The sequence below is a fragment of the Diadema antillarum genome, unplaced genomic scaffold, assembly GCF_040938485.1.
Source record: "Diadema antillarum isolate AM-2024a unplaced genomic scaffold, OU_Dant_1.0 scf00000093, whole genome shotgun sequence".
NCBI classification, from domain to species: domain Eukaryota; kingdom Metazoa; phylum Echinodermata; class Echinoidea; order Diadematoida; family Diadematidae; genus Diadema; species Diadema antillarum.
In genome coordinates this window covers 1,174,790-1,236,215 of record NW_027270982.1, presented here as the reverse complement: position 1 = coordinate 1,236,215, position 61,426 = coordinate 1,174,790, and the positions used below count along the sequence as shown (strand labels likewise).

Here is a 61,426-nt window from a genome sequence, read left to right as displayed (position 1 = left end):
AATCCAGGATGCCTATGCGAGCAGCACTAGCTTGAATGCTAATGAAATCTTTTAAAAGCGGTAGTCTACCGCCAAATGCGGTAGAGTTGGCAAGTATGTACTTATGGTTTCGTACAATACGTGTATATTGATTCTCGCAGAACCGCGTCGAGTCAAACTAACAGCTCGTTCGAATTTTTCAGAGCCCACTCTGCTCTGGTACGAAACCATTATTGCATGATTACTAAGACATGAGAGTACTTTGGGGCAAGTAAGTCTCACAGTGTTAGTAATATGAAAGGTACTTTAAACTGAAACACAAACTAAGACAAGACAACTCAGGGAAACTTTTGAGGTACCAAAACTTTATATTATCTTTAAGCAGGTGGCTGCTACAGACAGATGACCACCAAGACAGGTTTAACTGTACATGGAGTGTGAACAGGTAGCACATTTGTTGTGCCAAACTATCAAGTATGGTCATGTCATTTTATTTTATTTTTTTGTCCGTCATGGAACTGATGTCTCACATTGTCAAGATGGATTTTCCCATACGTTAGAACCATGCAATGTGGCAGCTAAACTAGGCATAGTGCCTACAGTTGCCACAGCAACAATTCTATTTTTTTTTTTTTTTTTTTCCGGGGGGTTTAAAGGAGGGTAATTGCAATGCTGCCCTCTCAGTCAAAAATATGTTCTACATTGATATTGTCCATCTTGAATTGCATAATTGATGTCTGTATCTTTTGTACTTTTCCTCTCTGTGTGTTTCCTTAACTAAAACAGAGCCATCTGTAGGAAGTATTTGCTACCCATGACATTTATACGGAGGATTGAGGATTGCCATTCAGCATTGCCTGGAACTGCTGTGAGTGGTGAAATGGTGGTTGGTAGGATATGACGACGAAGGACCATCATGGATGAACTGCTGGATGCGCAGGAAAAGCGGGATTTCTGTGACTATGAGGACTGCGTCTGGATAGAAGGCCTGTCCTCGACTTTCCAGTCAATGCGCCAGGCTGGGGAACTAACAGACTTCATGCTGTGTGCAGAAGACAACCGCTTTCCCTGTCACAAGATGCTGCTTGCTGCAGGCAGCCCTTATTTCAAGGCCATGTTCACTGGCCCGATGCGAGTGGAAGACTCCAGCAGCAGTGCAGACCTCCAGGACATTAGCAGCACCACTGCTGAACTCTTGCTGGACTACATGTACACGGGGCGGCTTAAGATAACGGCCGACAATGTCCAGGAGCTCTTGATTGCTGCCAACTTCCTCCTCCTCGAGCGGCTCGTGGAGGCGTGCTGCGACTTTCTGCGACGGCAGCTGGATCAGCACAACTGCTTCGAAATGCTCTCCTTCGCTGATGCTCATGGCTGTATGGATTTGAAGAGAGCGGCTCAGCGGTACATTCTGAAGAACTTCATGGAGACGTCTGCGTCCTCGGCATTCCTGGAAGCAACTTATGAGCAGCTCTTGTCCTTCCTGGGTCATGATGACCTCTCCGTGACAAGCGAGAAAGAACTCGGAAGGAAAGTTTTGGGCTGGGTCGGCCACAACCCTGGCACGAGGAAAGCTCAACTCCCAAGTCTGCTGAGACTGGTGCGGCTGCCGTATCTCCCAATCGAGACTCTAAGGATACTGCTCAACGATTCTTTGATTTCGACGTGTCGTGAATGCCAAGACATTGTCAAGACTGCAATGTACTGTAAGACAGATGTCCTCCCCCGCATCCCAGAGTGGAAGAGTCCAAGACGTTCAACCAATCAGGCAGAGTGCTTAGTGGTTCTTGGTGGAGTGCAGTCAAGCCAACTTCGCAACAGTAGCAGGTTTGAGATTATAACATTGCATGCTTCATATCATATCTAGATATCTTTATTGTCATTTTTTACTTCAATAATTAATTTGAATGCAGCAAGATGCTGCTGAATACTGCTTTTGCATGGTTGAAGAACAATGTCTCCTCAGAAAGTCATGCATAAAATCCTACAGTTACTATAGAGCAGAGTTTGTGAAAAAGAAATGAAAAACTATTCACAAAATTAAAATAGAGAATATGATTCTTTGTAGTGAGAGTGATGGTTGGAATTCTTTGGGAGGTTCGAATAAATTCACTGGAGATCTTTGATATTGTTTCTCCTTCCATCGTAAAGAAGTTTTCAGTTTTATTATTTGAAGTGAAGAAAGGTCCTAATTACCAACCTCTACAATATTTACAAGCTTACGGAAGGAATTTAATTTTCAGGGTTACAAGAGGGACAAAGGACCTTACAATGTACCTCTTTATGTGCCACCTTTGCATTTCCCACTCAGTTGACGGCGTGCCAACTTCGCATATTCTGCTCAAACGCACTAATCCGCCTAATCCGATCAATAAATCGCCAAATGCTGAGGTACAATGACAGCGTTTCTCACACTTCCATTCCTCTCACATCTATAGCTTGCATTTCATGTAGTGATTGACTACCAAGTGGTGTTCTCCACTGGATTTGAGAGTACTGTAAAACATGAAATATTCGCGGCATGAAATTTTCGCGAATTGGAGCCGAAAGCCTTTTTCGTGGCATGAAATTTTCGCGAATTGCTACTGGCATTCAATGCATGTAGTGTAGACAAAAGCTTTCGCGTGCATTTTAATTTCGCGAATTTTGGCGCTCGCGAAATTCGCGAAATTAAAATGCACGCGAAAATTTCTCGTTTTACAGTAATTTCTAAGTTTCTGTCACTGTTTTGTGTGCAAAAGTCATGCCTTTGCAGTAATGTAGGTATCTGTACTAGTCATGTGAAAGAAAAACAATCATAGATTTGTCATACAATAATACATCTGAGCAAAGCTTGGCATTTTCTCTACAACTTACTACAATGTATTTGCCCCAGCTCAACAGAAATCTAAAGAAGTTACAATGTACATACAGTGTAGACGTGAGAAACAGAATGTTTTCTCAAAGCATTGAAACCGTTAGTGTCTCAGAATAATGTGACACCATGGCACATGAAGAGTTTAATCCATTAGTAGTGAGTTTAGTGGAGTAAGGTGGGGTCAAGGCGGGCCTGAGCTTTCGATCGTAGCAGAATCAACATCAGAAGCAAAATGACAAACATAGGGAGTAAACTGTGGCAAACATAGGGAGTATTGAAGCTGACACAAACTTTAAAAGAAAAAAGCACGAGGTAAAAGCTATTAAATGTAATGGACTACAATCAACTGGACATGCACTGCCTTTGAGGGGCTAGGGGTAGACCAAAGAAAACAAAAGGGGTACATTGTATATTAGGTGTCTATAGGACTACACAAATAGGGAAGGAGTGCTGCCAAGGGGGCAAGGGAATTGAAGCAAAGAGGTAAGCAAACAAAAAAGAGAGTTAAGGGTCAGTAATGATCCCAAGGCTCATTGATGGGCAAACATAAAGGATAAAGATGAATAGGGAGGAAACATCAAACAAGGTCAGGAACAACACAATGGTGAAGAGTATTTAGAAAGGGGTGAACTAACAACAGGACGAATAAAGAGTTGTGGGGGAGGGGGGGGGGGGGGAGGGGTACAATCAAAACACCCTAAAGCTGGTGTACAGTGTGGCAAAAAATGAAGGTGAAAGCCAATTACAATATAACACACTGTATGTGTTAAATGAATCAAGTGTACATGTACCATGAAATATTTTAAATGAGCAGACGTTACGGCTTCAAAATTTGATATAGTTCTTTTTATTAACTGATTAAGATGATAAATGGGTTACAGTTTGTTATTCTGAAGGTTTGTTGTTTCCAAAGTTTGTTAAAAATTGTTAGTCTGGAAATGAAGTACTTAAGGTTCATCAGTCGGAAGGTTTGTTTGTCTAAACTGATAAAAAAAAGCAGGGTACCGGCACTACTTATTCCAAATGTTCATCATGAAAAAAAAGAGGGTCGTTATACTGAAGGTTTGTGCCATAGACGAAAGCCCAAAAATCATGCATCCAGTACTTCAAAACCATTCATCCAGTAATTACTGGTACTGGATGCATGGCAAAAATACTGGATCCATGATTTTTCAGCCAATACGTATCTTGTACTGAGTGAGCGAACCTTCGTTAGAAGTGCGTGTACTCTTCCTACATGTGCGTGATAACATGTTTTAATACCACAGTGAGGCAGTGTGTGGCCAGTAGAAAATCGACACATAGTTCTCGACCAATGAGATCGCAATATTCTCGCTACCCATTATGATCTATACACGTTGCAGTACGCACTTACGCATGTAGTACAACGTGCTACATCTCCTGCAATGTTTGAGGAAGTGTGTAGCCCCATCCTTGGTCATCTTGACACTATAATGAACATCATTGTGAAAATTAACATTCCTCTATTCTGTGCAAAAAAAAAAAAAAAAAAAAAAAAACAGTGCACATTGTGTAGTATCTTGCATTAAAGCATACATATAGTCACTACCTTCAAAAGAAAGCCGTGTACCGGTATGCACATAGTCATTAAACATAATGTAGATCTACTACACGTACTTCCCACCCTTCAATTCTCATAATAACTCGTTGGTGATTCCTCCCCCCCACCCCCCCCCCCCCATCCTTAGCACATCATTTCATTTTCATCGAATGAACCTCTCTTTCGTCATCAAACAAGCAAACCTTCCTGCTAATGAACCTATGTAATCTTGTTTTTTAATCAATGAACCTGTGGACTAATGAACCTAATTTTTGTTTCAAATTAAGTGCAATTGTAGGACCTTCAAAATTACAAATCCTATTTAGTTTTGAGACCTCCTGAATAACAAACCTTGGGAATACCACAAGTAAAAACTCATCTTGATGTAATGATGATTCCCCCCCCCCCCCCCCCCCACATCCCTCCTATCTTCACCACACAACATTAGGCCCTACATTTTCAGACTAACGAACTCTTTTTTCATTTTCAGACTAGGGAACCTAATTGAGAAAAAGAATTCTTTTTCATTTTTGAACTAATGAACATTAAGAGTGCTGTAAACGAACTTTGGGAATACTACAGCATTCGAAACATTCTGGACCCCGCCCTGCTCTCGAATATTGGCTACAACAATAATGAGGTCGCTATCATAACTGATGCAATTGAGATGAAAACACTCTCTTGAAAGATAGGCCCTATCCTGTGTACACCTCTGCCTCCAACATCCTCTAATTGTGAGACCGGGGGCCATATTCTGAGTGCTTCATTAGTGTTTGATTAGCATTACATTAGCGTAGTGGTATTCTGGGAACTTAATTAAGTAGAGGGTCGAAAATTACCTTGACAACAAGCGTTTTGGTAGAAAAGTCTTTAAGCACCTATGCATATCAACTCGCGTACACCTCTGAGAGGACTTGATTACAGAGTTAATGACAAATCGGTATTCTGGGCATGTACATGTAATTAGCAGTGAAAATTACATAATTGAAAACTTAATAATGCCAAGGATTGTTATTAGGTACTACACAGGCATTGTAGCAAGTATTCTTGCGCATGATGGTACTTACTGTCTTTGGTATGGAAATGAAGACGTCAAATCTTGTTGTCATCCTGTGGAATTCAGAAAAAAGAAATTAATGCAAATTCCAAAGTACAAACATAAACATTTTGTCATTTTATACATGAGCAAAGAAGATGAGAACTTCTTGTGCGTAGACGAAGGGTTGTGATCAAAGACCGGAGTGTGGGCGCAATGGAGTGCTTTGGTTGCCAAGTTACAGGGGTTCTGGGTGGGGAGGAGTGCGCATTGAGAGCATATTGCGCGCATGATCATCATTTTGGCTTGTAGCAATGCGTCTGATTGGATGGAATAAAATTGGATGGGAATAACCATAGCTAATTACAAGTGTATATAGGGGACTTTAATAAAATGTTAATATATTCCTCAGAACACCAATTTTGCACATGATTAAGGGGCTGTTGTGTTCCCAGTTTAATTACAAAGTTAATTGCACCAAGGAGCTTCAAACACACTTTTTAATTAACATCACAGAATACCAGCCCTGTCTATGCCACTACTTCCTTACCCTGTCAAGGAAAACTGATTGATTCATACAAGAACAGACTCTTGGTGTATGCTCCCTGTATACCCTTCTTTTTGTGGCATTGGTTATTACTCTGATGGGGGAAGGATGCATGGGGATAGACAGAAATCTGTGTCTCCTTCATTGTTTTAGGCACTCCTATTATTCTGGAATCGTAAACCCCGTTTTAGTAGTGCCTTTCCAACTAGAGTTACTGGGGCAATCTCTGGGTAACACCAGGGTAATCTTGTTATGCCTCCGCAACGAAGTGGCCGGAGGCATTATGTTTTCGGGTCGTCCGTCCGTCCGTCCGTCCGTCCGTACGTCCGTCCGTCCCGTTTTGTTTTTGTCAATATCTCAAGAACCGTGTGGTGGTTTTACATCAAACTTGGTATGAGGGTATATCCTTGGGGGATGATACTTTGGGTGGATTTTAGGGTCACAGGGTCAAAGGTCAAAGGTCACAGGTTTATTTTGTGAAAAAAAAATTGAAATTTCATGTTTTTCTCCATATCTCGCAAATGGTTCAAGGTATCTTCATGGAACTTAGTATATATGCTTGTACCGATGGGCAGTGATTATCTAGGGAAGTTGGGAGTCATGGGTCAAAGGTCAGGGGTCAAAGGTCAAGGTCAACTCCTCAAAATATCACTACTTTCCTTAAAATGCAATAGGCTGAAGGTTTTTTTTTTTTAAAAAAAAAACTTGATGTATGGCATGTATATATATTTTTGGGGAAGTTTCTTGCCAAAAGGTCAAAGGTCAAGTGAAAGTGCTAAATTGCACTTTTTCCTCCATATCTCGAAAGTAACTCAAGGTATCATCATGAAACTTACATATTTATGCATGTTCAACCTAACAGTGATTCTCTTTGGAACTGTGAGGTCAAAGGTCAAAAACCAGGTTTAGATAATGCTATTTTCCCATTTGATACTGAAATTATACTTTTTCTCAATACCTTGAAAATTACTCAATGCATAAACTTATAAAAGGGTCAAAAGTCAAATAAAAATCATCAGTTCCCCAAATACCTGCACTCTGACATTTTAATCATTCATCCAATTGAACCTAGTTCTAGGAAAGTGAACATTCAGCACATTTGTGTCAAACCTGTCATTTTAATATTTTGCCAATTGTGTGAAACTGTCATCACACATTGTCAAGACATTGTACTATAGACCTATTAGGAGAACCATGCATTATGGCGGAGGCATATCAGTAGCCGTAGCGATATATCTAGTTTCTTTTTCACCCTGCCTGTTAATACCGCCCCTGCAAAATGTTTCTTGGATGTTGCTGTGGTACTTTTTGGCAAAAATTGCCGTAGCACTACCATGGCAACTCTTGTATTACAATGCAAGTGCATTAACATATCTTTGCTATAAGTGTACACTCAACATGCATATTTTACTGTATACGCTATAATTTTCGCGTACATACATTTTCGCGAATTGCCGCTGTCACACATTTTCGCGAGTGGTTAAATTCGCGATTGGGGGACCAGAGAAAATATGAAGTGGCAAAGAAAGTGTGAATTTTCAACTTACTAGCAAATAAGAATGTTACTAGTGATACACTGCATGAAAAAAACTTACCAAACTCTGCGAACTAGTAAGTTAGAATTCAACATTTTTGAAGTGGTTAAGTCCATCGCGCTAGATTTCTGACGAGTGGTCCACTTGCGATAATGGATGGGCTCTCTACAGTATTCGTATTACGTGGACGTGCGTAAACAAGCTTAGCCCGTATGGTCTGTTCGGTAAGCCGTGACGTGGTATACTAGTACTGAAATGTTCGTATCATCAAGGCAAGGGATTCATTTTGGAAGGTAATATTTTCGCGTGTTGTTAATTTCGCGAATAGCTCCCGACTCGCGAAATTCGCGAAAATAAAACCCCGGCGAAATATATAGCGTATACAGTATATGCAAAATTGCAGACAGAGAATGATTGACACACCACACGCTGATCGCATGCATGGATTGTAAACACTGATCTGTATACATTGTAGTTGAGTTTGGTGATTACAACTGCATATTTTGGAACAATAAGGTGGCACTGGCCGGTAGGCTTCATAGTTTGCATCAGTGGACACACCCCCTTTTTGGAAACCTACCTGGGTTAGATTTTTTGGGTTACATTTTGTTATTCCGAAGGTTCGTTATTCTGATGGTTCTTTAGTCCGAAGGTTCGTTAGTCTGAAAGTTCGTTAGTCTGAAGGTTCGTTATTCCAAAGGTTTGTTATTGCGAAGGTTCGTTAATCCGAAAGTGAAATAAGGTTCGTTATTCCGAAGGTTCGTTAGTCCAAAAATGAAACAAGGTTTAGTCTCATTACAGACCCTATTTCATTGTCGGATCAACGAACCTTCAGAATAACAAACCCCATTTCATTTTCAGATTAACGAACCTTCGGAATAACGAACCCTATTTCATTTTCCGATTTTATAAACGAGCCTTCAGAATTTAGCAAACCCTATTTCATTTTCGGATTAACGAACCTTCAGAAAATGGCACAAATGTTCGGATAAACGAACCTTTGAAATAATGAACCTTCTGAATAACGATCCTTTGGAATAATGAACAGCATCTGGTTTTAGGTGTGTATCTGTTAAAGATGGTGCTCTTTGCACTCTTGTGCAGTTTTATTGGAGTTTTAGAGGAATTTTGTCACCGGGGCACTACATGGGCATTGCTGCAGTAAGGTCTGCCAAAGTGGGGCTTCAGTACATCTAGATAGATAAAAAGGAAAGATGGAAGCTGATGATGTGCAGGTATTCAAGTTCATCTTCTTGAAACACTGGGCATTCCAGATAATTCTGTGATTTCACACCATGTAATACATAAGTGATAGTGCCATGTACACTGTACATTGTATGTGTAGAAATCGTAGACATTTGTGGAATTTATTGTTGCCATTTAGCTGATAAACCAATACTGTGAAAAAGCCAAAACATAATACATGGAAAGATATGGAAAAACACACTGTACATTGTGCACTGTGTACATACCCATGGTCATGATAGACCCCACGCTCTAACCACTCAACATATTTAGTTATAATGATATACATGTTGCATAATATCACATCTTTTTTTTTTTTTTTTTCTCAACATGCATGTTGTGATCACCCCCTTGAAAAAAATCCTGTGTAGGCCACTGGTCATCACAGATCAGCCCCTTTCCACCCTCACAACTCAATGAAAATGGTAATTCTTCCCCTTTCCCATCCTCCCCCCCCCCCCCTCTTCTGGCCTTGCCACAGATAATTTCATTTTTTGCAGACTAAACAAATCTTCAGAATAACGAACCTTATTTCATTTTCAGGGTAACAAACCTAATTTCGTTCTTAGATTAACAAACCTTATTTCATTTCCAGAGTATAGAGCCTTCCTGCTAATGAACCCAATTTCATTTTCAGATTATTGAACCTTTGCGATAATGAGCCCTATTTTCATTTCCTGATTAATCAGGCTAGTGCATGTTGTTTCATTTCCTTGCTAATTAACCTTTTGGGATAATGAACATTGCAAGATTTAAACTCTCAGCCTTATTGAAGCAGCAGCTTTAGTTGAAAACAAGGACAAAAGTGAAAGAACAGAACGAAAAATGAAAGCAGAAAAAATACATTTTTTTTTTTTTTAAGGAAAGGGAAGTAACATGAATACATGTCACATTTGTATTGCGTTACATGTATAAGCTGGCAGGGTTGCTTTTTGTATATTGGTAGGAATAACAAGCATTAAAATGACTACCAATTCTTAAAGCTTTTATATTTTCATTCTTGTAATGTATAGGTTTAATTTGTCGGATTTGAAGGGGTACATTGCTCTTCATATCTTTTCCACAGAACAGTGAGTTATAGGCTGTGTGTACACCATGTACGCTGTATGGGTGTGTACATATCTCTTTGCATGAATCTTGATATTTGCTTTTTGTGTGTGTGTACTTGCAAATGGCTTCAATTAGGATATTGCGGTGTTTCATTCCAAGCAACCAGGGATACAGGGCTCACACCTGTATTGATGGAATGTTCCTATAAACTGCTTCACAAAATCATACCTAAGGTATTTAAATTTCACAAATGAAAAAAAAAAAAAAAGAATTACAAATCAGAAATGCAGTTTGCCAAAAAAAAAAATGAAAAATTACTTGCAGATATTGAGTATGAATTCCTCTACAAACTGCATTTTGGTTGGAAGATGAAAGCTTTTCTCATGGAATTGGAAGGGAATATATGTGATTGGGTGCATGTTCAGAAAATAGGGGATTTTTTTTTTAGTGAAAAGAACTTGGAAGTGTGGCTTTGCAAACCCTGGGACAGAATTTGAGCTGAAGAACCCCCCCCCCCCCCCCCCCTTTGGAAATGTGATGGATTATTAAAGGGTATACTGTTTTTCGGGTAAGTGAAGATGAAACATCTCATTTCTTCCAGCTATTTTACAGAATTTGTTGAATTTTAACACTTAAATATCTCCAGGGGAAATATCTACCCGTGTGAGCCCTATACTATATTTCACATCTGACATATTATGCCCATTTACTTGAAAACAAATTAAAAAGTGCCCTTTTAACTCTTTATGTGCCATGTTCGCATGTCCCACTTAGTCGACGGCGTGCCAACTTTGCATATTCCGCTCAAACGCACTAATCCGCTTAAACCGATCGATAAATCACCTAATCCTGCGGTACAATGAAAGCTTTTCTCGCGCTTGTGTTCCTTTACATACAGAGTGCATTCTACAATAATTGTATGTGGGTGATTGACTATCAATCAGTGTTCCCAACTAAATTTGCGTGTAAATTCTAAGTTTCTCTTATGGTTTAATGTGCAAAAGTCATGCCTTTACAGTAATGTAGCAACTGGTCATTAAAAAATAAATAGAAATAGATTTGTCATACAATTTATATCAAAGCAAAGCTTGGCAATCCTCTTCAACTTTGGCTCACTATTATGTCCAGCTTAACAGAAATGTGTAGAAGGTTAATATAGATTGGAAAAACAGAATTCTTTCTCAAAGCACACTACCTTCGTGTCTCAGAATAATGTGGCACACAGGGGGTTTCCACCATGGCAAGCAAAGTGTTATTTAAAGGCCATATGGGGTACAAAGGTTACCATACAGTATGCAATGCACCTGACTGCTTTGCATACATGTATTTCGTTCCAGTACAACTTGTATGTTAGCGAAAAGTTTTCATCTTTTCGAATGAGGAAATTTGTAACGTTTACACATATCCTTGATTGTTCGTTACATGAATCCTGGTTTTCTACTTACTATGAACTGAATTTAAGTGTTTTTAATATTTTTTATGGTTTTCAATTTGTTTTAAAGTAGATTTTACAGATAATGGAATACTAGTATGCCCAGTTGCGTTGTACCTTGTGGATACTATCATGTCCCCCTTTAAAGCGCCTTGCAAGAATGTGTGTACTATGCGCGTGTGTATTGAAGTGAGTGAGGTACAGTTGTACACAGGTTGTATGTACAGTATGTCAAACCCATGAAATAATAATTAAATCATTGGCTGCACATCTCATCAATCTCCAACCCCATTTACATTGTCTGTGCACCCTTAGCCTCACTTTCCATCTGAATTGCGACATGATTTGTCATCAACTATAGTGAACCATCGTCAACTTGATAAAGCTTACACTTTGGAGGTCCTTTTATTATACACACATGTTGGCATGCACCCCCCCCCCCCCCCCCCCCCCCCATGCGCCATTCGTTTGCTGGCTACACTCACAATCATTATTGGAAGTGCCCCATGTTGAAAACATCCAAGGTTATGTTGGAGAATATGTCCTGTTTATGCCCCATCCCCAGCATCCCCAGGTCTGAGGACCTGTCTATATGCCACTACTCCAGCTTATACTCATTTACACATGTGTTTACAGTACATGTATGAAATAAAGGAAGTTATCTATTCTGCAGTACACAAGTTTTCCCACTGTATGTATCACACTAATTGGGCAATATTTACGGTGTACATACATAATATTGTAATGACAGGGTTGGTAATACAATTTTTTACAGATTATAAAGAATTAAGAGAAAAATAGAGATTGTACAGTATCAGTCTATGTCTTGGGGAAATAAATAATTATGGGGAAGAAAGAAATCTTGATGAGGAAATTTGCAAATTTGATACTAATTTCATTGTGTTCATCTGATAGCAGCCTGCTGCAGTTTTGCTGTGACCCAAGGGCACCACCGTTGACTTGGGTCCAGCAGACCATCATGCCCTACATGCTGCGAAACACGGTGATGTATGACGTGGCCTGCTTCCAAAACGTCCTCTACGTGTCCGGCGGGTTCGACGGCGAGCGGGGAACGCTGGGCCAGGTCTGGCGGTACAGGTACCACGCGGAGGAGCCGGGCCAGAGTGAAACGTGGGAGAGAGTCTCCTCTCTGCAAGTTGCCAGGTGAGGGTGCTCTTTTGGGGTCCAGTGCTATTTATAACCTGTATATTCATCACCCAGCTTATAACCCACAAAATGTAGGCCCAAATAGATTTTTACTGTTCTACTGTACATACTGGTGCATGTGTTTTAAAAGAGTACAATGATGTAACTTGTTAAAATAAGACCTTCTTTACCAACCAATTCAAAAAGTGACTGAAATATTAAAGAGAAAGTGAATAGGAGGGTGCAGTTTCATAGAAAAGGGAGAAAAGAGGATAAGATAAGGGTCACTCTGGTTATGCTTTGCACAAGTTTCACTTCCCAAGCCACAGTTGGGAAAGGGTACACAGACATTCAAGCTGTATGCTAATCTAAATGTGGCAGTTGGGGGGTAAGATACGTATGACAAAATGACAGAGTAAAACTGTTCCTATTAACTTGAGAGGGCAGATTGATTCCAAATTGTCCTCAAGATCAGTTGAATTGAACTATAGGGATTAATTTATAGCACTCAGTGAAACAACCCCTGGGTGTAGAGAAAATGTGAGAGAAAATTTGGGGCGGCATAGAGTCTTCTTGTGGAGATTAATGCATGACGCGTTGAGTGTGAGATGTCTTGACATTGGTGTGTCTTCTAAAGGTACCAGCATGGTTCTGCGGTGACAAGGGGCAAGCTCTTTGTGGTCGGCGGGTACAATGGCCAGCAAGCACTGGCCGAGGTGGAGTCCTACAGCACAGATACCAACACTTGGACACCATGCCCGCCGATGCCCGAGCCTGTCACCTTCCCCGCGGCTGTAGGCTACAAGGAGCGGCTGTACGTGATGGGTGGAATGAAAGCAAACTCCGGCGTCTACCCGTGGACGCAGTGCTTCAATCTTGCCACAGAGTCCTGGAGCATAATCAAGACTCTCGAACTGAAATCCAAAGGTCAGACTTAGGAATGAGTACAGTTCAACTGTAGCAGATTGCGGGTTCCGCCTGTGTTAAATTTCTTTTAATACTTATGAGGAAATCTTCAATCCACAACAAAGTTTACTCTTTCTGTCCCAACAGGCCATTAAAGATCATATGCGAACATAGAAAGAAGTATGTCAGCAGAAAGGAAATAATTTATTATTTCAAAAGATTTATTTGATTATTTTTAGATTCCCACATTTTTTAAAATTAAGCAAGTTATTCTGTGTGTTAGCAGTCTTGTACAGCGATTTTCCATCGATGATCGTGTTTTGATTGTCCCGAGTGATGATGTAAGAGGTTTCTCATTATCTCACTTAGGAATGTTAAAAACATGAATCCCCACCTCAACCAGTACTGTACAGTCACTTTAAAGGGATGGTACAGTATTGGTGGAGATGAGAACTGGGCTTTTAACTTTTTGGGAGATACCAAGAAAACACTTATGATATAGTATAGAACATACCATTCTAAGAGGAATTCAAAGTTTATTTGATGAAAATCGGGTTTGGAATGACAGAAACATCCAAAAACAAAGCAAAACAAAGCAATTGTAATAAAGTGTGGGTCCCACACTTTATTAGAACCGCTCTTTTTGGCATATCTCAGCCATTTCAAAACCAATATTCATCAAATAAATGTTGAAACACTCATAGAATTTCATGCTCTTTCATATTTTATATTAAAGAGGTTTCTCATTATCTCACACACAAAAAAAGAAACCTAAAATTAGGTCTCAACCAAAATTATACTGTCCCTAAAGAATTCATGTCTCTTGAAAAGTATTATCACGTTTTGTCCACATTTTCAGTGAACTCTCAGTTTCCAAGAATATTTTTGCATATAATGAATGCATGCACATCATTTTCTGAGGACTGATAAACATCAATATTTTCGGCAGATTAATTTTTCAAGCTGAGCTGTGGGTTCTCATAGTTCTTGAATTTGTGCTGCAGAATCACCAACCCTTTCAAAATGTGCAGAGAAAATTGTGGAGATATCTAATTGGTTTTTGAATTTGCACTAGCCAGAAGTAGCGTGAAATACACAGAAATTCATGTACCATGAATATATCCACATTTCCAATATGTGTTGCACTCTGAATCTCCTCTCCCGCTCAGGTGGCAAGAGTGTTCTTCTCAACGATGCCATATACATTGTGGGCGGACCCTCGCGAGACGTGCACGTTTACGATCCGGAGAGTGATGCAGCCTTTGATGTGTCTCCGACACACGAGTTTCATGTCTGCGCTGGAGTAACTGTCAATGGAGGTACATTGTACTAGGCTGTATTTGTGCTTCTCTTCGTGTAATTTGTTTTAGCTTGATTTATTTTATGTAGCCGCTGCATAATTTGTAAACATTCTCCTCAGATGGCATGTAACTGTAAAGCTGCCAAATAGGATAATTTCAACCTAATGTAGTGGACATTTATTAAATCAAACTCTGTTTGTATGTAAATGTGTATATTATGTACTCTACGTAACTGTACCATCACATGTTCTCATTTGACCATCACTGCTTTGGTCACTCTATCCTGTCTTTCTTATGGTCAACCTGACACTCCTTTCTCTAGCCACCACCATGCCTCATTACCTCACATACAACAAGGAGCTTCAAACATAGCCCCCTGTTCATCTCACTTCCTCTGCCACCCACCCTCTTCATCCCATGACTGTAAATACAATACTGCACTGTTCTCCACATGTTATATAATCAGCCATACTGGCTGCAATAAACAGATTTGCCTCTCAAACCTGAACGGAGCAAGACATTGTGCCTGACTCTCTCCTGTTTGTCCTCTCCATCCACATATTCACAAAAAACTCCTTGAAGGTGTTAAATGTCACAGTCATATATATTCTTTCTTTTTTTAGAAACTTTGAAGTCTTTGGTGATCAATTTTATTCTTGATATATAATAAGACCTTGTTATCATAGTCAGAATTCTTTATAAAACTAGAGTCAATATTAGCTTTTAATGACACCTGCTCTCTCGTTTGCTTTCTGTGTCAAGAAATAATTTTATTTTTTGGGGGGTTGTAGAGAAAATGTGCTATTGTTTTTCTCAATGAGAGAATTATTTAGACTGCCGTCATTTGAGATTATCCATATCTTGTTCTTTTACTACCTTCATCAGGCAAGATCTATGTGGCTGGAGGCGACAACCTGAAAGATCGCCGAAACTGGGACAGCATAGAGTGCTACGACCCAGTAAACGACACGTGGACCACGGTGGGGAGGATGCCCCTCCCACTGTACTGGCACGGCCTGGCGACGGTCGTCAGGGACATTCACGGTCTCCGCCCCCTGGAGTTACCAGACCTTCAATGTCTTGGTCCGTCGATGCTGTTCAGGGGGTTCGGGGAGGGCCCTGCCGACTTTGATCCCAGGTGACCCCGAAACGGGTAAAACTCATACACCTACATATAGCTGGCAATATCTTCTGGGCCTTCCTACCAACAGCAGGCATTGACATAACCCTCTATGTGAAGCCCTGTGGTTGTGTGGTATAAGCCATTGTCACTCGGAGTGAAGATCATGTGTTCAAATCCTGCATCATGCTGGCATGTTTTGTATGACCAACTGTGAACCATCTTCAAGCCAGTTGATGGTATGATTTTGTGTAATGACAGGACCCTGTATGAAAATACTCAACACCAAAAGAAGTTACTCTTTGCTTATGGTGACCATATTCAGTGTACTATCTTTGAGAGCAAAACAATGGTTTAAACCTTGAGTGTCTTGTTGCAGTGATCCAGTGATTACTGGTACCTGCATAAAATGGCAGGGAACTGACAGACTGGGAATAATAGCTTCTACATGTCACATTGTGACTAACACAGTTTAAAAACCATCACCACTGAGGTGTGATACCTAGAGTAGAGATACCACAAGAGTTGATACCTAGCACTTGTGGTTTTCATGAGCGACAGGATGATGTCTTGTGCTCATATCTGTTATACAGGTAAACATATTGGTGTGTAAGCGCTAAAAAAACAGAAAGTAATTTTGTCTTGCAGTCAACCTTGGAGTGCCTTTTTGATAAGCATTGCTGTCTTCATGATATTTATGACTGTGCTGAGCTCTTGTTTCTCTACCTCCGAATTTTCCTGATATCTCCTTTCTTGAAGTAACAGGATATATTCTACCACATTTTGGGGGCACTGCAAAACCTGCACTGTTAGGAAAGATAAAAACAAAACAACAATGCTTGCGAAGTTTATATGAAAGGTACATGGTCAAACAGTCACTAAGTTGTATATATGTCTGAAGTGAGAAGCTTGTTATGGCCATGAGTAAGATATTTTATTGAGGTACATGTGCCCGAGGGAGATATGAATGAAGTATAAAACACAATTTTCTGCCATTTGTAAAATGTGTATGCCTTGAAGGCAGCAGCACTGAAGAAGAACTGTACTCTTTGTTAAAGTGGATTTCAATGAATCACAAAGCAGGGAAGATTATACAATCTATATCTGTTGGTTGGAGAGGCCCAAGGGTCATAGTGATTTTGATTGCTTTTTTCCAACCCAGCTCCTTACGGAAGCTCAACAGGGAAAGCCTGGACACTTTTGTTTTCTTGTGTTTTGTTTGTTTATTGTGTTTCTCTGTTATCACCTGTATTGTTTTGCAAATGCCGAATAAATAGATAATAATAATAATAACTTGAAAAGTGACATGATTATTTGAATTTAAAGGCATTATTAACCATTTGCAGATGAAACAAAAACCAAGCTTTAGTGCTTCAAAATAGGTCTAAAATGTGAGTAAGAGATAGAAAAAAAAAGAATGATATTAAATGTTAATTAGTATAATCAATGTTAGGTATTGTTAAATATTCAAAATGTGAACAATAGTTATAATAAGATTGTTTCTAGAATAGACCATCTACACGTATGGTTTATTGAGACAGATAGTAATACACTTGATCTCCTTATACATGTAGGCTTTATCGCAAAATCTTTATATGTTGGGATGTTTTGTGATACAACTGACCTACACGTGTATATGCATGTGATGTGATAACTCAAACATTTCTTAGATCACTGGTCCCAATATTAAGAAAGAAAAACCTTTTAATGCATATGAAAAAGAAACAATTTACAGAAATCAAGTTTTGCAGGATTTTTGAAAAAAAAGAAGTGATGATTGACAGATGCAAGTACTTACATTTGTAATGTAGTGCTTCATTTGATGCCATAGGTGTTCTATTGGGTTCAGGTCTGGAGAATCGGCAGGCATTGTGTGCCATGTGATGTTATTGTCCACCAAAAATGACCTTGCAGCTCAGCTCACATGCTTCGGGTTGTTGTCTTGCACAAGCCGACACGGTGCGCCGTGGTATTTCTCCCTTGTGAAGGGGAGGAGAGTGTCTGCTAGGATATCGTTGATAAAAAAATCCGTCTTCATAATGCCATCAAATATCAACAGTTTCGTGGCACTGTGCCTGCTTATTCCTCCCCATGCGTAAATTCTGGTGGGATGTTTGGGCTTCCCCTTCTTCTTCGATTGTTCTGGTTTTAGTCTGAACTGAAAAGTCCCGACGTTTTCAAGCTGAAACGATGACTTATCAGTAAAAATCGCGTCCCAAAAATTGTCTCTATTTTCCAGCACATTTATTGCAAAAGCCAAACGAGCTGCCTTGTTCACTTGACGAATTAATTGTCCATAATGAGTTCTGGTGGCAACCCAACCAAGATGGAGCCCATGCGTGTTTTATTTTTCCAATGGAAAAGCTTGTTCCGAATTGTTCGTTTACGAATTGTGTTAGTTTGGGAGCAGTTAACTCCATTTTCAAGCAATTTGTTGTTGAGGAAACGTTTATGCTCTTACTTAAAAAGCGGGTGGGTGGCCTGATCGGGCTTTGTCTGCCAGCGTATTAGTCTGTTTGAATTTTTGTATTGTTGCCAAGATGGTGGTTCATGAAGTTTTAAAGCCAAGCTTCTCAATTTCCCTAAGAATTTGCATTGTTGTGAGACCTCGCTTATGAAATTGAACTAGAGTTCGTCGTTGTTGAATAGATAACTTTGCCATAGTTTTAGTCGGAGTCGAGATTTTTTTTGGTTCTTGTTGGAGGAAGATGTTTATATACCTGTCGGCGTCTGTACCACTGAAAAGTTTGCTTAGTCCACGCTATGCCTTTGCTCTTTCTGGCCGCAAACATGAGCTCCTGACGCTTGTACGTGAGGTCTTCGTTGATGAAGATTGAGGTTCCCTCAGCTTTGATCTCGCCTGGTACATTTTTTGACGTGCGTTGTACGTGGAAAACTTGACTATGATGCTTTTCTCCGTCACTGCTCGCTGGGTGATTTGTATCTCGGCATGATTCTGTGGCTGTGGTCGATGTCAGTGGGGGAGAGTTTTGACGCCCAGACGATCACGGACGATGTCGCTCTCCAATGTGTCTGTGTTTCTCCTTGATGCTCCTTTATGCTATGGAACCTCAAACAATTTCGGCGACTGTATTGCTCTGTGCATCTCTGTTGATGTCTGACAAGTCTTTCCTGAGTTGACTCACTTGCTTTTCTAGCTCTCTCACTTTGCTGTCATTTTGCTGAGCGTCCATTTTGATGGCCTCGTACACTTGTTGCGTCACACATTCAAGTATGGAGTCTGTCACCCGCTTTCACTAAGGCCTTCAGCACTTCTTCCGAACAAAGGGCCTCCTTTATCTTTGACTCAATGGTCAACGCGAGCTCAGAGTCCTTGCCCATTGACAATCTTTCGGTCGGCTGGCCTGCAGGCACAGCTCTCTCACTTGACGTGGACGTTTGGCTCCTGCTGCCCCATGCACCCCGCGACCGAGTTGCTGGGCCTCCGTTCTCATCGTCTTTCTTTACAGTGCTCAATTGGTCAATCAGTTTGTCACAAGATTCACAAATTTCCTCCTGTAGATAGTCAAATTCAGCTTCAATCAAATGACCATAACAGTCTTAGCATGACACACCTCACCTGCTTGTGCAATTCCCTAAGGTGTACAGTCTCACAAATATGAAAAAACTCAGGATTTTTTGCAGCCTCGTGTCACTCATGTCAGTTCGCACAGCCTGATGGGATGAGTCTGTGAATTCCAGGATGAAGTTCCAGATGTATTCTCAGTGAATATTCAGTGAATATTCAAGGATGAAGGTGAAATGGTATGAGATGAAATGTAGGATGAAGATGATTCAACAAATAACAAACACAAACACAAACATACTTTCAACAAAGACCAACACAAATCTTCCTTTCCAGGGCAACCAGTACCACTTTGCTCTGTCCAAGGTCCTCCACAGATCCCAATGACACTGTTGCTACACCAGGAATTCAGGAAGGTAAACAGGAAACACCCGAGGAGTGTTCCGCCAGGAAACACCCCAGGAGTGTTCCGGCAGGAAACACCCCAGGAGTGTTCCGGTAGGAAACACCCCAGGAGTGTTCCGGAAGGAAACACCCCAGGAGAGATCGGGTCAGGCGGGTCTCCCTACTTGCAGCCATAGAGCGATGTGTGACCCAGCCACAGCCATTGTGCCTCCACCACTAGATATGTAGAGTATTCACTCAAGATCGGTTACAAGTATCATTACCATATTGTTTTTACACTAACTGTAAAGTCATCTTGAATGTGATGTGAAAATTGAATCACTTTGGGGGCACTCAGTATATAAGCCATGTTCCTTTAAAGGGTAATGGAAGCCATCATCCTTGTCATCTTTTTGTTTGTCCTCCTGTTACTCCTCCCTTTTTGCTTGTTGCTTTATGTACATATTTTTCCTTTTTCGTGCAGAGCACAAGATCAGAGTTAGTCTCTGCCCAAGGGAGAAGTTCCCTTTTGTGTGTGTGTGTTACTTTTTTGATGTGTGTGTGTTACTTTTTGATGTGTGCAAATCCTCGTTTTGTGTCACACAATTCACACCAGTAGTGTCGTCAAGAAACTGCCCACAGTTTCTAACTTCGTGACAGCAAACACATTGCGTTGGCAAGTCCAGTGGTTCACAATTTCCACAGGTGCACCAGTCTCTGGTGTTCATTCGATCCGGAGGATTCGGGGGAGCTGGCCGATCATCACCGTGTTGTCACTGTCACTAGTCCCGTCGCTTTCTTCAGCTGCACGCTCACGCATGCGACGTTCGACTTCCTGTTGAGAAAACACAGGTTCGTAAGCATAGGCCGTCGATCCTTTCGCCACACCATCATGAGGTATGAACGTTCAACAAAGTTTCACGATCTCAAAAATAGCTGCGGGTACCAAAACTAAATTAAAACTAAAGTAACACGACGTAAGCTAGATAGAAGAATCGACGAGTACGCGATATAGGAATATGAGATGCAGGATAGGAAAATGCACGCATATGCATATGCAGTGAAAATATTGATAGCGATAACGTAAACTAGGGTTTGCAACTATAGACTAACTCTTCGATGAAACTGCGTTCCTGCTTGTGATCAATCTTGAGAAGTAAAAATATGTTGCGTTAGTTTTACATCAAATTTTATATTTAAATGTCAATTAATCATACAAAATATATATATATTACCTTGCAATATTTATTTGATTGGTATTAAACTCACAAATACCATCATTATTGATTTAATAAATCAAACAATACATGGAGTATATTGATGATGACGATTGACCAATTAGAGACGGATACTGTCTTCTCCGCACAGACGTCACACCCCCCCGCGACGATGGGCGGCACTTTCTAAACAATGGCTCTGTGCAGAGACGCATATTTGCCCACTCAAGGCTCTCAAATTGTCAGATTTTTCTCTCTTTAGAAAAGTCATACATGGATGTACCCTAGGCAAATGTGGGAAGTCATTAACACCCAATCAAGGGGCAGAATTCATGTTTTGGGTTTATTTCCCCTTTAAGCTTTTTTTTTTTTTAATAATACTTTGCACATGTGCGACAATCTCGACAAGCGTTTCTGGGTCAGGGCATTTTCCCTGAAAACACCAAAAAAAAATACAGTACCTAGTCCCTACTACTACTAGTATTTGTGTGCTTCTCTGCTACTTTCATTTCCTGTTATGAATAATTGCAGAACACTCATCTGAAATTGTACATGTGAAAAGTACTGGTGTGACTTCTTCATACCCAGAGACATCTTCTGGGGAAATCATATACATGTACAATCTAATTAAATGGAAGTGATTGATCTTTCCAGGATATCACCTAATGTCGTGAATGACAATTGACGATGCTCCTTTACGGGTGTCCTGAAGACAGTAACACACCGACAAGAATTGGCATCATGGCAGGTTACGCTACGCCATTGTCGGCAGACATCAGAAATCTCTATTCCCAAGACTTTTTTAGATGAAAACAATTATTTACCAAATTAAATTGAACCCTTGAATCGTCTAGATTTGTCTCCGACGAGCTGTGGTACATTGATACCTTGTGGAGAAGTGTCTCTCACCACCTCTGAGATGTCTGTCAGTATTGACACTTCTGGGGGGTGTTTCATGAAGGAACTTGTCGGATAAAATGTCTGACAAGTCAGTTATGTCCGACAAGTTCAGAGAAATCAGCCAATCAGACTAAAGAATTTCTCAAAACTTGTCGGATATAATTGACTTGTCAGATATTTTATCCGACAAGTTCCTTCATGAAACGCCCCCCAGAATCTTGAAATTTTCTTCTTCCAAAGCAGAAGTCGGGAGTGAACTTGGTATGCCCAGGGACCATAAAGTTTAGAGTCACAGGCCTGAGCAATCCATGCATGCATCTTCAGGCCAGATACTACTGTTAGGTAACTGCTCTGTGACAAGCAGTTGTCACAGTGCAGACGAAGATCTTCCTCACCAAGCATGTAGCATCTGAAGAAATAGTGTAGGTACGAAATAACTGCAATGGAGCCTGTGGAGTAGCACATGCCTTCTTCATCTGCAGGGCTAGTGCAGCAGGAATTACCAACTTAGAGCACAATTTACACACAAATCTCACAAAAGGAGTGTGATGACAAAAATGATAAAACAGTTTTTTACAACCTTCTGTAATGTCATACACTATCTACCCAGTAGATCAGTTCCTAATTCAATTCACAGTCACTCAAATATTTATATTTTAGAAATGCCTAATCCACAGGCCACTTTACCACACACAATAGTACCAGAATACATGCAAACAAATCATTTACATAGTCAATAACTTAAAAAGGAATGAAAGAACAAGGAGGAAAAAGAATTGGAAAAGATCAAAACTGATGATAATCAATGTAAAGGTAAAAGCTATTAAAATGAGATGTAACCTACCTGTCTCAATAGTCCCTCACAGTTGATCCCAAATATCTCACATTTACATGGCATCAAGAAGTAGATGGGGCCTGGTTGCTGTGGGTTGGTGGGATAGTGCAGTTGTTGTGCATGGTCGAAGCTGTAGTGCATACATGTAGCACCTGGTCTGGAGCATGGAGCACGAGGGCTGAGATCAGCAGGTGAATCTTGGATGCTCTGTCTGGTAGCAGCTGTCTCTTCCCGGCTCTCTTTCAATCATCACATTGTGCAGATGATGTTCGTGAGCCTGTAGTTCCTTCATCTTCCCATGGTGCCTGGTGTCATCTATGAGTAGTCCAACATCATCTGTCATGATACAATGGCCTACACATACATCGTCGATACCAACCCCTCGGTTTCCGCAGGGCCGCTCTGCAAGAAACCGTCACACTCTTCCATTAAATTACGTCACAAAGTAATTGGTTAGAATGTAGGCATTGACGACTCCTGTATCATGATACTCTCTCTGTACCTTTCAGGAAGTCCCATACTTTCGGCTGGTTTGACGATTGCTGTCCCTTGAAAATACTTCAATTTGAACATGCTCAAAACAGCATTGATTCCTCATTAAATATAATGACATCCACATCCTGGCTGGTCCGTGCGATGTCCATACAACAATAATGTTCAAAATAATGAGATTCTCCCGCATGTACAGGTACTTAGTGTGGTTGTCATGCTGGATGTGGGCCACAATGTTGGTGATCTTGTACTCTGTATTGCATATGATCTGAACATTTATGGAATGGCGCCCTTTGCGATTAACATACACATACGTACTCCTCTGCTCCCACTGGTGCTCCACTCAAACACACGTATGTCCCATCAACAGTGCCAATGATGTGAGGAAATCTTGCAATTTCGTGAAATTTCACCTGTTTATGTCTTACATCCTCTGGAGTGCAGGGGAACTGTATGTACTGCAATGAAATCAAAAGAAACGTTTGAGGAAAGTATGTTACATTCTCGCATTGCTAGTAAGAGCAACATGACATTTTTAGTACAATTAAATCCGATTTGTTTATTTCCATTTCAAAACACAAAAAACAACGTTAAACATCCAGTGTTCTCCTGGGGCTCTGTAAATCTCAATCCTCCTGGTAGTAGAAGGCTGTACTTTGCTCTCTTCCTCTGTCTCGCTGGTGCTCTCGTCTCCACCTTCGCTTCCGCTTGTCCGACTGTTGTCATCACTCTCTAACTCTTGATACAAATATTTGGCTGATGTATCACTGTCACACGGGAATAATCATCTTCATTTAAGAATAGAACACTTTGCAATGTAACAAACCCTAGAACAAGACCTGATAATTAAACCTCGCTCTTTGCGCACTTTCTAAACTAAACAAATAAGTGCATTTGTCACTATACTGCAAACAATGATGCTATAATGCAGTAAACACGGGAATAATCATCTTCAAGAATAGAACACTTTGCAATGCAACAAACCCTAGAGCAAGACCTGATAGTTAAACCTCACACTTTGAGCACTTTCTAAACTAAACAATTAAGTAGATTTGTTACTATACTGCAAACAATGATGCTATAATGCATTGACAGTAGAGATGATAACAGCTACCGCATCTCTTAATGAGTAAAAAGAAAGTTTGAGGAATGTCTTCTTCTCCACGCACTGATTAGCATGTTTGGTGTTCCAACTGAATGAAATTAAGTAGACGTATCGTACACACGAGCTACATCACGCAAGAATGACATGAACATGTCCCCGTCTGGATGCTGGTACCTGTAGAGAATTTTGGCAAAATATGATTCATAGTGTGCCTTCTTTTTTTTTTGCTGTACTGTGGTAGACTGGCCTTCAAATGCCTCCAGTGTCATTCGATGGTATTCCTGTGGAATCCATCCGAGTTCTTGAACTCTACAGAGTGGTTGACTGTCTCATGATGATAGCCATGTCTACTGAGGTTGCTGTATAAAGCTTTCCAGCAGTCTGACACGATGGTCGTCTGTGGCTCAATGTGATCTAGAATCAACGGAAGCAAAGTGGCTTCTGACTGGTCTTCAACAGCGAACATGAACTCTTTCTGCTGTCTCTTTTGATACCTCCCAATACCCATTGGCCTTCAACAACATGTCCTCTGTGATACTTTCTTTTGCCTACTTTGGATTCGTCTATTTCCACAATCTTTCCTGGGCCACCTATTTTCTCTTTCTGGTTGCTCAAAGTTTCCAAACATACTTCACGGCAGAACATAGCCCAGTCAACGGATGTATGGTTCGATTGCTGAAGTTGCTGAATTATGTTCGCTTGTGATAATCCCGTGCTCCACCAATACGTGTATTTCAGAGTTTCGGGGATGGTGAGATTGCTGTCTTCAAACCAAGAGTCTTTTCGAATGGAGCATTCGTTGCGGTGTCTGTCTGTTCTGCTATTTTTACAACAAACCCATTTCAGTCCATCGTGTCGATCACCGGTAGTGCACAGTTTCATATCTCCATGACATGTTGGACATGATCTCTGACTTGCAACGAGATTGTTTTCTTTCAGCCACTATAGAGTCGTTTCCTTGTTACACAAAATACTAGTGCATAGCTTGTCATAGCTGAGGAAATTTGAAGGTCCTGTAGAGCATCCGTATGATTGGTGCCACGTTTCTCTTTGTGAGGCGTTGTTTCTAGTAGGCAAACCATTCCTTGACTGAACTCCACGGGTCTGCTTCAATGTAAAGTATAATACATATTCCATATCATATCACAATGTACCGAGTTCTTGCCCGGCTAGCAGAAGCGAAAGAATGTAATGTTAAAGGGAAAACACAAGTCTGTATTTAAGGTGTTGTGACCCCGATTGCACTATTCACTTAATCTATGGCTCAAGACTGACCATAACATGGTTTGTACTTCTCTGCCCCAGTTTGAACAGTGAAGTGGGTTATTCCCCGCGATGATTTTTGTAGCCTCTCCTTCTCCTTGTGGCCGTTGCTAGAGATGTGGCGCATGATGTCAAATAGACCTTGGTGAGCACATGATAACTCCTGGCTGCAAATATTGCATCAGAAGTGGCCAGCTGTGGACCCCATTCTTATGAAGGGCAAAATTTCAGACCATTCTTTCTTAAAAGGTGACTTGTAGGTTGCTGCACCTCGTTTCCCCTTGGTTTGACCTTTGGTTTGACCTTTGGTTTGGCGGCACTAACCTTGACCTGTTCAGCAAAAATCTGAGTGTTGTCATATCAGTGTCACTGCCTGTATCCATCCTCTCTGTCTCATCTTCTTGCGACATCTAAAATGACAGAAATTATCGTTTAGTCCTTTGGTTTTATTAATATTGTCAATTCTACTTGCCCCTATCCTCTCCTGAATGGTTTTCTTTTCATAATGAACTTGTTTTTCAGGGTAGGCATGGAATTCTGTAATATAAATTGAAATGAAAAAAAAAAGCTTCGACTTTTTAATGTAAGGTCGTATACAAAAATTCTTGTATTGGCAGACCCCCCCCCCCCCCCCCCCCCCCGCCTTTGTCAATGTAGCATGGCTTTTTTTTAGACCCTGCTCTAGTGCTACACAATCTAAATTTGCATATCATTGGTCCTATCATAAGAAGGTGGGCACATAGAAGTGTACTAGATTGCTTTTTTTTTTTTTTTTTTTTGGGGGGGGGGGGGGGGTAAGTTATCAGCTACGTTGTATGAAGGAATAAATGCCCAAGGTTGTAATTTTTTAACCCATTAGAAAAAATGAGGGCACATATAAACACATTTTCCTTCAATGAGGGAACGTGACTATGAAAACCAATGAGACATAGCATTGGCCGTTTAGTTTCATGAAAGTTTTGAAAAAATAATCGAGTAATTATTTGAAATTTCATACCCCAAAATTATGCCAAAGTAAGCTAAATTGTACAAAGTACCACTGAATTATCCACAGATAAGCCACTGACTATTATAAATTTTCAAAATTGGTGTTTTAATATCTACCAAACTATAGATCGTCACTCACACACACACACATAGCATTCAACCGCGCCGGATCGACTCGACGCGACAGATTGAAAATTCTCTTAGTACAGTACTCTCATAAATTAATACTTGACAGGAAGGACACACTTTCTGGTCTCAATAAAGAATTAGAATACACATAACAAAGTTAAATTCAAATTATTCTCAGTCTCACTCTCAGATAAAAGATTACAATTATATTGATAATGATTTTGAATATGAATTTCAAGTGTTAAACTTTGAAGGAATGAAAGTCAGATGAAAGAAAGATCCTCCTGGCTAGCGCCTGGCGGCCTGCTGTGCGGCCGTATGTACGTACTACGTACACAGTTAGTGTAAGCGATGTAAAGCACACGTCACAGCCATACATGTACTGTAATTTGCCAAAAGTACAAGCTACGCTCACGTGGTATAGGTAGAAACCAATCATAATCCAATAGCTTGTCTTTGCGCGCGAACCGAAGACGATTATTATTGATTAAGCTTTACACCCGCGCAGGAAAATCTCAACACTTTGGGCTTGCGCATATCGATATTCAGAATATCAGAGAATTTAGAGATATATTTATTTTTGTACATTCCATTTTGGGGGTGTAGCGTGAGATTTCGTTTATCAGAGTGAGACAGTCAAAATTGGTTGAATTGCATGAGTCTCACGCTCAGTGCGTGAGAGTTGGCAGCCCTGTTGTACTCATCATCAATAGGGCCTTTTTGATTTGCACGTTCACTAGTGGACTGCGACGTATGCAGTCATGTTTTGAAGCAGGGTTGACGAGGCACGCAGACGTACATTTTTACCATTTTGATTTCACACGACAAAGACGTACTCAGCTCAGTGACGTCATCTTCATGGTAATTGCAAGATTACAATCATGGTGAATCTTCACAGACTTTTGGAGGAAATTACCTGCGCATATATCATCGATGTTTTGGACGATGATGAATTCATGTTGCTGTGTGATGCAAATCGGCCTGCAAATGTAGACTGTAACTACAAGGAGTATGACAACTTCTCTTTAAAGGACTATAACAACGATGAATGCAGGGCATATTTCAGGGAAGAATACACTAAGTTTCCGTAGCGTAGGCCTCCACTTGTGATATCGGTGCCAAAGCTTTCCGGCATGGCGGGCGTCAATTTCCGCTGTTTGCTAGCCTCAGCTACTCCGGGCCAGGACTGGGTCGGGAGCAGTATTAAGTTGCACTACAGTTACAGTTTCCCTTTTTTTCAAATTCTTTAAAGAATCAAGTCGACTCAGACTGTGTCTATTGTTCTTTACCCCCTAGTCCCGAGTCGGCTTCAAATACTAATAGTTTTTATTGATGTTGACTTTAAAGTTATAAATCTCTCTGTTCATTCCAAGATTTGTTAGCTTTTTTTAAACTTTATTTTTTTTCACATTAATTTTTTTTTCAGGCCAGTGAAGCTAGCTCAGCATAACAACTGCTGACAACTAGAGACTGAAGCTTTCTTCTATCTCATGCATTACTGATTTATCATTAAATTGTTCTTAATAGAGTAGCATTTATTTAGGTGTATTCAGGTTTATTCACCATCATTTCTTTACTTTGTATATGTACATGTAGGTTCAGGAAGCATGTACAATGAACCACTTGTATTTTGTTATACACTACCTCTTTATCATAAATTGTACATAGAGCAAAGGAACAAAACAACAGCACTTGTTTACATTATAGAAAGACTATAATTTTGTGGTAAACTTATGAATTTAAGTTTGCATTATTTTTGTTCGCAAATAGATGAGCCCTGTGACCTTTGGGATTATAACCCGAAAGTCAGATCATGTCATAAACTCTCCAACATACTGAAGGTATACATGTATGTATGACGTCTAATGGTAACCAGGGCTGCACACTGGCGCCGGTCCGACGGTCAAAGACCGGTAAAAGTCACTGTCGGACCGGTAACTTTTCAGGAAATCCACAAGTTACCGGTCCGACATGACCAGTAAAAAAAAAAGCATTGGTGGGGTCAGTAGAAAGGAAAAGAGCAGCCCCGATCAGGGAGAAACAGAATGCAAGATATCGCACTGTTCAACAAGTTTTACGCAAGTTTTCGTTTATGTCTACCGGTGCAATTTGTACGGTAAACATAGTTTTGAGCACGAGCAGTCGACCAGTTACATTCGCGCTCGCTTGCGCATTTGGCGCTGCTCACGCACTGCCATGCAATGCAATACATGCAAAGCAAACGATGCAAAGCATGTACAGTGTAACTGCTTCTCGTTTGCTTGCGATCGGCGGTCATGCCAGACAAGAAGCATTGAAAGAAGCGCACGCATTTCTGGGTCATTTTACTCATGATTTTTTAACGCAAGATCGATCCGATCCCGGCTTCGCAGCAGCGTGGCAGTTATGTTAGAACTAATTTACTTGTGTCGATTTTTAGAAAAAGTGAAAACACATTCGATATTCAGCGATACAGGAAATGGATCTGATTGCGTTTATTTTCATTTTGCAGTCATTTCACAAATTTATATTTTCATTCGCTCAGAATGTTCTCATAACGAAGATAGGCGCAAAAAGGATCACGAAATCGGCCCTTCCGTGTACTTTATAAGAACGCATGCACAAAATGTGAAGAGATAATACAAGGGAGAAAAAAATAATCATGAAATCATGGCAGTCCCGCTTACATATTTCAGGTAGAAATCGTCCCAAAAAGGATCATGAATTCGACCGGCCGCGTCGTATCTTCCAAAAGATTATGTACGAAATGCGAAGAGATTATAGAGGAGAAAAAAAAAAAAAATAAAGGACACATTTTGGTGAGTGCATCATAAACGATTACAGCCGAATAACAATTCATGAAATCAACGCAATCCCGTTGAAATTTGAGGAAATAATAGGCGCAAAAAATGATCTTGAATTGAGTCCTGCATGCCGTCTTGGTTATCAAAAACGCATACACAAATGCGACGAGATTATCGGGAGAAAAATAAAAAAAAAACATTTTTGCCCTTCTGATGCGTGTATTACAAAAGATTACATCCGAAGTAATTCATGAAATCGCCACAATCCCGCTGATATTTGAGGTATAGAAATAGGCGCAAAAAGGATCGTGAATTCGGCCGTGTCGTATACCTTGTAGATAAGAACGCATGTACGAAATGGGAAAAGATTAGCGGGAGAAAAATAAAGGACACATTTTCACCCCTTTCGGCGCTTGCATCATATAAATTACAGCCGAATAGTAATTCATGAAAATTTCGCAATCCCGTTGGAATTTGAGGAAACAATAATAGGCGCAAAAAGAATATCGAATTCGGCCCTGCATGCAATGTATAATTTTGAAAACGCCAAATACGAAGAAATTATCGGAGAAAAATAAAGAACGCATTTTCAACCCTTCTGGTGAATGTATCACAAAAAATTACAGCCGAAATAATTAATGACATATCGCAAACCCGCTGATATTTTATGTAGAAATAGGCGCTAAAAGGACCGTGAATTCGGTCGTATAGGCATGTACGCAATGCGAAGTGATTATTGGGTGAAAAATGCAGCACACATTTTCAACCCTTTTTGGCCCGTGCATCATAAAGATCATAGAGCCGAGTGATAATTCATAAAATCATCTCAATCCCGTTAAAGTTTGAGGAAACGATAGGCGCAAAAGAATCATGATTTTTGGCCGTGTTGTGTATCTTTTAAGAACGCATTTACAAAATGCGAAGAGTTTATCGGGGAAAAATAAAGGACACATTTTCAACCCCTCTTGGCGCATGTATCATAAAAGATTGCACGCGAAGTCATAATGTGTACATGAACTCATCACAATCCCGCTGATATTTGAGGTAGAAATAGGCGCAAAAAGGATCGTGAATTTGGCCATGTCGTATACCTTTCAAGAACGCATGTATACGGAATGCGAAGAGATTATGGGGAGAAAAATAAAGAACGCATTTTCAACCATTCTAGCTGGTGCGTGTATCACAAAAGATTACATCTGAAGTAATTCATGAAATTGCCACAATTCGTCTGATATTTAATGTAAAAATAGGCGATAAAAGGATCGTGAATTTTGGCCGTGTCGTATACGCATGTACAAAATGCGAAGAGATTATTGGGAGAAAAATACAGGACACATTTTCAACCCCTTTTGGCCCGTGCATCATAAAGATTACGGCCGAATGATAATTCATGAAATCATCGCAATCCCGTTGAAGTTTGAGGAAACAATAGGTGCAAAAAGAATCATGATTTTTGGCCGTGTCGTATATCTGTTTAGAACGCTTTACGAAATGCGAAGAGTTTATCCGGGAAAAATAAAGGACACATTTTCAACCCATTTTGGCGCGTTTATCATAAAAGATTACTGCCGAAGTTATTTATGAAATCATCGCAATCCCGCTGATATTTGAGGTAGAAATAGGCGCAAAAATGATCGTGAATTCGGCCGTGTCGTAGAACGCATGTACGGAATGCGAAGAGATTATGGGGAGAAAAATAAAGAACGCATTTTCAACCATTCTTGCCGGTGCGTGCATCACAAAAAGTTAAATCCGAAGTTATACGTGAAATCGCCACAATTCCGCTGATATTTCAGGTAGAAATAGGCGCAAAAAGTATCATGAATTCGGCTGTGTGGAACATCTGTAAGAACGCACTTACGAAATTCAAAGAGTTTATTGGGAAAAAATAAAGGACACATTTTCAACCCCTTTTGGCGCGTGCATCATAAAAGATTACAGCCAAAGTAATTTATGAAATCGTCACAACCCCGCTGATACTTGAGGTAGAAATAGGCGCAAAAAGTATCATGAATTCGGCCATGTGGTGCATTTTTTTAAGAACGCATTTACGAAATTCGAAGAGTTTGTCGGGAAAAAATAAAGGACACATTTTCAACCTCTTTTGGCGCTTGCATCAGAAAATATTACAGCCGAAGTAATTTATGAAATCGTCACAATCCCGCTAATATTTGAGGTGGAAATGGGCGCAAAAAAGATCGCGAATTCGGCCCTGCATGTTGTGTACCTTTCAAGAACGCATGCACAAATGCGAATAGATTATCGGGAGAAAAATAAAGAACCCCTTGTAGCGCGTGCATCAGAAAATATCACAGCTAAAATAATTCATTAAATCGTCGCAATCCAACTGACCACCAAGAGCAGGTTACGCAGCAAGTTCGTGTGCCGATGTTTAGAAAAAGTCACAAACGCATTTGATACAATCTGATTTTGTTCATTTTTTACACTGACAAACATTCTATTTTTTCCTATCTTTTTTTTTTTGTGCAATGAATATCGCAAGTTCAAAAAAAAAATATTAATCTGTAAAATGTACATGGGGGGGGGGGGTACGTCCATAAAAAAACAAGAAAATAAGTTTGCAAGTCATTTAATGTTTTTTTAGGTTGTTGTTGTTGACCGGTAAATTTTCTGTTCGGACGGGCAAAAAATGGTAAAACGGGGCATTTACCGGTCCGACAGAGACAGGTTGGACCGGCAGAAAAAATGGGTTAGTGTGCAGCACTGTGGTAACTGTCATCTGGTTATTATAAAAAGGCAATAATGTGAACAATTTAAGAAAACAACAAAGCCAAAGCGGCATTGCATCTAGGCAATAACAGATACCACTCAAAGAACAGAGGACATGGTGGAGACGGTAGCAAACATAATGGAGCAAAAGACAGAGGAGGAACAGCTGCATGGCTTGGAGATAAGGAAATGGGCCTATAAATCCTTCCCAGAAACCATGAAAAAGTTCTAAAGGCCAAATGATAACTCCTTTTGCTTCCAAAAAAGCAGAAGCATCATCTGATTCTGCTTCAGAATCTGCTCCTGTAATAACTCAAACTTCTTACCTCTTTCCATGTCATCTCTTCTTCTTCTCTCCTCATCTTGTTCTTCCTTCTGTTGTCTTCTTTCCTCGTCTCTTCTTCTTCTTTCTTCATCTCTTCTCATTCTTTCTTCTTCTCTTTGCTCCCTCTCCCTTCTCCATTCTTCCTCTTGCTTCTTCCTCTGAAACTCCTCCCTCCTCAAGTCAAACTCCTTCTCCTTCATTTCACGATCTATCTCGAGCTTCCTTAGAAGAAATTGGGAGGTCTCTGTTCCTCTGTTCCTTTTTCTCTTTGGTGGTGTTTCCTCAGACTTTAGTCTTTGAAAAAAGAAAAAGAAAAAAGGAAAGAATGTCCTCTTGAAGTCATTATGACGTGAATCATAGAAAACTGAAATTCAATAATTTTTTTGATTGCTTTTGAACTCATTTTGTATATAACTCTATACATCACAATATTCAAACCAATTCAGTAAAGAATAAACATGCACATTAATGAGCACAGAAAAGTCACATGTCTACATACATGTAGGTCTGCATGATTCATTTTATTTGATGTCTATTTTGAAATGCTTAAATACAAAGTAGGAAAAATGGACAGTTTTACTTCATGTGAAACAATATAATGGTAATTTATCAAAATGTCATATGAAATCGAGTTCAATCTCCCAATCGCAGAGCCTGACAGCTTAATCTGAAAAGTCAGGGTTTGCCCTTAGCAGTGGCCCAGGTGCCAGTAGCCACAAGAAACTGAATGTGGCCAATGGAAACTCTTGTTTGGCCACCAACTTTGAAGGACCTACATTTATCAAACCTATGATGGGTCACTTTAGCCACCTGAAAGAAAATTTTATAGCGGAGAACCTTGAGAAGATTCCCAAATTACCTTTTCCTGGTTTCCGTGAAGGATTCGAGGGCCATCTTCCTAATCTCCACGCCATCCAATTTCTTTTTTTTCCTCCTCACTCTCCTGCTCCTTCGTTGCTGCCTCTATCTCCACCATGCCCTCTATAATTTGTGTCATCTCCGTTTCTGGCTCCGACATCTCTGGTGCAATGCCACTTTGCCATTTCTCTAGATTATTTCTTCTTTTTATGTTATCTTTAATTAAAAATTATATCTGTCGCGGACTGATCACCTAGACACATCCAACCCATGTTCTTGTAGTTTAGACGCCACATCGTGCCACACCTTCCCCCTCTCGCGGGTTTGATCTTTAAATTGGAATGGGTTTAAAAATTCTACCTCCCGGCACAGCATCACGTTCATTTCCTCTGTCCAAGTGGAAGACCTGTAAGAACAGAGAGAAAAGGATGGAATTAAATTAATATGTGATGGGGTAAAAAAATGAAATGTTATATGATAATACAATATCTTTGTAGAGTACCGTAATTTGAGTTTTAGAGCTTACCCCTATATCAAAGGCTTTGTAAAGTTGGAAAAAAGCAATGGCTTAAAATATGTTCATAGACTAGCAAGATAGCCTGGAATGTGTACATTGTTTTTTCTGCTTTTCAAACCCCAACAGGCAAATATATGATCATCTAAAAGAGAAACAGCCTGGAAGTACTTACACTGTACAATGGTGAAATTGTGAAGGCGCATGAAGTCTTGTTTGCAGAGCAGTAGGAAGCATCAACCAAGTTGACAAAAATTGTTTCATAAATTGATAGACAGCAATAAAATTGTATTTTTTGGGGAAGTTTGTGGAGGTGTTGTTGAAAGATGGGATGGGCATTCCACATCCAATTATGAATCTGATATTGATACATTACCCCTGCACTTCTGTCCCATTAAGGCATTTCATTCACTTTGCTGCTCTTGACCACATCTACATGAAAATGACCAAACTAGCTTATGACAATTTACATGCTATGAAAAACAATTTTCTGGCACATGTTGGCAGTTGATGAGCCATGTCACAAAAGAGAATGGAACAGGTGCTCCCTATACATGTATTCAAATAGGTACCTGGTCTGGTGAAAGTTCAGTTGTTGCAATGATATGGAATGTTGACTGGTACGTTTTACGTATACTGACCAAGAATGATACAACCATAATCATGAAAGCACTTAGAAATGTGTGTGCACTGCATTTTTAGTAATTGTATGAATATATTATACTCACTTTTTGAAAGCGCCGTTCTTAGGTTTTGTTGCAGAACTTGAGCCTGCGCCTGAGGGCACCGAACTGGAGCATGATTGGCATGAGGACTGTGTAAACCAAAGGCAAAGACAAAGGTCTTTGAATTTGTTATCACAATTCATGACCATGGCACACAAAGAAGGGAATAATTGACAGTGTATTTATATCATAATAACAGCTATTTCAACATTGGATATAACTCTGAATGTGCAATCAATTGCACATTTCAATTTCAAACATGCAGTGAACAGATCAATGTATAGCACAGCAAAAATACTTTCTGTGGTAAGATAAGAGGGAGACCAGCATCTACTGCAAATTTTCAAATGCAAGACTTGTGATTGATTTGGGGACCTAAACTTGACTTGCAACTGACTTTCTTACATTGCAACACCCCAAAACTGTCAGATCTAACGTTAGTCAGAAAAACACAGGACATAACAAGAAATTTCTTCTTTTGATCTAAGCAGCATCAAAATCTAATTGCAGTGTCAACCGGAATTAATACAGAAACGTGTTAAAGAGGGAAATTATGACATTGATAGAAACAGTAGTCAGACACTAATTCATTAGTAGTCTAACTAGTTATGCCTGCAAATTTTACTTGCATGGCTAAACTTAAGCACGGCTGACACCAAATTCGGTGCATGGGACTGTGTGCTGCAACAGATTGCCGATGCATAAATAAAATGTGTTCATTTTATAGATTATTCGGCAACAAGTTTGAAATGAGGGAAATCACACACAAGAGAATGTGTTGTGTTAGTTTTAAAGAACTTACGCTTCCACTACTCTCGGCTCGCAGAATCAAGTCAATTGGGTCAATTTTCAATGATTTTGTGACTTCTACATTGGTATTTTGTGTGTGCTTCCCGAAAATCCGGACAACGTCATCACAGTTTTCAAACGACGCCAAAACAAGGGTGAACACGTTCTAGAAATCTGCTACGAACGATGAGCTCGTCGATGCGCATGCGCACTGCTTAAAAATGACCGCATACGTCGCAGTCCACTAGTGAACGTGCAAATCGAAAAGTCCATAATCATCATCAACAACATCAACATTATTTTGTTGTCTAACACTAGGGTCTAGATCTAGATCTAATACAAGTTTGACAAAGTTAAAAAAAAAAACAAGTGTTGATTGTAGATGTATTTAAATGGCTGTTCAATGACATTTCTGGTCATTAAGTTAAATCTACTGTAGATCTGGACTTCGTCTCAGAAAGTAAAATACTATGTTAATGGTAGTAGATCCTAGTTACATGTCCAGATCTACAGTAGATTATAAGACCTGACGTTAGATTGACCTTAACATGTCAAGTCTAACTCTATAATTTAGGGTTAGTTGTCAGACCTTTCCTACTAAATTTCTACTCATATTTTCAGCTCACCTTGATTTTCTGGCTCTGGCCAAAGCCATGGCTGCCATGACTTTTCCTCTGCAATTCATGATAGATTTGCAGGCATGCCTGGACCGCAGAAATTTTTCAATCACTGTGTGACTGCATGGTTAGCACTGTCACTCAGAATGTATACTGTGATGTGCATGCAGTGCGTGCAGTTGTAAGCATGCTGTAAAATATTATGCGCATGCAGCATTGACTCTGAGCGCGCTCAGTCTGCCAGCTTTGCTAGTCTCCAGAAAGAAACTTTTTCTACAACTTATCATATGATTCACTGCAGGCAGAGTCAAGTTACTGGTGAAACAATCTTTTTATATCTTCTCCCCTAAATTATAGAAGAAACTGCTGTTTTTATTGTTTTAAAAAATTGATAGAATTTTTTTTAAGGTATTAGGAAAAAATGTACAGGAAGGACTACAGAGTCTGAATGATTAAACTAAATTGGTAGTTACTGCTTTCTTCCTTAGGTTTTGTAGTTACTGCTTTCTTCTGTGGGGAAATTTGCAAAGTTCAATCAACTGAATGTATAGCTACCACGAAGTACTGCTTTTTGCAAAAGTGAAAAATTACATTTTTGGTCACTTTCATTTTTGTTTTTGTTTTTTTGCAAAACTGGCCTATTCACATTAAAGAGCATTGGGTAAACTTCATTTTTGCAAAAAAGTAAAAATTCATTAAAATGTCAGTTACTGCTTTTTTCCCGGGGGGGGGGGGGGGGGGGGCAGTTTTGTTGATACGGCAAGTACACATTTTTCTTAAATACAAGTACTATCCTCTGAAGGCATTCATTTTCATAGGGAAGGACAGCTCCAAAACTGCTCCATGAAGTATCAAAATACTTGAAAATCATTTCTTCGAACAAAACAAAACCAACCAAGCTTTCAGTCTCTTAATGTAGCCTCTTTATGTAATTACTGAATCTCTAGAATGTAAAATAAATGTCAATCAATTTCAAACTAGTCTCCCTTCATTAATCATCATGGAAAACAACAGAATAGCTTACAGCATGGTTAGTGCAATGGAAGTCCATATCTCAGAGGCTCCTTTGCTGATGTTTTGGCCCAGTGTTTTCAGCATTCGTCAACCCTGCATTCAATGTCTAGTCGCTGGCCACATCTGGTACTTCATCAATCTGGTTGTCTGCACCCTCTTGGTGTGACAGAGACTGAATGGCCATTAATATCCGTCTTCGTTCTCCAAATGATGACCCCTACACGAGTTCCTTTAAATCACCATCACTCCCAAAGAACTGTCATGTTTACGTCTTTTTATCTGGAGGAAAGCATGAAAACACAATGTTCAGAAATGGATGTAGAGCTCATCTCCACAAGACAATATGCAGTTTTGTTTTGTCCACACAAATACTAAAATGTGCACCAATACAAAAGCTAGTAATTACTTTTTAGCTTCATCATTCAGCATATTAGAAAGACTCAAAGATGATCTCTGCCAAATTTCAATACCTGAGGTCACCTGTAACTTTCATAAAAAACAATGTTGAAATATAGTACCCGTTGTCGTCTGCTACAAGGGGGATCGATCCCCATGATGTGTGAGCGCACTGATCTTCAGCTAGAAGTGTGATGTGACAGTGGACTAACACTTAACAGTACATGCATCGTACTTCTTACTTAGATGATCGCCACACATGACGTGGGAGTGCAATAGCACTATGGTATTCTCCCAGCTGTGTTGATGTGCGAATGTGATGGCAAATAAAAGTCCTTTTTACTACCTCCGGGTAGCAAAAAAGGTTCTTTGCAAGTCACATGCAAGGCTTGCCCCCAGAAAGGTGTGACACGGCTTTAAGAAGTGCCGTACTGGTACTTATGTAATTCAACTGAAATAGAGAGTATGGCGCAACGCTCTTTGCTTTTCCTCTATATAGCTTGACTAGTTGTACGCGCCAGTTTTTCTCCAGGCATGCACCCTAGTTCTGCCAGCTTGACTAACTAGTTCACGGTAGTTCCTTCAGTTTTATTAACATGCGCTGTTTTCGTAAGATCAACAAGTTTATGATAGTTTCTCCACTTTGACTAATTTTTGGTGTATAACTGCAAGCTAGTGCAGCACAGGGAATAATTTTCCTGGTATCGCATCGCAATTTGCGACACATTTTTACACCACTGCTACACAAATTAACTTTTATATAGCAGTTTACTTCCATAGAAGTGTACAGGATACCATGTGAAATATTGTTCATCAGCTGAAATTGCTAATCAAATTTGAGTTCCAAAATTATTCCCTGCAGCATACAATTTTATGTTAGTCAGACTTGATTGACTAGCTTTGGGTTTAAACCATGTCCTGATTTAATCCAGCAGAGTATTACTAGCTGCATTGCAGCATTTTACTATCATCATGTTCGTATAGAAATTTTTACTAACCGTGCTTGACTAGTTTAATGCTAGTCAGGCCAGGAATTACCCCATTTAGGTTGTGTGTGAAGGGACAGGGAGGCCGATGGCTCTCTTGAGCCTTGGAGTCAGTAAACTAAAGATCTATACGACTTGTTGATTACTGATTGACAGCCCACATGTCCTTTGCTTCTCTGCAAATAAATTTATCTTCTTTGTCAAGCTCTCCTTCCGGATCCCAAATTTCCTTCACTACTTGGGTAGAATGTCTGGGGTTAGCTTTTGTGTTTGTCCCTTTTGGAGCAGGACTCTCTCGCACTTTCAAGTCCTACTCTTAGCTGCTCCTGTAGTGGGGATTGGCTGCCCCTGCAGTCTTTCCATTTTGCCTGCCGACTGTCAACATAACAGGAATAAAACTCCTACCATTATGAACCATTGAATTCTGTTCTTTCCCGTAGCCGTCCCATCTACGTGGAAAAGTTTTTGATATCAATTATTCAAATCTTATCCATGAATATACAGTAGAAATTCCAAAAATTACCAGCACTTCCACCACACGATTAAATTCTTCCCCTACAATAACACCCCCGCCAAATAACTGAGCTAGAGCTCATGTCATCTCTTGTGAGCACGGAGTATTGGTACAAAGGTGATATTCTTTTCGTTTTGCCTCCGCACACAGTGTCACCAGAGGCATTACGTTACTAACATTAGGTACATAATAGTAGTACCTGATTACGACAATGAAATGAGCTACGTAGTGTGGCATGACAATTCTCTCATTTTGTGGTGATCTGAAGGAACGCGGTTCTGAACGAAATCAATTAAAAAAATATCTAACGTTTAATACATGTAACTCATTGTATTCTTTGTCAGGCAATTGAATTGCGAGAATGCAAAGTTTGACATATAAATGCTAATGTGAAAAGTGAGCTTCAAAAATCGAAGCTCCTTCGTTTAAAAACAAACAAAAACAAAACAGAAGACAAAAAAGACATTGTGACGTGACATTTTGACAACTGTCATGATTATTTACATAGTATTGCTTGATCGTCACATTGACATTATTTTACCGACACGGCAGTTCTTTTTACTGTCGGGATACTGTGTTATAAATGGAATATAGTTCTTAATCTTGTATATTGTTACACCCAATTGAATTACCACGCTGCGACGGGCAACTCGTTCCATGTGTAGTTTCTCCCTATACTAGTAATCAATCGACAGGAGTATCGGCTGCTTCTAAAATACACTTTCAATCCCAATAAAACCACTGAATTTTACGTTATTGGTTAGGCTTGTAGGGGAGATTACCAGTATACATTCCCATTTGGAAGACTGAAAAGGAAATTCCTCTCAAATCAGTAGTAACCTGTCCTGTGATCAATATTCCCAACAATTCCATATCAAATGAGCTGTTTTCCCTGTAGGGCAATTCCACGCCAAAGTGGATATGACATCTAAAATTTCAAATTCACATTTCCCACGCAATTTTGGTATCAAATGAAAGCTTAAAGTTTGAATTTTATGGATTTGAGTAAAAATATTTAGTTTTATAACATATTCGGGGTCAATTTTTCAATTGTTTAACTAACCTTATTAATTTTCAAAAATGCATAAATTATAATACAAATGTAGCATGGCCTGTATTCAATATTTGAGAAATAAATGTTATGAATTGTTATATTTAGAACTTAGTAAATATGAAAGAAACAGTTTATTACCCACGCCGATGAAAATCGGCAGGGGGTTATGTAAAGGGTTCCGTATGTTTGTTTGTTTGTTTGTTTGTTTGTTTGTTTTTTTTGTTTTTTTTGTTTGTTTGTTTGTTTGTTTGTTTGTTTGTATGTTTGTTTGTTTGTTTGTTTGTTTGTTTGTTTGTTTGTGTACAAGATAACAAGAGAACGGGTAAACGGATTTGCACGAAATGTTCAGGGAATGTTTGGATAATGACAGGAAAGAATCGATTAGATTTTGGTGATAATCGGTTGACCCTTGCAAATTCTGTGTGACCTTGAAGTTTTGACCCCATGGTATAGTGACCATTCCGAAAATTTCCCGTTTCTCACTTTGCGATTTTCCGCTACCATACGAACACATAAACTCCCCAACGATCCGACTTCGCTGCTCAAATGTTCGTAAGAATTCCGAAATTTACGTTTAGGCCTATTTGAGGGACTATGTCCTTCTAGATTTATGAAAGTTCGTTCTCCGTCATCACAAACTGGCCCGTATTTTGATGATTTTTCAAATTAACATTGATTGTTTTTTTCGTTGGAGGAGCATTTTGCTCGGTCGCAGTCACACTGCACGATATGCGTGCTCAATGTCAATGCGTGTGCAAGGCCGCTGAAAATGCATCGCGCTCTACACTGTTGGTGCAAAATTGCACCGGGGACGTTGCGGCGCTCGTTGGTGGCCGAATACTGGTGCAGTAGACATTTGCATTCAACCCTTGCATTGAATAATTCCCGTAGACACTAATCATAGGGGTAATTGCCTAGGGGGTACGTAAATTTTGTTTTTCTTTTTTGCTTTTGTGGATACCATCAAAGATCGTACACTCATACGACCTTTGATATTTGATGATTTTTCAAATTAACATTGATTGTTTTTTTCGTTGGAGGAGCATTTTGCTCGGTCGCAGTCACACTGCACGATATGCGTGCTCAATGTCAATGCGTGTGCAAGGCCGCTGAAAATGCATCGCGCTCTACACTGTTGGTGCAAAATTGCACCGGGGACGTTGCGGCGCTCGTTGGTGGCCGAATACTGGTGCAGTAGACATTTGCATTCAACCCTTGCATTGAATAATTCCCGTAGACACTATTTCATAGGGGTAATTGCCTAGGGGGTAAGTAAATTTTGTTTTTCTTTTTTGCTTTTGTGGATACCATCAAAGATCGTACACTCATACGACCTTTGATATTTGATGATTTTTCAAATTAACATTGATTGTTTTTTTCGTTGGAGGAGCATTTTGCTCGGTCGCAGTCACACTGCACGATATGCGTGCTCAATGTCAATGCGTGTGCAAGGCCGCTGAAAATGCATCGCGCTCTACACTGTTGGTGCAAAATTGCACCGGGGACGTTGCGGCGCTCGTTGGTGGCCGAATACTGGTGCAGTAGACATTTGCATTCAACCCTTGCATTGAATAATTCCCGTAGACACTAATCATAGGGGTAATTGCCTAGGGGGTACGTAAATTTTGTTTTTCTTTTTTGCTTTTGTGGATACCATCAAAGATCGTACACTCATACGACCTCTGATATCATCACACTCTCGGCTTGCTATAATCAAAATATCCCGCAAGAAAACGGCGTATTTCTCGATTTTTAGCGCTTTTTCCGCGACCCGTCGCGTAGACAATACTCTTAAAACTGGACTTAATTCGCGCGCGCTTGGAAAAGTTCCGATTCTGCACTTTTGACGGTGGAATTTGGGATTTTCGATGGATTTTTGGAGGAGACTTAAGGACTTTCCTGTACGTGAATGAGTGTTAATACCGTATGTGTAATGATGTGATTTGCGTGTGATGTGACTGTAGAACCAAAGATCGTACACTTCAGTGTACGATCTTTGGTAGAACTCACTGGCTGGTGATAAAGCACACTGGCAATTAAGTGGCCGAATTCTGGTAGATGACCGAATGCACATTATGTTTACCCCGACTTTGTACTTAGGCGTGGGTCTGCCGCCTTTGACGGCCCCTCTCTAGTTTAATATTTTTACTGTTTCCATGATTTGTTACGCTTCAGTGACTTCCTAAAGGTGACCTTGTATTTTGTCCTTCCGTTACCACAAAAAGAGGTCTTTTTAATATTTTATCAAAAAAAGTAATATAAAAACTATAAAATTTTCAGTGCAAAGCAAGTTTAGGTAGGCCTATAACTTGGCACCCATACATCCATGAAACCCCTCCTCTTTGAATTATTATGAATAAATTTAAAAAGTCCTTCCGTTACCGAAGCTGGTAACCGAAGGACAAAGTTGTGGTAACGGAAGGATTTAGAGTCTATTTTTAGCTATTTAATGTCCCTAAGATGAGAACACAAATGTGTCAGAACCTACTCTAAGTACCCTTGACTAAATTCAAATAACAAATGAAGCCACACCTCTTTCCTGAATGCAGGTCGACCCAAAATTGGCTCAATTTTGTAATTTTGTGTACAAACCCTATGGGAAATGGTGCTCTTTCATAAAACTCATAAACATCTGATAATTTGTTTCTTTTGATCACTTTGATTATTTGACTTTTGCCTAACTATGGTTAAAAAGTGGTCTGTGACAATTTTCTTTGAGAAAAAAAAACAACAAAAGGAAAAAACAAAGAAATACAATAGAAATTCAAGAAACAATAAAAAGTAAAAGAATTGAGATTGATTTTGCAATTTTTATCACTACATTTGTTAAATACCTCAAAATGAAGATCCACACCAAAAAATGTCTGTAAATTGCTTCACATAAGTATTCTATGGGCTAAAATATAATTTATTAGATAAATTTGCATAATCAATTCATATAATTAGGAATTAGCAGTATTTTGAACACTCTAACTATGGTCTCATGTAGATTACTCTCCAGGGTGATGTGTGCAGATTTTAATCAGTTCAGTTCAGTTCAGTTTATTTTATTTTCGCACGGAACCGGCTCCAGTCAATGGCTGTTCTTCAGCTGGTCCGTCATGATTATGCAAACAGTGTAAGAGATCGGGGGGGGGGGGGGGGGGGGGGGGGGGGGCTGGGATAAGCCCCCAAGACCCACCCCCCTGCCGTGAAATGGGTCCATAAGATTTGGCTATTTGGGGGATTAAGCAAAAGAAAGAAAAAATATCACATTGGACTACAAGGATTAACGTTAAAGTTGGAAATAACATCCTTCACTGTATGCACACAAAGCTCTTTGTCCTTCCGTTACCATACATTAATGAAAACCATGTGTTGTAATTAAAAAACCAGTTGACATGTTTCAAAGTTGAATACATAAAAGTAAAGCTAAAACTATTTGGATCAAACTGTATACCTGCCACATATGAAAAAATTATTAACCTTAGAGAGGTTTCATAAAAACTAACCATAACCCATCTTCCCCATACACTTTGCACAGGCAATCTGCATGTCCTTCTGTTACCGTCCTTCCGTTACCAAACACACATGGACATTATGTGGTCTAGTTAAAAAATAAGTAAACATATTTGAAAGTCAAATATATTCCATTATAGCTAAAACTATGGCAATTAAACTGTATACCAATAAATTAAGATAGTTCCATAAACTTCACAGAGTTTTGATAAAAACTAATTTGCCTGAAAACCCATGTCCATTTTGATGTCCTTCCATTACAGACCTCATTAATATGCATATTTCATTACTCTTTAGCAGGCATGACAAACATTTTGGTGGAAATTATAGTCTTTGGCTCTGGTAATACATCTCTAAAGTTTAAAATGCTGTATCCATCAAACTTTTCTTAGAGTACTTTTTTAAACTGTGAAAATTCTGTCTGAATGTCCTTCCGTTACCGTGGAATTGCCCTGTAGGCTAACAACTGTAACACACATATTTATATTAATGCGCTCTTACGGGCGCGTCCATGATGCCTGGATTCAAGGACGCACTACTGAATAATTCATCGGATGTACGATTTGTGTACTGATGCTGGAAAACACACCTCCTTTCAATTCAACGTCCAATTGAATTTCGTACATTAAACAGAAAAAATGAATATTCATTGTTACCTAATGAATAAACATATAATATCATCTCCAACCCAACTTACAAAGTTGATTCGTTCATTACAAATATTAGCATCAATAAATACCTAAAAATTGTACTGAAAGCAACAGTCTTTTTTTACGGAAATGAGTTGTATATTTACAAATTTGTTTTTTAGGGCAATAGAAGTTTTTTAGATAAAATAATTTTGAGAAATAAAAAATACATCTTGTGAACGAGGGTGAAGAATGTTTACATATCATCCTTGATTTTTCCTGTGGTGGTAAGCAATCTCTGAATTTCCCCCTAAATGTGAGATTTTTTTCATGTTTTGCGCAAAGACGTGTACTCTTTGTGTATAGAGTAAGATTTGTAACAGTGCAACATCGAAATCATAAAAATTAGTGCACATATGTGATTATAAGAATATAAATTGCTTATTATGTTGGATATTGTGCGGCACTGTTTTTCTTCGGAAGAGGCAGTTTTGATTCAATATGCAGAACAAAGCCGCAGAAAGTTTTTCTTTGAGCAGACGCTGTTCGCTTTTCAGCCTCGTGCTCCGGGCCACCAAAGTGTGTCCCACATCGTGCAGCGCGCGTTGTGCGTTCTTTTCTGCGGCTTGTGTATGTATCGGTACATAACATAAGCTTCTAGAATCCAAAGCCATCGCGTATGGGAAGATGCATCAACTGATTGTTGCTTTGTGTTTTTAGTCAATAAGCAGGAATTGCGTATTCACTATAAGTGGGAGAAATAACGTGACATAGACGGTCTGATTGTTTAATAGAATACCTACCTGCACTCAGTCTCAGACTCAGAGAGGACGATGGAAAAAAACTAGTGTTAGTGCAATGATGCTAAATTTACTTGCAATTCAAATTGTGAGTGTCATGCTCCTTGATTGAACATATCTCCTCTTCTTCCCATTTTTTAGAACTTATGACATGTAATACTAGTGCCCACTAATCTTTCACAACAACCACATCCCCAACAATCCACCACAACTTCCTCCAACACATCACCCTGAACTGGCAACCACATCCACACACAAATTACATTGCACACATGATTACCCACGATTTACTTTCCGTTTTAAGCACTCAACGTGCACTAGAAGCACAACATAACTTCCAATTTAATGATAAGCACAAACGCAATTTTCTTTTCTTTTTCTTATTCACATCCATCTTTGGTGTGCAGTGTATTAGGTGCCAGTTGAACATTGGCACACATACCTATTTCGTTATTCACAGCTCGGCGTTTACCTTTGCATATGATATGAATCCTTTTTCACATGCCTTGAACATTGTTGAAAGTACAAATACTTTAACCCAAATGCAATGTTTCTTTGACGTCCACTTTTCAACAGGTCTTTGCTGTAGATGTCAATCATGTATTAAATACAAAAAGATATATGTACGGCCTAAGATCATCATCCATGGTTTGCAGTCCAGCTGTAAAAGAAGACCTTGATTCTGGAAGAAGAATTTTTAAGTCACATTTTATGAAACTGTATGTGTAATGGATTAACAGAAGTGGAAATTGATGAATGAATTGAAGAGGAAATCCACTCCAGAGGATTATATATTTCAAAAGTAAGTAAAAAAAAAGACAATAAAAAGAGAAAGATGAAAGTTAATTAGGACTTTTTGAATTTTCACATTTTTTGGAAAAAAAGGTCTTGACAAGTCCGTATAAAAAGACATGATAGATGTCGATATTTCGGGGTAAATTTTCCTTACAAATGGTTATGACACTGGTTCTATTTGCTATATTTCAGTACAATTTCATTGTGTTAATTTACATGCTTTGCACAGCAGTTTCTTCTAAATGTTGACATTACCTAGCGACCACAACTTTTGTAGCGACAAAAAATTGAAATAAAGATGTTACAAGACGACAACAACCAGCGCAAACAAATTACCAGTATCTTTTGCATTGATAGCATGTCTGCATGATATTGCTACTGGTAACAGATCCTTATGTTGGACTCTTAATGCATCCACTTATATCTAAAAGCATCTAATCTTATAAATTTTAAAGATAATTTGTCAGCCTACCATTAACTTGTGCTACTCAGGACAACTTCCATTGTCCATACATTATTATGTGGACATACATGCACACAAGAACAGAGATGGTTGTGTTGGTTGTTTTTTTTTTCGCTCAGTGCACCAGGCACATTCACATGTATTAGAACAATGCATGCATGCATAATTATTTTATGGCACTGGGAATGAAGACGAGAATTCTTTCACGTCTTGGTTTCAATCACAAGGTGTTTTAGTGACTTTCAACAAACAGTAAATGATAAAATGCATCTGACATCACTCGCAATAACTATCCCGCAGAAAGACAGGGGGATGATTTGTTATTGTCAGCATTCTGATAAATTGTTTGCTTGCCTACACCATAAAACATCAAATCTCCTTTCTTTTTTTCATCCTTACTTTTTTTTATGACCCAACATGATAAATGAGTGTATTATCTGAAGTCTTGTGATAAACTCAATAACTGACATCGTATTGAGCCATAAATCAGTGTTGTTCTAAGCAGAGCTCGTAAAGCATCTATTAGGCTATGCTGTTGATATGCAAAGTACCAGAAGTCATCCCATAAGACTTCATTTTCTTTCTTTTTCAGATTTGTGAAACTCCTCTTGTTTTGAACATGTTGCATACATGTATATCACAGGGATCAACCTTGTACCTTTTATGAGGATACTTCAATCATTCTCAGCATGTTCTTAGTCATCAGACAAGGGGGTCTTAATCAAGCACAACCCTCAACACAAGTCTCTCAATCTCGAGAGAAAATTCTCCCTGCATTGGAGAATCTTCCCCATTTGCCCAGCAAATTCTCTAGCATGCAAAAACACTCGCAGTTATGGTGTTCTTTATGAACAAAATTATGGAGGATACAGTTCTAGTCATACTCTTGAATGCTAATAACATATTGTACTTATCAGCTTTAATTTGTTTTGAGTACATGATGCTAGATATCTTTTTTTTCCAGAAATCAAACATGTAATCCTATACTATAATACTCGAAGTTGTTGTTGTTGTCGCGGCCTTATGTATTTCCTGTTTTATTTCGGCGTTGCTGGTTTCTCTATCTCCTCCCGAGCCGTCGGCTCCGGGCAGTTGCGACCGGTGCCGTCGGCCGCAGGAGAGTATCCTACATCGAATGGCGCGGGTTTCGTCCCCTCTCCGCCTCCGTGTCGACGTCGAGGACGAAAAAGAAAAATTAATTAGCTACATGCATAATGCATTTTTGTGCGTGACGAAAGAGCCGAGCGTTTCAATATTCACCGATCCTGCGCTGGCCTCCTGCTTTCTCGATCTTCCATCTTTTAGCTTGCAGAGACACTGGGGGATACTAAAGATGATGGTGCAGCGAAATCTCTGACATCTTCCGGCGGACGCGCACGCACACACACAATGTACCTCGCAGAACTCTACACACTCTTACACTGTGTATAGTTCTGTGATGTACCTTTGTCTCCGCCTGTTACGTGTACTGTATGTAATGTATTCTGTGTGTGCGTGATATGGACTACAAGGGCATTTACGTACAGTTCGCCATTATTGGCGTCCCCAAATGAAAACAACGAACGTTGTTATTTAATTGTATTTTGCACAACTGCAGAATACTATATGCAGCTCAGGTACGTCATTTAGTTTGCTCGCCGTTTGCTCTCAAGTCCGATGTCATTGTATGCAGACTGTTTAGGACGCGGCTAAATATATTTGCCGACCGTACCCTTCCATATCAGATTACACGCGCAGCTGTGTCCATTCGTTTACTGCAGAGCTGCTGTAATCATACATATTCATAAGATGAGCGGACGTAGAGGAAAACCTCGCTTTGCCGACCGCCTATTTTTAAAATTGCAAGTGGAAATAGAATGTGTGGTTCTATGGTCTATCAAACCAAGTTTTGGTGACAAAAAAAAAGAGGGAGCAAATGAAGACGAATGCAGTGATGTATATATTCTTCTTTCTTCCATAACATGGGAAAAATATTAAAGAAAAAAAATACGAGGTCGTGAGAACCTACTCACACGGGTGCCTATTAAACCTGATGACTATGATCTCCCCCTCCCCAAATAATAACAATGATGATAATAATGATAATAATAATAATAATAATAATGATAAGGATAATGATAATAATGATATAATAATAACAATAATAGGAGCAATAATTGTAGGCCTAATATTAATTATGATAATGTACAATCTGAAGCAGATGTAGTTCTATATTAATATGATATATCAAGCCAAGTTTTGGTGATTAAAAACAAAAAGGAGGGAGCAAAATTATGAAGATATATGGGTCATTCCATGGGGTTGGGTCTTCTCTAGATTTTCATGTTGTGTAGGGAATAAAAGTCATATTCTGAAAAATTTATCAAATAATTGTCCGTGGTTTGCAGTTATTCTTGGAGAGAAATGTGTGAAGAATTATTTGATGAAAAAAAAACAAGCCTGTGTACAAATGTATTTTGTCTATGACTGTTTCACTAATGATGTCCCATGGTTTTTTGTGGTTTATGTTGTGACATAAATATATGCCATTTTCATGGCAATGTAAAACAGGAATAAACAACCTTTCAGCATTATGCCTATCATCATTAAGAGAGGCAAGGTGACTTCTACAAAGACTGTAAGGCACATAAACATTTGTAACAAAATAAGAACACCAGAGCATCTTCAAGCAACCTCATACCTATGTTACAAACGATGTCCATGGCAATTTTTGTTGTAACATAGGTATAGCATGGTTTTACATACACTTCCAATCATAATATAATTAGAAACTTTATTTCTATAATGAGATTTATATTTCAGGAGTATTCTTATCCAAAAATTAGCATCAAAATCCTCCAAATAAACGAGAAAATACGGAACATATCACTGTACTTCAGTGCGATGTCCGGCCTCTTCGTGTAACGTAGGTAAGGAAAGACGCGTCTCGCGATAAAAAGAAGAGCTACTAACTTCAGCAATCGTATTTATGTCACTGGCAGTCCTCCCCCAATGGCAGAAAAACTACTCACAGCCAATATACACCTACCTGGACAGCGCAAGATCTGTTTTTCTGCCGTTGTCCATGTAACGTAGGTACAGGAGTTTTAATGTTTCTGATGTCAATTGGTAAGCTTTTACGCTATTTTACGAAAATAATAACATTTGTCGTATTCTGTAACTCTATTAGAGGAAAAAAACGACATCTTAACCTCTGAACTGGCCAAAAATACTGTGGACGATGATACTGTAGTCCCACATACTGAGATATTTGTTACAGGTTCATGTTCATAATTTTGATTGCCAAATTTTCTGTCCATGCCGGTCTCTGCAAAAGAGGCATATATTCCTCTCTTAGAAAACCATACAAAAGTATATCAGTGTATCTTCACTGCAATATAAAATTGTTTTACCTCCTGACTATTGTGAATTTTTGGACCCTTTTGTCATTAGGTATCTACCAAGGTAGACGTGCTAGAGTTAGTATTAATCACTATATACTAGTTAGAAAACGTAGATGTCCAGACTGCATCTGAACTAGAGAAATAGAGTTTGCCTTATTTTGCTGGTGATATTGAGGGAACTAGGAGCTGTGAAATTCTTTCTCTTTAACAGATTTACTTCGAAAATGTCAATGTTTTCCTTCCAAGATTTCACTGATCTGTTAGATGCTCTGATGAAGTTGCTAACATTTCACAAGGATTCACCATTTCCATTCCATGTTCACCCACTGTGAAGTCTCAAAGCTAAAATGCCAGTGTCCTATTCAGTTTGGGTAGGTAGTGGGTAGGAAAGGCTTCAATAAAATTATGAACCCCAATCAAAATTTGACTATTATTGCTCTACACTATCATTCAAAAAGAGGGCGACAATTTTGATGGGGGATGAATATAAAATAGGGCCTAGTATTATTTTGGGAGTCTATTAAGGACCATAACCGTAAACGTAACCCTGACCCTAGCCCTAACCTTAGCTAGGACACTGGGGGCAGCGACCTGCCCTTCCTACAGTGTAGCTTGCATCTGAAAACAAGTTTTTAGCATAGAGTATGAAAATGATATTTTCCTATGTTTTACATGCTATATTATTATTATTAATATTTACATCATTTTAAGCACAACCCATTTTTTTTTTTCAATTTTGGTGGGAGGTACACATGGAACTCTAGCTAATGGGTATGCCAAGAGGTAGAAATGTAAGCAAAATTGTTAAAATTATTTAATTCCATTCATAAACACACAGATACATCAACAGGAATATATAGTCAACCCCGACAAAAATTTTCTTTTAATTTTTTTATTCTATTTCTCTTTACACCTTTTGTTCAGTTTTTTTTTATGAATCTGCCATGGCTCCTCCTCTACCACCGCTACGTGTTAAACTACATGAAAGAGTGAAAAGGACACATCCACAGCACTCCACAAACAGAGAGGAAGCCGACAAAGCAACACCCAAGAAGAGCGAATGTAACAAACTAGACAAGAAGGAAACTGCACAGAGGGAAAATGGACAGAAGAAAAACAAAAATCGAGGGCTAAATGGACATTGGACAAAAGAGCAGAAATTAATTTCAAACAAAGAACATGGAAAAGACAAGAAGACTTGTCTGATTTCTCTTTATTAGTTTTCTTAGTTAGTTGACAACTAGTTGATGATGTTGTTAGTGTATATTAGGTCAAATTGTGTAAAGCTTCACTTTCTTCTTCTTCTTCTGATTAAGTCTGCCTTCTTTCATATCAGAGTTACAAAGAATTGAAGTCTGTGTAACATAGGTATTGTTCCACAGGTGTGCAGTAGATATAATTTCAAAGAACTGTTACAATAGTGTTATTTGTGGGAACATACATAAAGTCTATATGTGTAGGTTTTAACATCTCACACCACAATAAAGGAAATCAGTTGATATGTCGTAGTGTACCTATGTTACAAAGACATACTGTCCGTGTAACATAGGTAGTACACCGTGGGCGAGGTTGTTGTCTGAAAACCCCTGATTATAACAATAAAATCATGTTTTTACTTGAATACCCATACAAATCACTTGCTTCAATTGTGGTGCTTTTAAGAATATTGTCATTGTATCACTCTTGATGAAAAAGTTAAACCTTTGATTGAAATTGTTAATGGTTTGTAGAAAAAAACATGTTAATAAAAGTGGCTTGCAGTTGACATCAGAACATACAATCTTACTAATAATGATCTCATGCGCCTGTTAAATAACATGTTGATGTGCTATGGACGAAAAAAACGTGGATGTGTTCATTGTTATCATTTCAGAACACAAAATGATGAAGGATGTCAACAAATGAAGTCCGTGTAACATAGGTATTTTGCCATACCTGTATACCCATGCTGACTGAAAGTGTGCGAAGTAATAAACAGATTTCTAGTGGAATATGTTGAAGAATGGGAGTAACAAATCAGGGGGAAAAAGGAAATTTCAATTTACCCAACTTGAATTTTCAACTTGTATGTCACAATTTCAGTCCCAACCCCATGGAATTGCCCATATCTTATTTTTCTCTCATAACGTGGGGAAAAGAAACATGAAAAAAAAAACCACAAAACAAACCGAGGCCTTGAGACCAGCCGTGGATTCCCGCGGGTGCCCGCGTGGATGCAAGAGCAGGGGGTAATCAAAGTCATAGTGTTAATATCTTCCCGTTTCGACGGGAACAACCTGTGGGCAGAACTTTCGGGGAATCTCATTTACGTTTTTGGTAATTTTTCCCTGAATGTTTTTGTTTTTTGCCCTGCGGAGGTGGAAATGTGTGTGTGCGTGAGGGGGGGGGGAGGGGTGAGGGGCAACAAGACAACTGTTGGACTTCAATGGGTGCAAATAACCCCTCGAAACTCAAGTTCTATAATAAAAGCAAGTAGTGGCGGGAATGATCCCTACCAATGGACCGGATCGCCTGGCATATACTACAAAAATGTATTATAAAATTTCTGGGAAGGGTGGTCATTTAGAAGACAGCACAATTAACGAAAGAATGAGAAGACTTTTCTTTTTATTTCTTCAATAAAATTGTGCAAAATCGTATTATGAGAAAAAAAATTAAACCCCTCAGACCCGTGGATTTCCACGGGTGCTGCTAGTGAGACAAGAAATCTCCCAAATCCTATGCTTTTAAGAACATACATACTGTACCAGTATATTAACTAGGTATGTGATCCCCCCCCCCCTCCTTTATTATTGTGTGCATGGCATCATAATATTGTTAACATGCTTCCCTAGGCAGGGCAGAAGATTGTTTAACCCCTGCACATTCCCACTGGCTGATGACATTATGCCATGCGCATGGATGTGTGTTCATAATAACACTATGCAATATTATGCTAAACAATAAACTCTTTGCTGTATGTTTCATTCAAGGAATTCTACTCATTCAAGTTACACGAATGCCAACAGAGGTTGAAGAAAAATATATAAATTGAAATTCAAGGTAGACTATTTTTACTTCTGTTTCAATTTCTCAAATGTTCGAAACTTGTTAGTCACCCTCACTGGCGTCAGAGGAACCAATAGATCAATGCACGTGCAAGGGGTAAAAATTGTTTACAAACAATGTCTTGATCTCTCAGAGCTTTTAATCACCAGTGGTCACCCATCATGTACAGTTCTGCTTTAGGCAGCTTTTTGTACTAGCATAGAGTTATATATTACAGTAACACAACTTCAAATTTCTGCAAAGTCAATGTGAAGCAGATCAAATTTCATAAATAGTTAAAAGGAAAAAGAAATTGATAACATACCCTTCCTCTACCTGGGACTCCAAATTTAGCAGTCATTTTGTCTGAGGATTGAGCAAATTTCTCACTGATGACTTGCTTTCCCAGGTCTTCTGCTTGTTGCGGGGTGAGATGAGTTGCTATGTTTTGTTTTGCGTATGGATGGTCGAGTATGTGTGATGTGCATGTGTGTGTGTGACTTTGTGTGTGTAGAATGTCCATGTTGCAGTGTTTGCATGTTACAGATAGATTGGTCAGAAGTGTTGTGATGTAGTGTGGTGGCACAGCAGATTGTGAGTAGTGGATATCTCTTTCACACTTTTCCACCGGACACTGTATGGATGCACTACTACAAAATTGTTGTTGAAGACATCTCAAACAAAAGAGATGGTGGCATGCAGTTGTCTCAATTGGGTGCCGGAGTAAATTGTGGCACAATGCACACAGCAAGAATGTTTCTGAATCCTTGACCTTGTACTGAGCGTGATCAAAAGACACTAGTACATCCTCATTATCTCCCTCCCTTACTCCATAAAAATCTCTCATATCTCTGAAATGAGATTGTTTTGTCAACTTTGCTTTCTTTGGTCTTCCAGGAGATGTCTTCTTTTTCGGTCTCCCTCCAACTTTTGCATTTTCATGCATCCTACACACTTCGCAGTCGTCTTTTTCCATTGTCCGTTTATGGGGTTTCCATGACACTGACGGATTCCAGTGAGTTTTTTTGTTTACTTTGATATTGCAGTAGCAAGATGAACACATTGAACTTGGATGTGTATCCACATAATCATTCGTTACATCAATAGCACATGTTTCAAGGATCAGATCTTTGTAGTTTTGTACATCATATGTATGACCTCCTCCCTTTGATTTTGCTACCCTCCCTCCGCATAGTCTGCACAAATGTGCTAGAGATTCTCTGTGTTTGTCCATGTTCTGGTTGAGCTACCAAAAAAAAAGGGGAGATCAGAAGTAGATGTTAAACCACTGAAATGAGAAAAGAAAAAAAACATTTAAGTACTTCAAAAACTGCTGGATATTAATCAGAGTGCACATGCCCGTCAAGCCTTTTTTCACACACTAACAAAACAAACACGGGTTTGAAAACACCAAAAGAGTTTCATCTTGAGACAATTGTTACCATGTGTATTATATTTATGTAATATATATATATATATATATATATATATATTATATATATATATATATATATATATATATATATATATATATATATATAAAGCAAAATATTGAACATTCAGTGTGAACCAGATTAAAAATAGGGCCTATATAACCTTTGGCTTACTTGGTTAGGGGAGAGGAGGGACACATCCTCCCACAAAAAAAAAAAAAAACAAAGTTTTGCAACCATTTATAATCACATTTTTAGACAATTTCGTTGAAGAAGGGTGTTTTTCTTTTTTTTTTTTTTTTTTGGTCAGAAGAAGCCACATGAACATCACATCGTCATCAGTATTTACATGCAGCAGATCGCAAGACTTGTGGCTTGAAAAATGCCGAGCTCCTTACGTGCAGGGAGGGGAGGGGTGGGGCAGGGAGGAGAGGACACGCTCCCATCCCCCCTTTTTTTTTTTACAGGAGAGATCGAGAGGGACATCCCCTCGAGCCCCTCAACCCCCCCCTCCCCCTCCAGTTTTTTTTTATTCTTTTTATCTTTCTTCTGCCAAATTTAGCGCTCACGTGTGATGACGATGTGGCGCGGCACATACAGCGCGTCTGCTGCTACAGCTACAGCTACGCGACGCGTCTGCAGCTGACGCGCCGCAAAATTTCGCGCCGAGCTATGGCCTATGCTACTATTTGTTTCTAGCTGCTCTGGCCTTGACCTGATCTACAATCTCTGGAGACTGAGGAATGAAATGTGAATGTGGAGTTTTTGGGAGTGAATTTACGAACCGACTCAAGACCCCGTGACGATCGACGGCCCAACAGGTAGGCAAGGTATCGGTACCCAGGCCATATGTCACTTCACGCTATTTTCATGTTATGCGTCGCATTGCCAAGCTAGCGCGGTAGGTCGGCGGCCGGCCGGCCCGGCGCGCGGCGTAGCTGCTGGATGGAGGCGCATCTTCCTCCTCAGCCCTACACGGAATGCAATACGTGGGAGCGTGGAAGTGTGCAGTGTGGTATGAAACTAAATGCATCGTATCCCGGGCGAAGCCCAAAATTATGAAGCAACTGTCTCTTTAGAAAAAATCAAAGAAGAGTACAGTTCATTCATTTCGTGTAGGTAAATTCTACATTCTTATATGTCTAAGTTGGAATTCACAGAAAACTTCCGTTGACATACAATATTTTAATGAATACATGGTTCTTTTCGAAGTATAAAATCTCCGGCCCAAACACTCCCAAAAATCAAGGCACTTCGCAAATCGGGGAAAGTGAAATACAACTGTTTTGTTTTATTTCAATTCATGTCGAGGTAATGGTCACAATAATTGTAAGTATATTATCAATCGTTTTTGTGTGAGATGCATGATTGCTACGTCCGAGATGGGTATTTTTTTTTTTTTTTTTGAAAAGCGGCGAAAAATCGTAGATTTTCAAACGGATTGTTTGACCGTTTTGTGATAGCGCCCTCTAGTGTTTGAATGCAGTCATGGTATCTACATTGATCCTCCGTATCCAGTATCCAGTGAACATCAAAGAGAAACATACATACTTGGTCTAGTAGTTGAATGATCGAGAACAATTAGAATCAAGTCAGTCTGGAAGAATCTTCAGCTTAATGCAGAAGAAGCAGAAGAAGTCTACTCAGTATGATTGTGTCCAATGGACATTGCTGTGTGTGGGAGCTCAGTTTGTTGTGTTGATAGGGTATAAGGCACTGCCCTAGGGAGCGTTATGAGAAATTCACAGCGACTGGCAGGTGAGAAATCAGCGAGAGCCATCCCGAAGCTGTTGGCGTATGGTGGTTTATAGCATGAGATTAGAATTCCACGGCTTGAAATTGTTTGTGGCCACGTGCATGTATGCTAGTAATCTCTCTCACACACAGCATACACACACGCGCAAGCGTACACATTAATTTCAATAGATCAACAGCTCTTCAATTCATCAATTGATCATAGCAGAATGCTGAAAGAAACATGAAATGATTTTTTTTTTTTTTGTCGTTTTCATTCGCAACAGCTTCTCATTTAATCTCACACTTTATAATCGGAACCGCATGGATGCATAACAAGAGGAAAAAATAAGGGATGAGGAATAATACGTGGTTGGTGCATTTATTAAAAGTTACCCACAAATTGCTACCAGCATATATTTTACCTGTAAAGCAATGTGATATTGATTAAATTGATGTTTGGTTGCAATTTATGACAAGGTTTGCAAACTATACGAAATGAAAACGTAAATGATGGTCAAGGCGCGGATAAGGAGCGCATAGTGTATTGTGCAGATTTTTATTTTTATTTTTTGCATAAACCACATTTTCGTGTACAAGTGTTTACATCACGGTAGTAAGAGGGTGGTTTGCTTACTTTTCACGGCAAAAAAAAAAAAACGGCCCGAGGATAATGAGGTGAGGTAATGAGGTGTAATACAACACTACTTATTGAGGCAAATGGTATACAAAGACGCTGAAGAGTAATGCAGCTCTCTTCTCCTTTGTGAATTTTTAATCTGACCTTTGACCCCAGTGTCATGATGAAAACTTGAACCACTTTGGAGGTATGGCAGAAGAAGTGAAATTAACTTGATCTTTTACGTTGTAACCTTTGACAGTTTGGAAAAACATATTCTGAGTGACAGTCTCTTTTAGGTAATACATGTATCCACTATAAAGGTTCAAGAAAATCCTTCAAGCATTCAAGATATGAGGGAAAGAGAATTTTTGAGCATTTGACCCTTGGCCTTTGACCCCATGACCCCAAAGTCCCTAGGTAATCACTGCTAGTCAGTATATGCATATACTGAGTTCCATGAATGCAGGCTCCTATGCCTTGAACCATTTCCGAGATATGGAAGAAAAATTGAAATGTTACCTTTCTCACTTGACCTTTAACTTCATGGGCCAAAACTTTGTCTAGAGAATCGTCATCTTGTAATACATGAATACACTATGAGTCAAGAAAATACCTTCAGACACTGTGCATAGATATGGGGAAATAGTGAAATTCTGAGCATTTGATTGTGAAATGTGCATCTAAAAGTTGATAGGCACAGCTTCACCCACTTATGTTGAGTTTCATTACGATACCTCAAAGTTTGGTTGTTTTTTTTTCATTGTTCTAGTTACTCTAGTTACGGACGGACAGACGGACGGAAAACCCGAAAACATTATAATGCATCTGTCTCCACTTCCTGGCGGAGGGATAACAAAAACGCTGAATAGTAACTCGGCTCACTTGGCACAAAAGCTCGCTTTTCTGCATTTGGAATTTCCTGCATCGTGCAGCGTTTTCTTCTGCCTCACCGTGGAGGCAAATCCGGGGAACTGAATGTTGGCCTGAGCGACGACAATTACCTTGAAGTGGTAATCATTTCTCAAGGCTTTTTTTGCCTCTCCACCATTGAAGCTGTAGTGGGCAAGCTCTTCTCTTTCAAAGAACTCACTAAGAAGTTTCAGGACTAAATCCTTGCTGTTACTGCTTTGTTCAAAAGCGTGCAAGTATCTTGACTTTTGCATGACGGGGTTCACTTCTGTTGTTCCGATGTTGACAGTGTTGTCATCTAAGTCTTCGTATCTTGGTTGGGGCCTAGGAGGCGTGATTTGGGCTTTGAGGATGTTCAAATCTTTCATGATAGATTCCTGGTTACGTAGGATGGTTGCATTTTGTTCCATAACCATGTCAAGTTTTGTTTAAAGCTGGTGGTGCATTCTGTGCTTTGACTGAACACATATAGAGGGGTTGATGGTCATCGATAGAAGGGCTTTTAGTCTGCTCAAAGAGATCAGACAAGATGCTGTTTAAGTCTGTTGTCATGTCATTGGTCCCGCTTTCTCTTTCGTTGGAGTCCACGTTAGTCTCTTCACTTTCATTTGTAATTTCCATTCCATGGTCCATCGTGGTTGTCGGTTCGTCTGTCGTCTTGGTTCCGATTTCGATTTTGTCATTTCTTTCCTTTAGTCTCTTCAGCCTGTTCCTTCTTAACCTGTTAAATGAAATATGATACATGAAAGACACACCTATGAGTAGAAAATAAAATTGTTAAAGTACACTACAGCTTTGTGATCCATGGAGTGTTTTAAAATTAATGGTAAAATAAAGTAGAAATGTCGTTATGGCAACTGGTAGGTATGTGCCTCCATCATAACTGATCATTCTCCTTATTATAGGCTTACTGTAAAAGTGGATATTTTTTGTGCAACTCGTTTGACACGCTCAGTGGGGTAAGATTGAATTAGCTTGTTTTTAAGTCAGCAGAATAAGGATATTAACCGGTTAGCACTGTTCGGGCACTCGTCCCAAAAATACATTGGTCATTTTTTTTTCTGTTCTATTGATGGACTGTGCAAACAAGGGCGTCACCACAGTGGTTGTGGGCCTGGGCATCCTTATCGTACAGCAAGCAAAAACCTTGCCCATGGTCAAATGGTCAGAAGTGCAATTCAGCTGATCTTATTGTCTATGTAAGAGTGCTAGTTTTAAGTGTCGGTAGCGTGGTGTGCACTCTTAATAATACGATGCCAAGCCACAGTCGAACATTAATCCAGTCAGAAGACAAGATGGCAGTTCAAGATATACAATCGTTTATTAAATATAATGATCAGGAACAGTTATTATTAAGATGAACATTACAGTTAACATGATTCAGAATTCAGGAATGATGAATAATATTGATGAGGGAAGATTGTCGGTACTAAATAGAAAGAATGCTGTTCACTCCTTCTTGGACACATGACCGAACAGAGTCGGGGCCGGAGTAAGATTGCCTCTTCAACTCCAGGAGCATAAGATATATAGGAGCATGGATAGGCATTAGGAGATTAGTAGGAGAGGGTCTCTGATGTGAGGATTATAGTTTCATTGAACAGTACTATTAAAGTAAGGGACTGGCTGTGGGAATTGTAAACACAGTTAGTCTGAATTTACTTAAACTTGATTAGGGACAAAGGGAAGGATTAACTATTGAGTAGGGATTAGCCAGAGTAATAACAGAGATAGTTGGGTTCTGAATGGATGTTTAATTGGAGGTTTGATGGTCTTGTTAATAAAAGGATAGGAGACTATACAACTGGGAAGTGTACACAGGGTTTTGGATTGGGCTGATCTTATATTTCAACAGAATAATTGGGCAGGAAATGGGGATAAATTCTTAACCTGGTCAATCAAGAAACACTTATAATCTGCATGAGGTTTGTTCTGTTTTATGATTAAATAAATGATTCAGTAAAGTATGAAGTCCCAATTTCTCCATATTACACTGGTAGTCATGACCAAAGAGTATTATAGAAGCTAGCTCTAAGAGGGCTTTCTCCCGCGATTTCATGTAGTACGCTCGAATGGGCGAAATACGAGCCATTAAAGGTGACAGACCGATAGAGGGAGGGTGTATATTACGTTTATGGAATGGCGCTCACATACCTCACACTTAAAGGGGTCATTTGTTGCAACACACAGAACCTCGCCCCGCTCTCCATCAACCGTCTTAGCTTGGATGAAGTCTCCAGCTTGTAGGAGTGCCGGTGCCAACCCTGGCCACAAGACCATGTTGTACTTGGCTTGCCGTTTAAGGCAAGGCATTCTGACATCAGCAGTGTTGACATGAGATGGTTGGCCTCGATAATTTGTCCATCTGGTGATCAAAAAGAGTTAAACAAAGGAAACACCTTTGAATAATCGCCAGTAATGAGAACCAACAAACTTCAGAACATAACTGATTTCGTGTCATTGAATGGAAAATTACATCCATAATGTGCTTCAGTGACGACTTACCGGAGTAATTAATTGGGGGGAGGGGGGGGGGGGGGGGCTGGGAGGGGTTGCATCCACTGTGTCCCCTTTTAATTTCTTTAATATCTTTGATTTAAAAAAGGAAATTAAATGGGGCGTGTGCCTGATGCCCCCGTGCCACTGCAAAAGGATGATGATACATTTGTATTGTCACAATGCTTGGAGGGTGTAATTAATCAATCAAATAGGGGTCATACAGGACATAAATATGCACAATTTCTCAGTAACTTACGAACTGATGATCGCTTCAGCAAACTTGCAGAATGTTTTCATAATAAAATAACACTTGAATTCGAGTTCATGAGGTTAAAGTTCAAAAGTCATGGGATTAAAAAGGACATAGAATAACTTTGATCTCCTAACAACTGAAAATTCAATGATAGGATTATCACCAATTGTATTGTATTTGTCCATATAGACACTTGTTTAGTGGGCAAGCTCTTCTCTTTCAAAGAAGTCACTAAGAAGTTTCAGGACTAACTCCTTGCCGTTGCTGCTTTGTTCGAAAGCTTGCAAGTATCTTGACTTTTGCATGACAAGGTTCACATCTGTTGTTCCAGTGTTGACAGTGTTGTCATCCAATTCTTCGTATTTTGGTTGGTGTTTAGGAGGCGTGATTTGGGCTTTGAGGATGTTCAAATCTTTCATGATAGACTCCTGGTTACGTAGGATGGTGGCATTTTGTTCCATAACCATGTCAAGTTTTTGTTCTAAGCTGGTGGTGCATTCTGTGCTTTGACTGAACACATATAGAGGGGTGATGGTCATCGATAGAAGGGCTTTTCGTCTGCTCAAAGAGATCAGACAAAATGTCGTTTAAGTCCGTTGTCATGCCATTGGTCCCACTTTCTCTTTCGTCGGAGTCGTCCACTTTAGTCTCGTCATTTTAATTTGTATTTTCCATTCCATAGTCCATCATGATTGTTGGTTCGTCTGTCGTCATAGTTCTGATTTCGATTTTGTCATTGCTTTCCTTTAGTCTTTTCAGCCTGTTCCTTCCAAACCTGTTAAATGAATATGATACATAAAAGACACACATCCATAAGTAAAAAATGAAACTGTTAAAGTACACTACAGCTTTGTGATCCATGGAGTGTTTAAAAATTAATGGTAAAATAAAAGTAGAAACGTCGTTATGGCAGCTGGTAGGAATGTGCCTCCGTCATAACGGATCGTTCTCCTCATAGGCCTACTGTAAAAGTGGATATTTTTTTGAGCAAGTTATTAACCGCTTAGTTAACACAGTTAGAACCCTAGGTCTAACATTAGTTTGTCTGGAGTGCGCTCTCAATTTAATTTCATTCTTGAAAAGCTTTCCCACAATTAAAACAATAAGGTTTAGTGTTTTTCATACAGTAAGATTGATTTCAAGGATTAACAGAAAGATTACCGACTCACCTCTCCCTCAGTTGAGTGAAATATTAATTGAACTTCACCATCTTGCAGTAGCACTGGGAGACTCTAACATGTTGTTGTAGTAACGGTGGTTTCACTGGTAATACTTACCATTATTACTTGGTGAGTTGTAAAACTTGTACTTGTAAAGCTTGCTCAGTCAGTATTCTTCGCTCAGGATCCAGTTCACAACTGGGGGATGCGCATAAAGGCAATCCCTTTTTTATACCTCCCCTATGGACAGGGGAGCGACAGCTTCCCCATGTGCTTGAGCAACAAGCGAGGCCACCTCTCCAGTTTAAACCGGAATGGTAATCTTGAGATCCTTGGAGGGGGGAAGATGTCTGTCTCCACCAG

The 61,426-nt window shown here is 39.4% G+C and overlaps 1 protein-coding gene and 1 pseudogene across 1 annotated transcript; one reads left to right on the top strand and one right to left on the bottom strand.

Moving 5' to 3' along the window:
- Positions 1–772: 772 nt before the first annotated feature.
- Positions 773–15,843, top strand: LOC139718386 (kelch-like protein 24). Its single transcript, XM_071629855.1, has 5 exons — positions 773–1,806; positions 12,158–12,406; positions 13,026–13,315; positions 14,464–14,613; positions 15,481–15,843. Exons 1-5 carry the CDS (start codon positions 896–898, stop codon positions 15,735–15,737), a joined length of 1,857 nt encoding a protein of 618 aa, XP_071485956.1. The 5' UTR covers positions 773–895; the 3' UTR covers positions 15,738–15,843.
- Positions 15,844–24,272: 8,429 nt separating this feature from the next.
- On the bottom strand, positions 24,273–25,056 carry LOC139718357 (uncharacterized; annotated as a pseudogene).
- Positions 25,057–61,426: the final 36,370 nt, after the last annotated feature.

Bases quoted from the DNA above. Each gene is read 5' to 3' on its own strand.
- LOC139718386 (XM_071629855.1), top strand. From the start codon at position 896: ATGGATGAACTGCTGGATGCGCAGGAAAAGCGGGATTTCTGTGACTAT. The intron at 1,807-12,157 runs GTTTGAGATTAT...TTCATCTGATAG, and splicing joins CAACTTCGCAACAGTAGCAG to CAGCCTGCTGCAGTTTTGCT. The intron at 14,614-15,480 runs GTACATTGTACT...TACCTTCATCAG, and splicing joins TGGAGTAACTGTCAATGGAG to GCAAGATCTATGTGGCTGGA.